Source organism: Nelumbo nucifera, chromosome 2 (genome assembly GCF_055504915.1).
Source record: "Nelumbo nucifera cultivar China Antique chromosome 2, China Antique-T2T, whole genome shotgun sequence".
Lineage (NCBI taxonomy): Eukaryota > Viridiplantae > Streptophyta > Magnoliopsida > Proteales > Nelumbonaceae > Nelumbo > Nelumbo nucifera.
This window is the reverse complement of record NC_142650.1, coordinates 60,174,882-60,235,829: the sequence shown is the minus strand read 5'-3', so window position 1 is coordinate 60,235,829 and position 60,948 is coordinate 60,174,882. Positions and strand designations below refer to the sequence as shown.

General features: G+C 37.3%; 1 protein-coding gene across 1 annotated transcript; it reads left to right on the top strand.

The window, feature by feature from the left end:
• The first annotated feature begins 242 nt into the window (after positions 1 to 242).
• LOC104612490 (nucleobase-ascorbate transporter 12-like) lies at positions 243 to 33,139 on the top strand. The gene is made up of 10 exons (XM_010279919.2): positions 243 to 1,197; positions 1,305 to 1,402; positions 1,505 to 1,675; positions 11,223 to 11,323; positions 17,439 to 17,574; positions 17,718 to 17,768; positions 17,882 to 18,169; positions 28,160 to 28,394; positions 30,261 to 30,547; positions 32,577 to 33,139. Exons 1-10 carry the CDS (start codon positions 705 to 707, stop codon positions 32,796 to 32,798), a joined length of 2,082 nt encoding a protein of 693 aa, XP_010278221.1. The 5' UTR covers positions 243 to 704; the 3' UTR covers positions 32,799 to 33,139.
• Positions 33,140 to 60,948: the final 27,809 nt, after the last annotated feature.

Below are 60,948 nucleotides of genomic sequence, written 5' to 3'. Positions count from 1 at the left end.
CAGAAAACCACCGTACACGTGGCAGACATGCTGCTAATCATACCAGATGATATATTATTAATTGAGGGTTGTAATTTATAAATTCTAATCAGGGATTAGTGAATAAGAAATGAAGATTAGAAGAAGGTGTAGCTGTCGGCCTGGGCCAGTGGGCCTGGCCCATGACTGAGGACTCCCAAGTCCCATCTCTTTTTTCCCGTTACGGCATCCGATTAGTAAGGCAATACAGGTTTAGAACAAACGAATAACAAACAAATCGAAACACAAAAATAGAAAAAACGAAAACGGGTTTCGGCTCGGCCACCGCTCCTCCCTCTCACATCACTATTGGTTCACTCTCTCTCACTCCCCCCTCTCTCTCTCTCACTCTCTCTCTCTGTCTCTCTCTCTCTCTACACCATCACCATCACCACCACCACCACCACCACCACCTGCACCACCATCTTTTCATTTTGGCGTTTCTAAACCTCCAAAGTCCAGGCATCTCTCTCTATGAACTGTTGCAGTGGAAGCTAGAAGCTCATCAAGCAACATTTTTTCTTTCTCTCTTTCTCTCTCTACACATTAAAAGGTTCTGAGGGAACCCTAACAGTGATTTCAACTATCAAGTCGCGAGGGACTTGTTTGCGAACCCTAGATAGACCAGATCTACGGGCATTTGTGTGTTCATCGTGCAGCGATGCAGATTTAGCTTGCCGGGCGAAATGGCGAGCTCCGACCCAACGAAACGTCCACGGCCAGGGCCGTGGCCGCCGGCGGGAGAGCAGTCGGCAATGCCGTCTTCGTGGGCGAAGAGGACGGGATTCAGAGCGAGGTTCTCTGGGGAGACGAATGCCAGTGATTCTGGTCAGATTGTTGCAGCACCGAAGCCGAAGGAGGGCGAGGCTCCAGTGGATCTCGAATCCGGTCGAGGTAGGGCGCCCCCTGCTGCGAATGGTGAACCGGGGAGTGATAAAATGCCGTCGTCGTCTGATAAGGATCAGTCCATCAGGAAGAGAAGGGATTCGGAAGGAGCAGTTAGGAGTGCTGGACCGGGTCCCAATGGGCAGGTTCGGTCGGACCCTGCGCCGCAACCTCCTCCCAAGCCTAGCCGGGAAGAAGAGGTTATCGATGTTCTGCCTCAAGTCGTCGACGATGAGGTCTTTGTTGCTCGCCATTCACATATGAAGTATGAACTCAGAGATACCCCTGGCCTTGGTGAGCTTTCTCATATTTTTTTCTTTGTCGCTGATGAGTAAAAAATAATTATTTTCTTTTTGTATTGATTATGTTGATTTTAATCTGCAACGGGTTCTTGTTTCCAGTTCCAATTGGTCTATATGGGTTGCAGCATTACATTTCCATTTTAGGTTCGTTGATTCTCATTCCACTTGTTATAGTCCCAGCAATGGGTGGCAGTCAAGTGAGTATTCATTTTATACTAAATTGGTTTTGTGAAGATGTATTTGGTTGACATGAATTTGATTGTAGATCACTTGGTCTAATGGGAATTAGTGAGTGCCAGGAGGATACTTCCATGGTAGTGTCAACCGTGATGTTTGTATCGGGAGTGACGACTCTGTTGCACACATCCTTTGGATCGAGGTTGCCATTGATACAAGGTCCATCATTTGTCTATCTTGCCCCAGCTCTTTCAATAATTAACTCTCCTGAGTTTCAAGGACTGAATGGGAATGTAAGTTTCTCCTTCCCTTGATGATGCATCTTTGCCCATTTATGTTTTTTGTGATACCGTCTCCATAGGCAATTTTTTCTTATAAACTACTTTTCAACAGCGGTTCTACTTCTCTGCATGCTAAGCGTGCAGTTTCAGTTGTGACAAATTTACACAGTGGCACAATAAGGACCGTAATTGGGTACAATGAAGGCCTCTAAGAGTTAACAAGAAGAAATAGAACGTATCCAGATTCCAGATGTTCTCTCTGTAATGCAACCTGCTATCCTATAGGCTATAGGATTATACCTTAAATGTTTCTCTAACTCATAGATCATAAGCGGTTTATTTGGTGTCAAGGTTCAAAGTACGCCCCTACAGGGGTTGTATCGGGTCAGACCACGATTCAGAGGGTAGCCAGGGCTTAAACCGACCTGTCTGAGCAGGTTTTGAAAAAAAAAAAAATAAAACATAAAAAAAGTACCAATACCGGCGTATCGGCCTGTGTCGATACTTTGAATCTTGTTTGGTGTATTCCTTCTTGTTGGGATGTAATTGGGAGACAACTACAAATCTGACAATCTTAATAATTCAAAGCACATTTTTTTTTCTTTTTTTGGTGGTTTTAAGTTAAAGGTTTAGAACCATATTTTTTTAAGATAAATAAAAAAGAAAATATATTAAAACTAAATAAGTAGCATACAAAACCTGGTGATAAGAAATCACCCCAGAAACAGACAAACAAATAAAAAACCTATACAATCCTGTCCCACCCACAACATCTGTAAAACAATAATCCCAGATCACAACCTGAACACAGCATCCAAGCACAAGCCAATCCAGGATCCGAAAATCCTTTTGAAATCTGTCCAGATTCCAGCACCAGACTAGAAGAAACCTAAATTCACCCAGTTCAACCAGTAAAGCTATATAGAAGTATAGAACAGTATCTATGGGTTTCTGTTGATATTTTGTTTGGATTTTGGAATATAAACACGGACCTCCTAGGATGTGTCTCACTGATGGTTCAGTACCATCTATACATGTTTTTGAGGGTTCCTTGCCTTCTTTATATCAATCAAATACATTGCTGCTTATCCAAAAAAGGACAAAATGAACATTGGTAGTAAATGAAGAAAGATTTAAGGAGTTTTCGCTTCTATTAAAGATGTCTATGCAAGTGCTTGCATAGGGGATTAGGCCATTCTTCAAAGCTATATATGTTAGACTAAAAGCAATTAAGTGGTTCTCCTCGGGCTATATCCTATGGGTGGTTTCTAATCAAGTGTTCATTGGGTGCAAGGGCATATGTCTTTTGAAAACATATTAACTAAAGGGTTTTCCTTGTCATCCCTGTTCTTATGTTTATTTGGCCTAGTTGATCAATTATAGGCATGAGCTTATAAATTCTTTTAATGTGGAGTCATTATTTATCTTTTCTCTATGATTTATCTAATTTCTTCATGCTGCCACCAAACAGGATAGGATGAGTTTATTTGTGAGAATGGTGCTTCTTTTATCTTCTTAATTTGTTATATTCTTAAAAGTAATATTGTTATCTTTGCATTTGTTGTTTTATGTATTTCTGTTTGTCAATTGAGTTTCTTTTTGTGAGCCATTATTGATAAAAGTGCTATATGATGTTCAAAAGAAAATCACTATATTTTTTCTCTTTTCACTCCATTGTACTATTCTTTGACAGTTTACTTCAATACACCATTTCACATGACCAGATCTTCAATTCTGGTCATTTTGTTCAAGAAAATTTCGAAAGTTAAGTCTGTATCCAGTCCCCTCCCAAGACCCCTAATATCTGAACATTGGGTAATGGTCCAGATTCCCAATTCTGAAATTAGGAAATAGCAATTCCACATTCATATACTCCAAAATTTTCTTGGGAGGGGACTGGATACAGACTTAACTTTCGAAATTTTCTTGAACAGGTTTTTGCAAGTTGGCAGCAATACCCTGGCCAAGTAACTATGTGATCATTGAACTCCAATGCTTGGTTCAAGTGAGTGTTATGACAGGACTTGTTTGCATGCAGTGAATAAATTAATGTAGAAACATTTTTATTTAATGGACTTACTAGTTACTAGATTATTGAGATCCATGTTAAAGTTCTAAATACTCTTAGAAAGTCAAAAGAATTTGTTAAGTAGAACTATACAAGATAAACTTTTTTTTCCTTGTGGGGTTTATGGAGGGCATGTTGTATGACATCTTGTTGTACATGGGCTATACTTGTATATGTTTTATTTCTGCTTTCACATTCCTGGTAAACTGCAATTTCTAATCTTTTCCAAAAGAAAGGAGATTGAAAGGGGAAAATGCTTAAAAAGAAAATGTTTACTAATGATGTATGAGGTTGAAATGAAAGCATAATGACAGAAGTTCTACCAATAACAAGTTTCTCTTGTGTTGCTTGTCCCAAGCCTAGGTAAAGGAGGAGGGTTGTTTTAAGTTGTCAGGTGGTATAATACCTTTTCGAAACCCTTATGAACAAGGATCCTGAATTGTCATTTTGCACTCGTGGAACTGAATATAATGGGATGGTGAAATGAGGTTCATAGCTGATCCCATCTTGCTGGGGCAAGGTTTTGTTGAGTTGAGTTGAATGACACTGTATGCATGGTTGTCAAGGTGCTGAGGTGAATCTATGTGACAAGGAGGCACCTCGTTGCCTACTTGATTAGGTGTTGCCTAAGCAATGAATTTTGAAGAAAGGAAGGCGATATTTTTGGTGCTTTCCTATTTAAAGTAGCATGTAATAAAAATGAATTTTACATATCAAGACAAGTAACAACACAAAACTTCACATATCAACGGTAGAATTCAACAATAACAAGAGGGGAAACCATTAACTAATAATTAATCAAGAACAAATTAAATAAAAATATAGTAGGTGAAAAATTAACGAAAAGATCAGAAAATAAAGATAGGAGGAAAAAAAATCCTAAGAAACAGAGGGAGAACTTACCACAGATTTGGACTAAAGTAAATAAATATTTGATAAAAAAGTAAATAGATATGAGCTAATCTATTGTAATGCAAACAATGGTTGAAGCCCTTTGTTATGCTCAATGTTATAAAGATGTATAGGAGAAAAAGGAGCCTCTGCTTAGAAGAGAGAGTAATATTGAGAAAATTTGGAGAGGAAGGGTGAAGTCCCTGATATGATATGTTAGTTTTGAGTGCAGACACCAAAAAAGTCAAGGTGTAAGAGCTCTCAACAGAGAAAAAAGTAAGAGGAGGGTCAAGAAAAAATCAAAGGGTTTTTGCTAACCCTAGACTATTTCTCAGGGTTGTAGATCTCTGGTTTTGTTGAGTCATATTCCATGCAAATAAGGTAATCGAGGGCTTGGTAAATGTGAGTATCGCCTGCATCCTTAGAGGCTGTCAGCTTGTAGCAACTTCTGCTCTACATAGAAGACAAGTGATTGAAACCTCAGAGCCTCAAAATGTTTGGAAATTAGGACCCTGATGGGTATGCTGTTGGCAGTCTGCGTTCCTTAGGGATGTGTGGTGTTTTTCTAAGAATCAAGCCTGATTGGGGAAAGGAATTCATTGAAGGCTGGTGGAATGAGCAAGAAAAGCAAGGGGTTCCATAGAGTGAGAGGCTTCTAACTGGAGGAGAGCATTTGTACAAGGGTATTTTTTGCATATGTTTATTCTCAGTTGTAAATGAATTAGGAAACCTCAAGCAACCTAATTCAGTAATCTTCATATACTAGCTTGTTCTCTATGGTTGTTGTACACTGTTGAAGTAAGAGCAGTGAATTGTGCAGGGGTCTTTTATGGACATAGTTACAAAATGCAAACCACAAAAATCTTGCTTGTTTTTTAGCTGTTTGCATTTTTTTTTTCATTTCTTTTGAATTCCTACCACAATAAGGGCTGAGCTCCTTACTCTGTTATAGGGTATTTAATTTGCTTACTGATCTGGCCGGAATGAGTTGATTGTGGAAAGGGACTACTAACAGGTGATAGGGTGGATGTATTCTGGTATAGAAGGGCCCTGGACCCTTAGACATTACACTGGAGAATAAAGGACTTGGCCTCTTGTTTAAAGAGCTTGTTCAGATGGATTTCTAGATTATCCCACTGATCTTCCTGATTCCTTAGCAAGTAAGGGGGTGGGTGGGAAGAGCTACTCTAGTATGGGGTTGCAAGTCTACTCTAGTTGGACTCAGCTACAGTGTGAATGAAGTGAATTTGCTAAAATGCCTGCTTCTTGACTCTCCAAAGTCCAAAATTACAAATTCTGATTGAATGCCTCTCTATGTAACAGTGGTCCAATCTTTTAAACTGTCCAATAGGAAACTCTGGTTTTCATATTTTCCAATTTAAACAATAACTTATGAGGCATTGTTTGTTGGATCTTCTCCAATTAACATTTGTAATTAGGAAAACAATGAAAACAACTGGCATTGCTATGTGGCGAATAGGCAAAAGCTGTTGTGTAACTTGTCACTTCCAACTATTTAAGTGGTTATATAGTTCTATGAATCTTATGTATAATATTAAAATTCACAATGTTCAATATATGATAAATATTGTTTATTTGAGCAACTCTAGGAGTCCTTTTTGGGTTCACCGAGTCGGACTCCCAGACATGTGTCAGATTCTAATTCTTGTGCCTATGTCCATGCAACATTGAAGTCCAAATATGGATAATATTAGACGACTTAAAAGCTTACTGATGACAGAAGGTCTTGCAGTGTTTCTAGCTTTACTCATGGTTAAATATCATGGTCTTGCTTATCAAGAAATTGAACAGAAGGAAGTTTCTGGTTTTCTTTTAATGGTGGTGAGACTAGTTTTAACTTTTAAACTTTTATGACTTATCCTTAGTTTTCTTTTTTATGGTGGAGATACTACTAAACATTGCTGACTTCTCCTTAGGCAACTATGGGCCTTTAGGGTGTGTTTGGTCCGAAAGAAAAAGGTATGAAAATTTATACAACATTGGTATAGGTTTTCGTACCTTTCCCTACCTTTTCTTTCAAACCAGTCACAGCCTTAGGGTTACTAGGTTAGATGGTATTTAGATCCATCAATTGTGTGATAATTGTAGCTTAATTATAATAACTTGCCTCCAGAGTGAACCCCTAATTGAATTAGAGGCAAGTTATTAGATCTAGAGTGAACCCCTAATAAGTAATTACATTCTGTTTCTAGGTTGGTCAACCCTTTAGGTGATTGTTTTGCTAGAATATTTTGAGGAATGCAGTTACGAATTTACCTAGCTGAAGAAGGCAGTTTTACTAAAGTTTTGTGTAGGGGTCCAACTTTGGTCATTGGTTATCCCTGTGTTCTATTTTTGTAATGAGTTTTGGGGCTTTTTTTTTTTTATATCTCGTTCAGGACAATTTCCTTATGTGGAGATTGTCATTTAAGGATTAGAACTTGAATAGTTCAGTTGTTTAATCCTTAAATTTCCTTTCTCTTGCACATGGTTTTCCTTGTTGTGCTACACATCGTTTAAGCTCTCAAGCCTTCCTGGTTAGTCGCCAACTGAGTGGTGGTTTGGTTAGTGCTTGATCTGGATAGTCCCAGAAGCGGTGTGGTTTTGAGCCCCGCTATTGGTTCCCATCACCATACCTTTGAGAAGAGCTGTCAGATTGTTGCTGAAAAAAAGAAATGTACTATGCCAAGTAAAAATGAAATACAACCCCTATGGGGGCAAAAGGCGATGATTCAATACCAAAAAAAAGTCTTCCTGGTTAGTCTGAAAATTGTGTATTTCTGAGGGATCCAACTGTCATTGAGCTTGAAAATGTTAAGAGTTGCAGAGCTTCCAAATTACCATGTATTGGTGGGCAAAAGGCGATGATTCAATACCAAAAAAAAGTCTTCCTGGTTAGTCTGAAAATTGTGTATTTCTGAGGGATCCAACTGTCATTGAGCTTGAAAATGTTAAGAGTTGCAGAGCTTCCAAATTACCATGTATTGGTTTTTTTTATCTCTAGTCATATATCACTTGTATTAGCTTCCTGTTATGCATAAAAGGATCGTGCAAAGTTGATGTTGCTAAGAGGTCTCCTGCCTTACTCATCTCCATTTCTCCTTTTCAAAAAAAAAAAAAACACATCATGCTCTTTTTTGGTATGTGTGCAAAATATCCCAGATGTCTAAGAAAGCAAATTAAAGGTGGAGTAGAGGTAGAAGTCTAGATGCAAATGGTTCCTAGAAGGGGATGGCAATACAAGATTTTTTCACTCCATAGCCAGTGGAAGAAGAAGGAAAAACTAGATTGATAGGTTGGTGGTGGATGTCATAGAGGCTACCAGGGAAGAAGTGATAGTAAAGACCTTTGTTGACCATTTTAAGAGTATTTACCTGAACCAGAGGGAGAGAAGCCCATTGCCTCCAGTTCTTCAGTGGGATAAGGTGTCTGAAGCTGAGGCAAAAGCTTTGGAGAGTGTTTTTACTTTAGAGGAAATAAAAGAGGCAATCTTCTCAATGGATAGGTCAAAGGCCCCTGGGCCAGATGGTTTCTCCATGGCCTTTTTTCAAGAGTGTTGGGATTTGATAAAAAGCGACCTTGAAGTTTTCAATGAATTCTTTTTGGAAGGGGAAATCTCCCAAGGAATAAACTCAACTTTCATTGCTTTAATCCCTTAGAAGAAGGAAGCAAAAGTTCCCAAGGATTTCAGACCTATAAGCCTTGTGGGTAGTCTCTACAAAATCATAGCAAGAGTGCTAGCAGGGAGAGTAAAGAAGGTGTTGCCATTGGTGATCTCACAATAGCAAGGGGCCTTTGTTGAAGGGAGACAAATTGTAGACCAGATCTTGGTGGCCAATGGATGTGTTGCAGAAAAGAGGAGGAAAGGGAAGGGTTTGGTGTATAAGCTGGACATAGAGAAGGCCTATGACTTTGTGGATTGGTCTTTGCTATTGGAAGTCATGGAGAAAGTTGGGTTAGGGGAGAGGTGGAGGAAGTGGATGAAAGGTTGTCTAAGGTCTGTACAGTATTTGATTCTGATTAATGGTGTGGCAAGAGACTACTTTCCAGCTAAAAGGGGATTGAGGCAAGGGACCCCCTTTCTCCTTTTCTTTTTCACATTAACTGCAGATGTCCTAAGCAGGATGATTTTGAAGGCAGATCAGAATAATCTGTTTAAAGGCTGGAGCGTAGGAAGCTTGGAGGTTGCTATAACTCATTTGCAGTTCGCTGATGATACCATTTTATTTTGTGAGGAAGGCAACCATGAATCTGCTTCAAATCTGCGAGAAGTCATTAGTTCCTTTGAATCGGTCTCCACTCTGAAGATAAATTGGGAAAATAGTTGTGTAGCAGGGATAAATTTGGATGGTGAAAGCCTAAGGGTGATAGCAGAGATGTTAGGGTGTGAGATCAAACAATGGCCTTTAGAGTACCTAGGTTTACTCTTGGGTGGAAACCCTAGATTAGAGGTTTTCTGGAAACTAGTGGTGGAGAGATTTACGAAGAAATTGGCTATGTGGAAGAGAAATTACTTATCCATTGGTGGAAGGATAACCTTAATTAGAGCAACATTAGCAAACCTCTCAGTTTATTTCTTGTCCACTTTTAGAGTCCTGGTGAGGGTAGCAAGGGAGTTAGAGAAACTTATGAGGGACTTTCTCTGGGAGCCCGGGGATGAAAAGAGAGAGACCATCTAGTAAAGTGGGAACAAGTTTGCAAGACAAAAGAAGAAGGAGGTTTAAGGTTGGGGAATTTAATTCACAGGAATTCTTCGTTGCTAGGAAAATGGCTTTGGAGGTTTCCATTGGAAAGAAACAGGCTATGGCACAAGGTTATTGAAAGCATTCATGGGCTAAGGAATAATGGCTGGGATGCAAAGGTTGCTCCGACATCTACCTTAAACTCTCCTTGGAAAGCAATTCAAGAGGTATGTCCAACTTTTCTTAATTTCATTAGATATGATGTGGGTTGTGGTTCCAGGGTTCTGTTCTGGGAAGACCTTTGTGGGGTGACTCTCCTTTTTGTTCTGTTTTCCCTGATCTTTACTTGATTTCTGACTATAAGAAGAGACCTATCTCAAGTTTCATCACCTTTTCTCAATCTGGTGTGAGTTGAGACTTGGGGTTTCTAAGGGATTGTGAGTGTGAAAGCTTATTAAGCCTTTTTGATAACCTCAATTCAGCTTTTCTAGTCCAATCTTTGGAGGACACTAGAGTTTGGCCCACTTCTTCCGATGGCTCTTTTTCCTGTGCTGCATTCTTTAACTCCCTTGTGCATTCTTCTTGGGGGGCGGAGAGGATTTCCTGGTGAAAGAGATTGGATTAAGTCCATTCCACCCAAAGTTCAAACTCTTTGCTGGGAGATGTTCCTTGGAAAGGTGAACACCTGTGATATGCTTCAAAAGAGGAGGCCTCATATGTGCCTCTCCCCTCATGTGTGCTTTCTTTGTTTTGCGAATGGTGAATCCCTCTCTCACTTACTGATCTACTGTCCTTATGTGCTTTTTGTTTGGAAGTCTATTTGCTCTCTGTTTAGTTGCAGGTGGAGCTCCCCACAGGATGTAGTGAGCCTCTTCAACCCAAACTTCCTAAGGCAGCCGACAAAGAGGGGAGGAACAATGTGGAAATCAGTGAGGGCAGCTGTGGCATGGATGATTTGGGAGGAAAGGAATGCAATAATATCCAATGGAAAATGCAGACCAAAAGAAGAGTTGGTGGAAGCTGTAAAGATAGTTGCTCATTGGATAAAAACACTCGAGCTGTTCCAAAGCTTCTCTGTGGCTGATATCCTGCGGGCTTGGAAAGAACTGGCATGTTCAACTAAGAAGAAAGAAAAGATGGTGATGGAATGGAAACCCCCTGCTGCAAGCAAGTTAAAGTTGAACTTTGATGGCAGTTCCATAGGGAATCCAGGATTGGCAGGTATAGGGGGTGTGTTCAGAGACTCAACAAACAAAGTTCTGGCTATGTATTCAGGGCCTATAGGGGCAGGTGACCCCATAAAGGCTGAGCTTCATGCTCTTATGCAGGGATTAAAACTAGCCAAACAAGCAGGTTTTAAAAATTTGGAGGTTGAAGGAGATTCAAAACTGGTGATTTCTTGGTCCAGTTTCAGAGGTAATGCTCCCTGGATTTATAGACATTCCTTGTGAGAGATTGAAAGGTTAGCAAGGGAGCTCAATGCCACTTTCACTTGGATTAGAAGGACTGCAAATGGGATGGCTGACTCGCTAGCAAAACAAGGAGTGTACGGACAAAATCTATTATGGGCAGTTTTGTAGTTCTTTTCGATTGTTGTGTTTGTGTTCTCCTGCTGGCTGTAATCTTTTGTTTATTTTTTCAATTTAATAAAATTTATCCTTCTTTACTGATAAAAAAAGGTGGAGTGGTGTGCTAAATGAAAAAAATTGGGTGGAGATTGTCCTGTTTACAATAGTTGCTTAAGTGCCATACTCATTTTTAATTAGCTGTGGCATCTCTTGATTCATTTTTATATTTATTTCTTGTTACTTTTTACAGTTCCTTGTATGTGCTATTATTACTGTAATTTGTATTATGCTGCTACTTTTTTGCTATTGAATTTTAAACTGATCTTATTAGAAGTGGTTCAATGTTGCAGAATTTCAGGCATATTATGAAGCAGCTGCAGGGGGCTATAATTATATCTTCTGCATTTCAAGCACTTTTAGGGTATACTGGATTGATGTCAGTCTTCCTAAGGTGTGTGATTCTTGACATCTTTGTGGTTGTCTATTATTTGTTCCCTTATGGTTGACATATAAGTCTACAACAAGACACTTATCTTTTGGGTTGTAAGTTTCTACTAGTGTCTTATTTGTTTTAAGACTTTTTTTTTTTCTAGGGACATGAGAATTGTTCTTTTAAGTAACTATGGTCTTAAGAACTTTTAAAAATAGCCGTGCCAAATATCCTAATCTTTGAAATTGTTTTTGGGAGTTTTATGGAATTGCTTATGGTCCTTGGTCACTCTGTCATTTCACAAGGGAAGCTACATTTGGTTTCTAGAGTGAACATCAGGTGGTCTCTGAGATCAGTTAACCATTGGGCTTAGATAGGGTTGATGGGACTATTTTTATTGGGGAACCACCTACCTTCTTTATAGGGGGGATGGGGGGTGGGTTGGTTCTGAAGCTGGATTTTTTTTTTTTGCTTCTGGCTTTTTTTGTCTTGTGTCAGGCTATTTTTGTGCCATTATTGATTTATACCTATTTTCCTTTTTAACTTAGAAACCAAGTGGTCAAATACATGATCTCTTTTTTTTTTTTATTTATTTATTGGAGCTGTAGAGGTAGTGCTTTAAAAGCACAAGGGCCAATTTGCGCCCGAGGCGCAAGGCACAAGGCACAAGGCACAAGGCACAAGGCCAAAGAATTAAAAGCATTGCAAAAAAAGTAAAAACTATTAAACATAATATTAATAAAAAATATAAGCTTAAATTTTAAAATAAATGTTTTATAAAACCTATTATCTAAAATTAAAATACATAAACATAACATGTAAAGAGTATTCGTTATTTAAGTAGTTTAGGAGTTATTAAGCTTTCTTCAAGTCAAAGTAGGATAATTCTGTAATTTCTGTTTTTTAGTTTTAGAAGGATTGGTCACCTCCATTAGCATCTATGCATATGTTTTAAGCACACATAAAGGTGTCAATGGACCGGTTTTGGATTGGACCCCGTCCAGTCCAAAATCAATTTGGACGGATTGGAGGGACCAACAAGATATATTGGATTGGACCAATCCAGTCCAAAATATTTATTAGATTGGATTGGACCAGGTCTGTCCGCAATAAATTTATATTGGATTGGGTCGGATTAAGCCAATATCTGGTCCATTGATATAAGATAAGAATATATGTGTCAATGGACCGGGTTTGGATTGAAACCAATCTAAATAAAAAATGAATTTGAACAGATTGGATGGTCCAGACATTGAATTGGACCGGTCCAAATTGGTCAAAAACATTCATTGGACTGGATTGGACCTGGTCCATTTATAATGGACTCACATTGGACTGGATCAGATTGGACCAAATCTAGTCTAATTGACACCCCTAAGTACACAAGTGTGTAGGAAAACAACTGAATTTATTGTAGTTCTTATAACTGTGCTAAGAGTGGTGAGTTTTTTTTTTGATAAGTGAAGAGTGGTGAGTGATTCCTGCATCCTAGAGTGGTTCAAAGCAATTTGCTGAGCAATTCTAGTTTGTTTTCCCTTCATTCTCTCTCTTCCTTGCAAGCAACCATTGCAGTCCACTCTATGGTGGTAAATGGGTTGTGCGGGTTAGTGTGGGTCAATGATTAAAATTTCGTCACGTATCGAGGCATATTGACTAATACGTATTGTACCGTGGCCCCTTTGATACGCCTCTATACATAGTATTTCGGGGTCCCACCTATTTCACAGGGTAGATAGGCCTTAACCCCCCTCCCCCTTCCCCCCCCCCCCCCCCCCCCGAACCAGTTTGAGAGAAAAAAAGCTAGAAAAAGGAAGGCAAGCTTTGATACAAGCCGATACACCCCATCCGACATATTGACCTGTCTCGATATTTTGAATCGTGGTGTGGGTCAAGGTCAAAGTGGGTTGTGGGTCACTAGGCTTGGTACCCACACCCAACCCACCCATTTGGCACCCATAATCTCAGCATATGCATTTCTGGCACACTCATTTTCTGGACATGTTGTTTATTGACTACTCAACACTCTACTCCACAAAGGAAATTGATTCAACAGAAGAGTTGGGTCCTATATCAGAGGAGCATAGATTAAAAAGATCTCAGGCAAAGCTGAAGTATGATAAATTGGCAGTGTCAGAAGAAGTTAAATGGAGACAGAGCTAAAGTGGCTTGGCTTAAAGAGGGTGACAGGAATACACTTCTTTCACAAAATGGCAAATGCAAGAGCTAGAGCCTCCGTAATTACCAAGTTGGAGGGAGAGGGCAAGGTGGGTGTCTCTGAGGCAGATATGAAGCTAGTGGCAACCAACTTTTATAAAAAGTTGTATAAGTAGTCTTGGTTCTTTAGACCTTTTCCTAGGTCCCTTCCTTTTAAATAGTTAAGTGATGTGCGGTCTTCTCTTATTGAAAGATCCTTCACGGAGGAGGAAATAAAAGCAACAATCAAGTTGTTGGCTGATGAGAAATCTCCAGGGCCTGATGGTCTTACAAACCTTTTCTATATTAAATGTTGGGATGTTGTGAGACAGGATATTCTGAATGTCTTCCAGGACTTCTATGAGAGGTTCCTTGCAGAGGAGCTTAAACACTACCTTTATAACCCTCATTCCGAAGATTGAAGGTGCAGTGAACATTAAGGATTTCAGGCCGATTAGTCTTCTGCATAGCTTCTACAAAATCTTAGCTAAAGTTCTTGCTGAGAGAACGAAAGGGGTTCTAGGTAGTGTCATCTCCAATAACCAAAGTGCTTTTGTTCTGGGTAGACAGATGCTGGACTCTGTACTTATTGCTAATGAGCTTATACATTCCAGGAAAAAAGAAGGTTCCCAGGGGCTGATTTGCAAGCTTGATATTGAAAAGGCTTATGATCATGTTAATTAGAGATGGGTTGATCTTGTGTTACAACAGATGAATTTTGGGCAGAAATGGAGAAACTGGGTAAAAGTTTGTATCACCTCTCCAAAATTCAGTTTTGGTTAATGGACAATTCGCAGGCTTCTTTGATAGTTCCAGGGGTCTTAGACAGGGTGATCCCCTGTCTCCCCTACTCTTTATATGTGTAATGGAGATCCTCACTTTGTTTTGTAAAAAGGCTGTTGTTTCCGGTGAGTGGGAAGGCTTTGCAATTTCTTCGGGGGGAGAGAAGGTGAACATTCTCCAATTTGCAGATGATACGTTATGCTTTGTGGATGCCTCCCCCTCTTAGGTGGAATTAATTCTTGGGACCTTATCTTGGTTTGAGGTGATTTCTGGTAGTGTTTTAAAACGCGGAGGCGTGACGCAAGGCGTTCCACTACCTAGAGGCGTGAGGCGTAATTCAGAATGCAAGAGGCGTAAGCCTCCCGAACACAAGGAGGCGTAAGCCTCCTTAAGAGGAGGGGGGTTATGAGGAGGATGAAAAGGAAGGGGGGATCTCATTTTTTCTTTATTTTTAATAAAAATATTTTATATTAAGAAGAATAAAGATGCATAACAGTAGTTCAAAGGGGGGGTCTTGTTGAAGCGAACCGAAGGGACAGGGGGCAAACCATTTTCTTTCCCCTTATCTTTTCTTCCCTTCCCTTACTTTTCTTTTCTTTCCTTTTCTCTTTTTTTCTTCTCTTTCCTTTCCTTTCCTTTCCTTTCCCTTTATTTTCTTTTCCTTTCCTTTCCTTTCCTTTTTTTCTTTTTTTTTTTTCTGTATTTTCATATCAGATGTGCATGAGGCGCAAGAGGCGTACGCCTCTAGATACGCCTCTTGCACCTGAGGCGTACGCCTCAGAGGTGTCAGCACCTCTAGCATACGCCTCAGGGCGTTTTGGGAGTGCCTCGCCTGGAGTGCCTCTAGGCGTACACCTCCCATGCCTTTTAAAACATTGATTTTTGGCCTTAAAGTCAATTGGAATAAGCGTCAAATAATTCTAGTGGGCCAGGTTTCCAATTTAGCAGATTGTGCAGGAATTTTGGCTTGTCAGATTGAGTCCCTCCCAGTCAAATATTTGGGTCTCCCTCTGGGGGTGAGTTGTGGCTCATCTTCAATTTGGGACCCGGTAATTGAGAGAATGGAGAGAAAACTGGCTTCTTGGAAGGCAAAATACCTTTCTTTTGGGGGTAGGGTGACTTTGATTAACAATACACTTTCCAATTTACCACCTATTCCCTGCCTCTTTTCTCTATTCTAAACAAAGTTGAATGTTGCAAGTCGGCTTGAAAAACTTTAAAGGAGTTTTCTTTGGAGGGGATGGGAAGAGGAGAAAAAAATGCATTTGGTAAGTTGGGAGCAAGTCTGCCTCCCCAAAGATGAAGGGGGGTTAGGTATAAGGAAGTTGAAATCTTTTAATTCTGCTCTCCTCTGCAAGTGGATTTGGAGATTTGCGGCAGAAAATGATGCCTGGTGGAGATCTCTCATTGCTAGTAAATATGGTGTGGAATGGGGTAATTGGAGAATGAGGGACCCTCCTCCCAATTGGGGAAACTCTTTGTGGAAAGGGATAATGAAGAATTTCTCAGCTCTTGCTGGTGGGGTCTCAATTAAAGTTGGCAATGGTATTAAGACCAAGTTTTGGAAGGACTCTTGGTGCTCGGATAACCCCCTTGCTGATTCCTTTCCTCTCCTCTTCTAGTGTGCTTCAAATCAAGAGGCTTCAGTTGCAGAGTGCTGTAGTGTTTCTGGTGGTTCAGTTCTTTGGTGTCCTTCATTTAGAAGGAACCTTTTCGACTGGGAGGTGGATGAGGTTTTGAATATGTTGTCCTGTCTTCAGAATCAAGAGTTGGATTTCAGCTCAGAGGATAAGTGGCAGTGGAAGTGGAACTCAGATGGTGTGTTCTCTGTCAAGTCTCTGGCTTCTAACATCTGTAGAAGGGATGTTTCTGATTTCCCTTGTCATCAGGTGTGGAATCCCCACCTGCCCAACTAAATCTAACTTCCTAGTTTGGGCTATGGCTCTAAATAAATGTCTTACTAGAGCTAACCTTGTGAGAAGGGGCATTCAGCTTTCGGACCTGTCATGCAGCCTGTGTGGGAGTAGTGCTGAATCCACTGATCATTTGTGCATTCACTGCCCGTTTTCTTCTCAGCTGTGGAATCATTTCTTCAGCTCTATGAACTTAAGTTGGGTCATGCCAAGCTCGGTTAAGGAGCTGTTGTGTTGCTGGATGCTCATGGGGTTGAGCAAGCAAAAGAAGGTTGTTTGGAAGACTATTCCTAATGCTGTGTTATGGTCCATCTGGTCTGAGAGGAATAGAAGGATATTCTGTAACAAGGCTTTAAGTCCGGAAGAGCTAATTCAGAAAGCAGTGGGCAAACTGATGTCTTGGGTGTCTGTGTCTGAGGATTTCAGAAATTGTAATGTGTCTGCTGTTTTTCTTTCTATTTCTTGGTGGAGTGTGTAATTGCTGATTAGACCAGTTGGCCTTTCAGGGACTGATCTCAGCCTCCCTTGTGTATCTCTTATCTCAATAATTACCTTTTCCAAAAAAAAAAACACTCTGCTCCATACAACATGGCTGGCCTTACAATAGTTTTATAGCATTTTCCATTTAGGGTCTGTTCGATTTTTTGGATTTTGAGATCAGGGAAAGTTGGTCAATGGGATTTTGGTTCCCATTGACCAAGATACCCATGTTCTTTTTTCAGATTTATGTGGGGTCCATGGAAAATTCATTTTCCCTGGGTATCACTTACTTGATACCCATCTCCAAGGTGGGTAAGTAACTTTCCCACCTGAGGGGAAAGTTGCCAACACTTGGATGCAACAAAATTACCCCTTTTAATAATGGATTTTTATGGCTAAAACGGTCATTGTCTTATTTACCTGGGAAATAAAAGAACATGGGTAAATGCACTTACCCGGATAAGTGTTTTCTGGGAAACACTTACCCAAGTAAATGCATTTACCGAGGTAAGTAACTTACCGAAAAGCGAACAGGGCCTTAATGTAAGTGGTATTATCCTATGGCCTATCACATAAAACTCCAGATGCACCCTTCCATTTTGTCCATCCTGCTCTAATTCTATGGCAATGTGTAGCAATATTCATGGAATCACCTTATCTTGGGCCTCTAAATTAAATCTTTTTCTTTAGCTTGCTTCTCTGAGTTTTAAATGCTGTTCTTAGCACCTCGAAACACTTGACCTAATACAATTGTTTCTTTTTTCCAGGTTCATCAATCCAGTGGTTGTATCCCCAACTGTAGCTGCAGTTGGGCTGTCCTTCTACAGTTACGGTTTCCCACAAGTTGGTATGTGCCTTGAGATTGGTGCAGTGCAGATATTGCTGGTTGTTATTTTTTCACTTGTAAGTAAGGAGTAGCTTGCGTTGGTTCTTCTTCTTCCTCTTCAAGTTAAATATTTTTTGAACCTATAACATCATCAGGATGATGTAATATTGGGATTTCTGCTAGATAGTGTAATGCTATTTCCTCCACATTTTTCTTGCAGTATCTCCGCAAAATATCAGTCTTTGGTCATCGTATATTTCTAATTTATGCAGTAAGTTGTATACTGACTAAATCTTTACAGTGATTTCAGTATCTCCAATGCATTTCTTTTTTTTATTGGTATTACAGTTACTGTGAATGTAATTGCCTTGATATAATGTGCAGGTTCCGTTGGGTTTGGCAATCACATGGGCTGCTGCTTTCCTTCTTACAGAAGCAGGAGCCTATAACCACAAAGGCTGCGATATGAATGTACCTCCCTCAAATATTATATCCGAAGCCTGCAGAAGGCATGTTTCCAGGATGAAACACTGTAGGGTTGATACTTCACATGCATTAAAATCTTCCCCATGGTTTAGATTTCCATATCCATTACAATGGGGTACACCTGTGTTCGACTGGAAAATGGCTTTAGTAATGTGTGCGGTTTCTATAATTGCATCAGTTGATTCAGTGAGTTTCCCATCTCTTCCTAAGAGATTAAAGATTTTCTTCAGGGAATTCTTATTTTATTTTTGATTCTCATATAGTCCTTAAGTTTCAATATTCTATGCCTTTTATTTGAGTTTTGCATTGCTTTTCTATTTCTGTGTCATTCCCCATTGCAATTTTTGTGCATTCAGTTTCTTTTTATCTCAGTAATTTTGTAGGATCAAGAGAAATAGGTTTTCTTGACTAGCCTAGAACTCCTTATTATACCCCCAAGACAAAAAAGAAAGAAGAAAAAGGAAGTAGAAAGAAAAAATGATGAGGTGAGTGATGGCATTGTCAATTTAACAGTCCATGAAATAGTCAACCATGTGGATTGGGCACATGTTCAATGCTCCAATCATGCCAGCTTTTTGATTGGATCCTCTCTTCATAATGTCAATTGAAGTTTCAAGTTCTATCTGTATAGTGTGAATCAAGTCTAATGGAAATGGGAATGGATGCTTTTTTTGATAAATAAATGGGAATCAATGCTTTCATCCAGTGGATAGATTACTATGCTATGGTTAAATGAAGCTGCAGCTCATGAAGCTTTGAGCATGGAAGAAATTTCAAACGTAGGATTTTAGGAATCTGTGTGGAAAATGAAAATGCATGGGAGGTTGACCAATCTTGGGTGACCAAGCTGTTTAACAAGACCATGAGGGCAAAGAAAATGCCAGATGAGGAAAGCATCATTTTTTTGATCAGCAACAAAGATTTCATTACTTAATTAAATTAGAATATTTGATAGTACAAACCCATGCTTAAAAGCATTCCAGCTCCCATCATCTTATATTTGATAGAGGCATGGCATTTTTTTGGTACTACATATTACACATTTGCTGTTCTTTTTATCCATTTGAATGTTGCTTCCACATCTTTTGCTTGGTTACCAGTTTTCCTCAGAGTTTGCCTGTACATCCAAGCTCCATGAATATTCATCCATGAAATGGCTAATTTTGAGTCCCCTTCCACCTCCACCTGCTTCAGCCTAATCTGTTTTGCTAACCTCATTCCTTGTAACTTGTAAGAGACATTTAATATTTTACCAACTGTCATGAGATCACTATTATGAACCAAGTAAAATTCTAGAAGATGGATAGAGAAGATCAAAGAGAAGTTGGGAGGTAGGGAAGTTAAAATAGTGATTGGAATGGTTAGATATCTGCCATGTTTGATCTTTTGTGAATTCTAATCCTGATGTGTAGGTGGTGGTGGAGTGGGCTGTTGTTGGATATAAATTTATGGGCTTAAGTTGTATTCATGGGTCTTCATTGTCATTTCTTTCTGCTTTCCTGCACTTGGACTGAGTGGGCCTGGACCTACATTTGTTTTATGGTCTTTCTTATTGTTGCCAACTAATCAGGGCCAGAGTTGTAATTTCATGTTTCGTTAGTCTCTAATATTAAAGATAACGTGTTGAGCTGGCAAGAATAGAGTTGCTGCCCCATTCTCCATCTTCTTCTTCTCTCCTCTTTGGTTTTCTCTTCTCATATTTGAAGTTGTTTGGGGGCCTGTTTCTCTTCATTTATTTTAGTAAGAAGAGGCAGAAAGTTTCTTATGTTGGGAGGTTAAGCATTGGAACAAACTAGAGCTTGGAATTGGTTGTTGGGTGCTATAGGTTGGGTTGTCAAATAATGTGTCTTTAATAAAGCTTTTGCATATTAATGTGGCTGGAATTTCACTTCATGCATGGTGGCAAGGTACCAACCAGCTGGTTGGTAAGGTCTCCTGCTGGTTGTAGCGGAGACTTGGGATCGAATCCCGCCTGCACCTGGGTTGGGGGATGGGCTACCCCCCATTGTGTAGTCCTTCAGAAGATACCAAAAAAAAAAATCCACTTCATGCATGGTGTTTTCAATCCTTTCATGAGATTGGGGATGCATGTCAGCATGTTTCGCTTTAAGAAGATTGATAGAACCGCTTTGCAGGAGCAGTTGCAAGTGTCTGATATTCTCATTGAATTGGATGATCTATCTATGGTTCTATCATTTATTGAGATTGTATTTGCAGTGAAGGTTAGGAATTAGCAGTTGGGGAAGAGAGTGTTGGAGTGGACTCTGAAGGGTTGACGGGTGAAAAGTAATTACTGTTTAGGGGAGATGGGTTGGAGATTGGTTCTTTGGTGTTCCAGATTGAAGATAGGTCAGTCTGAGAGGCAGAAGAAGATGAGGTGACAGATGGTGGGGTTGACATTTCATGGGTGGGGGTATATGAGGATAGGAGGAGTTGGATTGATTTTAAATTTCAAAATAAAAGTATAGATATTTGGGTATTTAAAGAAAAGAAGGATAATAATAGGCTTTGGAAATGATGAAGACTTGAGAAAAGTCTGGAATCAAAGAATCTTGAAGAGGTGAGAGCACATAGAGCCAGATATGGATACTCATTTGGGTAGTTGAAAGGAGAGCTTAAATGATGAAATCATAAGGTCAATGGGGAATAGGATGGGGCTTTGTCGCAAAAATCTTCAAAGGGAGAATAAGATGTCATGTGACCCTTTCTATGGTTCTAATTGAACGGTTAAGAAAAGGAAATATAGGGGTTCAAGATATGGAGTTGAGTGAAGATGACCGGATATGGGTTATTACTCGTTATCCACCTCTTGTAAAAGGATGAAGTCATGGGAGATAAAGAATATGGAGAGTAATGGGGAGGTTAACCGAGTGCAGTGGGTGTTCATTGTGGCTTTTCCTTAAGAATCAAAACCTTTGTGCAAATGATGGTAAGAACATGTGTATTGGTAGTGTCTCTTTTGCTTCATTGAAGGTCAATTCTTGTTGATGTTAGGCCAAAATCTTTGTGCAAGGTGGGTTGTCTGCTTTGGTGCATGGTGAATGTGCAAGTATAGCTCCTCTTTTGGTTGAACAGGTGAACAAGGTGGCTTTGGCTTCATAAAAACAATTGACATGTGTTGGAGTCGGCTAAGGAAGGGTATTTCTGTCTTTTCATTATTAGTTAAGATGTGTTTTGTCTGTTTAGTACTGTGTTAAGTCACATGTCCCATACTTAAGTAGGGGCATATTTGACATTGTACTTTGCTTTGACATATATATATATATATACATGGTTGGCTGGGAGGGTCCCTTTGACTTCTCAGTTTGAAACTTCTCTCTTTCTCTCTTCTCTATTTCTGAACCTGGTTCGACTGAACTATCAACACATGGTATCAGAGCCAGGTTAAACAGGAGAGCAGAAGCCTACAACTTCAAGTTCTCAGTGCTTCGATCAGTTCTTCTTCCCCCCTTCTTTCCTTTTATTTTTTTCTGAACTGCGCAACCTGGAGTGAGGGTGAGAGAAGGCTGCGGTAACCTATTCAGGTGTTCCTAGGGTTATGGTGGTCTAGTGACAGGTGAAAGTGAGTGCGACAGCCCTAGTAGGAGGTTTCTAGACTGCTGTCACCATGTGCGACAGCCTTAGTGGTCGTGTGGTTGTGTTTATGGTGGTTTGAACCCTCTATTGAGCAGTTTCAAGAGGGATGTTTTTCTTTTTCAGATGGTGGCTGTGGTGTTATTAGAAGTCAGTTTTTTATGCTAACACAGAAGTGGTCAAGCGTGTACTTGGGTAGTATCGTGGTGATTGTGTTGGTGTAGTACTCAAAGAACAACAGTAGGTGTGTTTGGACCGATAATTATTATTCTTATTATTTTTTCTGAAAGGGCAGATCCAGTTTCTTGAATTGAAACCTTGATGGCGTCAATGGGAGATGACAGTGGTGACCAGAAATTGAGTGTGATGATTTCCTTTGATTTCTTAAGTGTGCAGACGACATCCATCAAACTCAACGGTGAAAACTATGTGCCGTGGGCTAAGTCAGTGGAAGTGTTTCTTAAGGCTAAGAAGAAAGTAAAACATGTGTGGGAGGAGAAACCTACATCTGAATCTTCGGGTTTTAGTGATTGGGAGCAGGAGGATGCTCAAATCATGACGTGGTTGCGGAACGGTATGGAACCTAAAACCAGTATTAACTTCATGTTCTTAGACACAACAAAGGAGATATAGGAACACACTAAGAAACTCTATTCCGACTAAGACAATACTACGAGAGTTTATCATCTTTATCGTGAGTACTTCAGTTTGTAGTAGGGCAATCAGATCCTTGAAGAGTATTATGCCAGTATGAGAAATCTTTGGGACGAACTTAATGTCTATCATCCCTTAAATCTATATGTTAAAATTCAGCAACAACAAAGGGAGCAACTCGATGTTACCCGATTCCTAGTAGGACTGAAACCAGAGTATGAACCTGTTAGAACAATTAGGGGTTCAACACTTGGTAGTTGAAGGAGACTGTCAAATTGTGGTGGGATGGTTGAAAGACTCAGCTTCAGCCATGTGGCAACACAAAGATTTATTAAGGAGAGTAAATTGGCTTACAAGAAATATGACTATTACCTCTCTATGGGTGGGAAGATCAGCAAACACCTTAGTGGATGGGTTAGCTAAGAAGGGGGCTACAAGGGAGCAGCTATTTTGGGTTGCTTTGTAATTTTATTTATGGTTAATTCTGTTTTATTTTGGTGTAATACTTTTCTGAAGAGGTAACAACTCGTGCCTCTTCAGTGGTGTTTTTTCTGAATTAATAAATTTCTTCATTCATAAAAAAAAAATATTGGGTGGATCTGCCCTTCCCACTCTAGAGGAAGTGTTTGCCCATCTCCGTAGGATCTCTCTTGGACCCACAAAGAGTACCATACCTTCTGGTAGATCACCATTTGTTGGAACACGAGGAGGAGCTTATGTAAACAGAGGAGGTGGTCGTGCAGTTCGAGGGGGCCTTGGTAACCCCATGTTTGATCGTAGTCATGGTATTGGTGGAGATCGTGATTCAGAGGGAGGCCGTGGTAGAGGAAGAGGAAGCACTACTAGGAGATGTACATGCTGTGGAAATGACATATATAATTAATTTTTGTTATGATCTACATGGGACACCCTCCACATGGGCTAATCATGCCGTCGTTGGTGGCAGTGAAGTTAGTGATAATCGACTGGCTAATTCAACACTTTCTACATCCACAACTACTTTTGGGAAGGAGATGATGAGTATCCCAAGAGATGAGTATGAGAGATTCCTTCAGGCTATTTCACAATAGAATACTGCCACCCTTGCTTATTCAGGTATGGCTTGCCTGGCATCAAAACCTTCCCCCTGGATAATTGACTCTGGAGCCTCTGATCATATGACCGGGACTCCAGGTGTGTTTTCCTCCCTTGCTCAGACCTCCTCATCACATAGTGTTACCTTAGCCAATGGTTCTACTTCCCTCATTTGTGGTGTTGGTAATGTTGACACTACATCTCTTTCTTTGTCTTCTGTTTTATATGTAACCAAGTTACCATTTAATCTTATGTCTATTAGTAAACTAACTAAGTCTCTCAATTGTTCTATCACTTTTTACCCTTCCTCTTGTGTTTTTCAGGATCTCAAGACGGAGAAGATGATTGGTGGAGGTCATGAAGCTAGTGGATTGTATTACCTTGATGGTGGTGGTTCTACAGTTGCACTTTAGACTTCTTTGACTCCTCTCCATTGGAATTATAGATTTGGTCGCCCATCTCTTAAAGCTCTCAAGCTACTTGTTCCATCATTGAGTCGTTTGTTTTCTTTGCAGTGTGAGTCGTGTCAGTATGGGAAACACCATCAGGCTTCCTTCAGTCCTAGAGTTGATAGTTGTATGCTGAGCCCTTTTGCTTTAGTCCATTCAGATGTTTGGGGTCCAATTAGAAATAAGTCCTATAATGGCTACACATATTTTGTTATTTTTGTTGATGACTGTTCAAGAATGACATGGATTTATTTAATGAAAGAAAGGAGTGAATTATTCTCCACTTTCCAAAAATTTCATGCTGAGATACGTACACAATTTGGTGTTCCAATTAAAATTCTCCGTTCATACAATGGCAGAGAGTATTTCCTTACTTCATTTCAGCAGTATTTGGAGCAACATGGCATTATTCATTAGATATCTTATGCATCCACCCCTCAACAAAATGGGGTGGTTGAGAGGAGGAACCGACATCTACTTGAAACAACTCGGTCCCTTCTTCCTCATATGAATGTTCCCAAATGCTTTTGGAGTGATGCAATGCTTACTACTTGTTTTCTCTTTAATCGCAAGCCTTTATTCATTCTTGACGGTCGTTCTTCGTTTTCTATTTTGTTTCCCACTTTGTGTCCATATCCCTTGACTCCCGGGATCTTTGGGTGTGTGTGCTTTGTTCATAATCTAGGTCCTGGTTTAGATAAGTTGGATGCACACTCAATTAAGTTTATCTTTCTTGGCTACTCTAGGACTCGAAAAGGGTATAAATGCTACAACCCCATTACACAGAAGTCATTTATTTGCCCTGATGTTACATTTTTTGAGTTTGTGTCGTTCTTCTCAGATCCTGATATGTCTCTCTTTCCCACAGAGGTTCCTCTTCCTCTTCCCCTTCTGGTTGACAATTTCATTCTTGTTGTTCCCGCTGTGTCTGAGTCTCTACCTCCTTTAGTGTAGGATCATACTGAAAGACCACCAATCCGCCAAGTGTATACTCACCAACAAAGACTAGCACCTCCTCCAGCTTCTACTTCGTCTGTAGATCTAATTTCTTCTACACCCGAGTTGCCTTCTGATCTTGATCTTCCTATTGCATTACGGAATGGTAAACATAGTTGCACTTTGCATTCTATATCCAATTATGTTTCTGTCTCTCACTTTTCCGCTTCACATTGTTAGTTTGTTTCTCTGTTATTTTCTGTATCTACAACTAAGGATGTATGGGAGGCTCTTACCTCACCAGGGTGGTGTAAAGAAAGCTATGGAAGATGAACTCTTTGCCCTTAAACACAATCACACATGAGAACTCACCAATCTTCCCCCAGGTAAGCATGTTGTTGGTTGTAAATGGGTGTATATTGTTAAATATCTACCAGGTGGGAGAGTGGAACGGTTGAAAGCTCGTCTAGTTGCCAAAGGATATTCTCAACTATATGGTATAGATTATGTGGAAACCTTTTCTCCTGTTGCTAAGATTGGCTAGTCCGTGTGTTGATTTCTTTAGTAGTCATGTATGATTGATCCCTATTTAGCTTGACATTAAAAATGCCTTCCTCCATGGAGATCTTATAGAGGAAGTGTACATGGAGCAACCACCAGGATTTGTTGCTCAGGGGGAGGATGGTAAGGTGTGTAAGCTCAAGAAGGCAATTTATGGGCTTAAACAGTATCCCCGTGCTTGGTTTGGCAAATTTGTGAGGTAGTGAAAGAGTTCGGAATGAGACAATGTCAAGTTGACCACTCGGTGTTTAGCTATGATTCTGAAGCCGGAAGATCTTGCTAGTGGTTTACGTGGATGACATAGTCATAACTAGCAGTGATAGACTGAAGGTCTTTCTACAATATCACTTTCAGACAAAGGATCTTGGGAAGTTGAAGTACTTCTTGGGTATAGGAGTTGCTAGATTGAAGCAAAGCATAAACTTGTGTTAGAGGAAATATGTTCTTGACCTATTGGAAGAAACGGGACTATTAGGTGCTAAGCTAGCTGAAACTCCCATGAAACTGAATGTGAAATTGGGCAGTGATACAGGTGAATTATTTGATGATCTCAGAAGGTATAAAAGGCTAGTGGGAAAACTGAATTACTTAACTATTACTAGACCAAATATCTCCTTTGCTGTTAGTGTGGTAAGCCAATTCATGCAAAGCCCTCGAGTTCCTCACTGAGATATAGTCCTTAGAATTGTGCGGTATTTGAAGGGGGCTCTAGGTCGTGGGTTATTGTACAAGCTAGGAGGAAGTCTCGAAATAGTTGACTTACAAATGCAGATTGGGCAGGAGATCCACTACAGGTTACTGCACCTTTCTTGGAGGAAATCTGGTGACATGGAAGAGCAAGAAGCAAATTGTTGTAGCAAGGAGTAGTGCTGAAGGAGAACACAGGGCCATGGCACATACATGTGAATACAGGTTACTGCACCTTTCTTGGAGGAAATCTGGTGACATGGAAGAGCAAGAAGCAAATTGTTGTAGCAAGGAGTAGTGCTGAAGGAGAACACAGGGCCATGGCACATACATGTGAACTAGTGTGGTTGAAAAATCTTTTGCAGGAAATCTGGTTCTCAATAAACAAACCAATGAAACTATACTGTGACAACCAAGCTGCAATTCACATTTCATCCAATCCAGTTTTTCATGAGCGTACTAAACACATAGAGGTAGATTGCCATTTTGTGAGAGAAAAAGTGCTTATTGGTGTCACAAGTATAGAGCATGTGAGAATAGGTGATCAGTGGGCAGACTTGTTTACAAAAGGGTTGAGTTCTGGAAGAGTGAATTATATATGTAACAAGCTGGGACTATATGACATATACTCTCCAGCTTGAGGGAGAGTGCTAGAGTCGGCTAAGGAAGGGTATTTTTGTCTTTTCATCATAAGTTAAGATGTGTTCTGTCTGTTCGACACTTCTTCTTTTCTTCTTTCTCTCTTCTTCTCTCTTTCTCTCTTCTCTATTTCTGAACCTGGTTCGACTGAACTATCAACAGAACATGATATCATCTTCATTTGTTGTTTGTCTTTCAAAATGTTCCACTTGGTAATGGCCTGTCTTAATCACCTTACCTTAACTTTCATTCCGACTTTGCCTTGTTTGACTATTGGATTTTGCATTTTGTCTAGTTTATTATGTATTGACTTCTGATAATGAGGTGAATGCCAATACGTTTGGTGATCGTTAGTGATGTACTGAAAGTTCACCTGAAAACAACTTGCACTTTTGAAGGTAAAAGTGTGTATATAATATTGGCTAAATATCTTTCCAATTTGCATTGCATATAGCAGAATGCATGCACATAGTTAGCAATTTCAATATTGATGAACATTTCCCCATGTAGAGTTGGAGAAATTTCGCTAATTTTACTAAGATATTTGAAAAATCTAAAAAATCAGAGAAGTTTTCTAGAAACATAGAATTAGTTAATAAACCTTCAAAGAGATCATTAGAAGAAATATAATTGCACATTTAAGGCTCAAAACCATAGCAAAGAACTATATAAATCAAATAAAAATTAAGAGACTGTAATAGGTATGTTTCTCTGTCTCACTTTTAGTCTTTAGTCATCTTCTCTTTATATATGTCAGTTATTTGCCATCTTAACTTTTGTCTTTATTGTTATTATATGTTTTGATTAGATTAGATTGAGAATATTCTTTTATAGTTACATTCATTTTCATTTTTCTTTTGGATTATAGTGATTTAATAAGTGAATCATATCAAAGTGGTAAGCCAATTATCTAATCACCAATTCCCTGCTGGTTCTTTTAGGAAAATATTTTTAAAAAAATTATGATGGTTTTAACTTTTAATGAAATATTAACTAGTTTTTAATAATATTCTAAAATTTAAAATTTAAATATATAGTCCATCAATGAAATCTGAAATATCGGCAAAATATCAGGGATATTTGAAAAAAAGATTCCTGGAAGATTTCGTATGGCTACCTAGCAAATGAGGATATTTGGGATACATTGCCAAGTATCGTCGATATTGGGAATCATGTGCATTCATATAGCCATGAAAATGGTGATGGTACAAGTCACCATGAGCAAAGAGGACAAGGGTTTCTCGTGCATCCATGTTCTTGTCTCTTTCTAATACCTTATATTTTTTTAAATTTTTACTAGTATAAGAAGGCAGCTATTGTGATATGTCAAGTTTGGAAAATACGTCATGATGAAGTGCCAACGTAATCTCTCCCCATTCCCATTCCCCCCCACTCCCCCATTCAAACTATCTGAAGTCAAATTTTTGATTTCTCAGGTTTAGTAATAAGCATATCAAGGGAAGTTGGAATTATGGCAAATTTTAGTTGTGGAATTTGTGGCATTATGGTGTACGAAAAGTTATTTGCATTACTTGAATTTATTGCATCTTTAGTTCTATTAGAATTTCTGATTGTTCTAAGTGGGTTTAATTCTTATTCTTAGGTTGGGTCATACCACGCATCATCATTACTTGTGGCATCCAGACCTCCAACCCCAGGTGTTCTCAGCCGAGGAATTGGTCTTGAAGGTCTTTCTAGCGTATTGGCTGGTCTCTGGGGTACAGGAACTGGGTCTACGACCCTTACAGAAAATGTGCATACAATTGCTGTGACTAAAATGGGAAGCCGCAGAGCAGTTGAGTTAGGTGCATGCATTTTGATACTCTTGTCCCTTGTGGGTAAGTATTAAACTTCTCTGTTTTGGATTTGAACTGTATGTTGTAGGGTAGCATAAATGGAAACTTTTATCACTATGCAGATTTGCCCCAATCCTTAACATGTATTTTACTTTTCCCATATGGTTAGTGAATGACAACTGGTGATAGGTGAATTTTGAAAATCTTTAGCTGCATAATCACTGTAATCATCTTTATCGTCATTATGTAGTCAGACCTATTGGGCCAAAACTTATCAGATGGAGGGATGGTGAGTTTTGGCTCTTCATATTTATCATCATTTTGAAAATTTACGACCAACCTTTTTTCAACTTGACTGGATTATGGGCTGGAATGATCATGGATAAGGGTCTTCATGCAAGCCCAGGCCTGGGGCCTGCCCACACCCTGGTGGACAGAAAACCAGTGTTTTAAAAGGCGTGGGAGGTGTACGCTTGGAGGCGCCCCCAAAATGCCCTGAGGCATATGCCAGAGGTGCTGACACCTCTGAGGCGTATGCCTCATACTTTTTTTTCATGAGGCGTGCTAGAGGCATACGCCTCATGCACACCTAATGTAAAAAGACAGAAAAAAAAGAAAAAGAAAAAAAGTAAAGGAAAGGAAAGGGAAGGGAAGGGGAAGAAACAGAAAGAGAAGAAAAAGAGAAAAGGAAAGGGAAGGGAAGACCCCACCCCCCCTTTCAACTAGTGCTATGCATCTTCATTTTTCTTAAGATAAAAGATTTTTATTAATATAAAGAAAAATGGGATTTTTCTTCCTCTTCTTCCTCCTTCCTCCTCATCCCCGCTTTCTCTTAAGGAGGCTTAAGCCTCCTTGTGTTTGAGAGGCTTATGCCTCTTACGTTCTGAACCATGCCTCACACCTCTAGGTAGTGGAACGCCTTGCATCATGCCTCAGCGTTCTAAAACATTGCAGAAAACTTAGGCCCAGGTGTGGCAATTTGTGGTTGCTTGGGGTTAGGCTGGGCTAGGAATGATCAACCTAGGCAAAAGAACATGATGGACAGGGCCGAAAATGCAATAGGTTTACGTTTTTCCTTTCGGTATGTTTACATGGGATTGCATATAGGAATAATATAGTTTATATTATACCAGAAATTATATTGCCATTATATTTATGGTCTCTATAGGGACAGGAGACTCCATCACAGCAGAAGCATGGGAAGCTCTTCAAGGGCTTAGAAGAGCTAAAATGCTGAGAGTCAGAAATGTAATTGTTGGAGGTGACTCGTGTTGTAACTGGGTGGCTTGGGGGCAATCGGGATAGACCATGGAAATACTGACATATTATAAGAGAACAAAATGTTGAGAAATGCCAATATTGGAAACGATTGCCATTGTCATAACCATGTTCATGTGAGACAGGTTGAATGCATCTTACATGGCAATTTTAAAAATTAAGTTTTTTTGTGGGAATGCTATGAATTTTGTATTTCATGCTTAACCATGATCCTGACATCCCCACCAGAGACAAACAAGCAAACAAACAAAATGCTAAAGCATATGCAACTATGCATGTGACTAACCTTTTTTCTTTCTAGCCAACTTAAACCAAGATTCCTATATTTTGAACATCCTGCGTGGAGGCAAAACCATACAGTGATATGATTATTGGAGCTGTGGCCCATTGATGGATGTGACTGGTAGGAAAATCATACGTGTGCAATATTATGTTGTGGAATAGTTTTGCTGTTGGAAAGTTCCAGCTGTGTTTGGAAGTTTGGAACTGATTTGACCATTAAATCAACTGAACTTTCACGATTAAACTGTTAGGTTATTCCTCAAAAAACTTGCATTTCCTATCCCTTTATGCTTTTTACTAATATTGTTTTATTATGCTATTTTACTCAACCTACTGGCATGCTTACAGGTAAAATTGGGGGCTTTATTGCTTCAATTCCTGATGTCATGGTTGCTGCTCTACTTTGCTTCATGTGGGCAGTGCTAGCAGCATTGGGCTTGTCAAACTTGCGTTACAGTGAGGCAGGAAGTTCCAGAAATATTATCATAGTTGGGCTCTCTCTTTTTTTCTCCCTATCAATACCTGCTTACTTCCAGCAATATGGTGTCAGTCTTAATGCAAACTCATATGTACCTAGTTATTTCCAACCATACATTGTGGCATCTCATGGACCTTTCCAAGGAAAATATGGCGGGGTATGTATCTCTCCTTTGATAATGCACGTTCTGAAATTAGTTGCTTCTTAGTCCTTGCCATGTGGGTCTGTCTATTAGTTGAGTAAAATAAGAAAAATCAATATGGCAACATTTAGGAGACACTGCAGTATCATCTTCTCAAGTGTTTAGGGAATTACTTGTGCTTTAAATCTAGGAAAATTACCAAAAGGTATGATTACAATTTCCTTTGACAGTTAAGATAGTGCATAAATCTCTTTGCACTGATTTTCCATATTTGTAAAGTTATGCCCACTAAGTCCTAAATCTAGTACAAATCCCATTTTCGTGTTCAATATATTATTAATTGTGAATGAAATAAAAAGAATACTTATTTATATTCTTTCTCCCTGTTATTAGGAGGGGAGCTTAGCTTTTCAGAATTATATGTTGTCTGAAGCTTAATTAGGTATTGATAAAAAAGCCTAATTAGGTAATGATTAATTAAACAAAATAAATAATAAAAATAAAAAGAAACTATATTTCTAGCTTCATAAGAAAAGGTAGAAATACGAAGGAAAAAGAATATAAAGAGGACCTAGTGCCATTTTAGGAGTAATTGGGTAGAAGTTAAATATAAAGAGGACCTAGTGCATACAAGTTTCAGTTGGAGAATTTTTTTCCAAAGATTCTGTTTCACATTCCTTTTTTTTTATGAGAAAATTTAGAAGTACCTGTATCAGTAATTTTCATTTAGTGTGTAGCACCTGTTAAAATAAATGTAGGGACAATGTTTCCATGCCAATATGTCTTTCTTTTGGATGATCATAAAAATTATGGACTTGAAGCACATACCTTGTAAATAAAAGATATAGAGCTGTCAATGGGTTGGGTCTGGTTTGGGACAGGGTGCACAATCCTGTTCCAATTATTAATTGGGACAATAAGGACCCAGAACCGAACTAATTATTAATTGGGACAATCAGGTGGCCTGATTAGACCTGATTATACTTGGCACTATAATTACCAATAATAATAACAATTTAGAACTTCATTTTGATAATGTAACCTTAACAAAACTGAAACTGCAATTCTAAACTGGTTATATGTTGATAAAATATGTGTTTTGATGTTTGAACCATAATTACCTTATATACTATTTATGAAATTTAATCTTTTATATATAGATATAACAAAGATTACGAAAAAACCAAGAGATCTTTATATATGATTAATTATGTGATTGGTTTGGAACAGCAAGAATATGGTTGCAACACGATTGTTAGTCGGGGCAAAACCACAGAGCCAGGACTGAAATAATTGGTTTGGTTCTGTGAGGTAAACCTGACCCATTGACAGCCCTAAAAAGATGGTTATGGTCAATGTTGTAAGAATTGGACCATTCACATAACCAGAAAGACTGCTGGGTCACAGGTCAGATGGTCCAAGTGCTGTGTCAACCACTGACCCTTGATGTCATATTTATAAAATATAAAAATATTAGGCATGTTAAGACATATGTGTAAAGTGGTGGACCTTGTGGTCAGATGGTATTTGTCTTGGTTTTAAATACAAGTGACCAGGGTGCAAGTCTTTTAGCTTTTGTTTTATTTAAATTTCAAAGATACACACAAACACACATACATATACATATTTGATCAATATAGATATTAAAGAGACAAAAAAGTGCAAATACCATGATGGATGAATCGTAGTGTGTTAACCCATGCAAAGGAGAGGTCATAGGTTCAAATCTCATTATTTCCATTTTATGATTTTATAATAAATCAGTGACAACCCACCCAGTTTTCAACGGTTCTCACAGATTTCTGGTGGGTCAGCAGTCAGCTGGTTTTTCAGAAATTTGAAAACTGGTGTTATAAAAAACCTCAATGATAACCAGTTTCCGGTTTTCACAGTCCAATCTGGTCCAATCTGAATCTTGCCTTCTTGGAACACATTTTTTGGTATAGGAATTTTCCCAAGTGGTAATCCTCAAATAATGGGTCTTACTCCACGTGTATCATTGTGCATTTAGAGGAAATGACTTCATTCATTATTTTCTTTGCAGGTAAACTATGTTATGAACACATTGCTGTCATTTCATATGGTCGTTGCTTTCCTTATAGCTGTGATTCTGGACAACACTGTACCTGGCAGCAGGCAAGAGCGTGGGGTCTATGTCTGGTCTGAACCAGAGACTGCAAGGAGAGAACCTGCAGTTGCCAAAGACTATGGGCTGCCTTTTAGGGTTGGGCGTATCTTCAGATGGGTAAAATGGGTTGGACTTTGAGAGTTGAGGTTTGTTTAGGTATTTTAAAGCCATTGTCATTCTCGTATATTCATGGGCGGCCACTCCTGAAAGAGATTCTTCAGGCGTTTGTGATTCAGAAGAAAAAGAATGGAGAAAATGTATGTTGGCTTGAGTTGAGTTATAGATAGGGAAATGGTTGCCCAGAAATTGGATTTTCTGCGAGCGATGGGTCTTAATGTGGGAGCAGGGATCCTATAGAAAATCTTGTGTAAAATGCGGGTTGGGGAGTGATACTCCAGTGTTGTAATTCTAATTATAAACAGTGTATGTAGTTTGAAATTTGAATCACTCAAAAATGCCAGGGAGGTGGTTTTTTCGTCTGCGTCTAGCCTCTTGCGACTTGTGAGTTTGTGCTATCTGGCTGTCGTCTGAAATGCAATAATACATTGTGTACAATTAGAGGTAATGTGCTATGCTACTATTGTCATGAGTTATGAACAGGCAAGGGGAGTGGGGGGAAGAAACTGCAAGAAAAAGCTTGTGATCCCATTCACTTTTCGGTAAGTTACTTATCCAGGTAAATGCAGTTATTTGGGTAAGTTTTTCCTGGGAAACACTTACTCGGATAAGTGCATTTACTTATGTTCTTTTATTTCTCATGTAAATAAGGCAATGGCCATTTTAGTCATAAAATTCCATTATTAAAAATGGCAGTTTTGTTCCATTCAAGTGTTGGTAATTTTCCTTCCAGGTGGGAAAGTTATTTTCCTAGGAGATGGATACTCGGGAAAATAAGCTTTCTCTGATCTCCACACACATAAATCCGAAAAAAGAGCATAGGATTCTTGGTCAATGGGAATCAAAATACCAGTGGCCAACTTTCTCTCCTCCCAAAATTCGAAAAAAGAACACCCCCTTCAAGTAATTAACCAGTCTGGACTCCGGAGATTGATGGTGTGATGGCCATGGTACCATACTACATCTGTGTTCTTGTTCCCACCTGGAGCATATTCTGCAGTGTTCGACAATATGGTTGGTTTTGTATTGAAAAAAATAAAATTGACCGTAAATTATATTGTTTTTGCTGATGTTTCCGTTTTCAAAATTCTCAGCATCCCTTTGGTGTCTTATAGCTGCATCTGCCATTTTAATGACATTTATACGTGCCATTGGAAAGATGAATCCAGAGCACTCCTTGCACCACCTCACAGCACATCCAACTGTGCATTGGGAACATCTCCCCATGAGGACAGCATTCAAGTGTGAGAGATGTTCCGAATGCATGGCTTAAAGTGCTGTGAGGTTGGTGTTTGAAACTCTCTGCCAAGACTCGAGCAAATCCCCATTTGTCAGAGAATATGAAAGCTTTTAAACTCATGAAATTTTATGTTCTTAGATAATATTGTTGCCACTTCAAACCATATTTTCTTTGGTTGTCCTCTTGTTCTTTGAGTCTTCTACCTGCACCAAGTCACTTTTCGTGAGCGAGATCATTTGTCGTTTAATGATCAAATTTTCTATTTTATTTCTCATTGTTCTACTTTAAGTCGTTTCTAATTTGATCATTTTTAATTTTTCTCTTTAGAGTTTTATAATTAATTTTCATTTCATCTGTATTCTTTTAAAGAAATATGTTGTTTCTTCATTGTCTAACTCTTACTCTGAGTTTGGTTTGAAAAGAAGAGGTAGGGAAAGGAAGGGAAACCTATACAAACCTTGCATAGGTTCCCTACCTTTCCCCCTTTTTTTATCAATAGCGATGAATTTTATTAATAATTAAGAAAATCAGAGTTACAAGGTAAGGAGCTAAAGAATCTTAGCTCCCTATTACCCTATACACCCCTAAACATGAAACAATTACAAAACAGCCCAAAAAATAGAGTTTCTATTCACCCCTTGCCCAGCTAGACCATCTGCCAAAGCATTTGTGCTTCTCTTTATCCATTTACACCGGATTTCAATGTCCTTGGTGAGCTACTTGAGCTTTCCTCTTTTCATTGATGTATTTCTAGAGTATAGAATTGTCCTCTTTTAGTCAAATTCACTACAATTTCAGAATCACCTTCTAGGATCAACTTTATAATATTCACTTCCTTGGCCCTTTGTATCCTTTCAAGAGCTCCTAGAATCTCAGCCCTTAACGAATCTCCCACCCCAATTGGACCAGAATACATAGCTAACGAATTTCTTTTTTTTTTTATCTCTTATCACTCCCCCCACTCCGGAGGGCTCTGGATTGCCAATGCTGCTGTCATCAAAATTCAATTTGGTAAACCATGATGTGAAGGTGTTCAGTAGGAATTTGAAGTCTTCTTGATTGAGATTGACTCTGCAATCTCCTTCCACTTTCTGAGCATCTCATCAACTGGGAACACTACAAACAATTCCAAGGTTTTCAACCATTGTATCACCCTAATGTGGATAGTTTCCAGAATTACTTGCAAATTTCTCTCCTTATTTGAAAATAGCCTTGAATTTCTCTCCTCCCAAACAGTCCAACACACTGTAGTCCTATCACATCTCCACATGATCTTGGCCCTTTTGATTGGCCAGTTAGGCATGGAAGTAATTAAGCTTTGCACATTCGATGGGGGAGTCCACCTGCACCCAAACAAAAAAGTAAACCATTCCCAAATGACTTTGACAAACCGACAAGAAATTAGTAAGTGGTATCCAGACACACCATCATATTTACAGAGGACACACTTGTGAGGATACAAACAATTATTGGGTCTTTTTCTTTGAAGTAGATCCCCTATATTAACCAGGGTTGTTCACGGGTCAAGTTGGGTCGGTTTACTACTGTTTTTCCAATCGACACGATCTAGTCAGGTTGATGGAAAATGAAACCAAAACTGACCATATGTTGGGCAAAACCGACCTGATCGATTTGGGTCGGTTTGAGTGCTTGAGTTGAGGGGCTAAGGGAGTAAGGGCGGACCAAGTTAGAAGTTACCAAGAAAAGAGAAAGTCAAATTGTGTTAGAAAAAGAAGACTGAAATTTGGAATTTTTAAGAAGGTTTCTAATCTAAGTAAAAAAGACACCTAATTGTAATTACCTATTTGATGTAAAGGACCTTGGAGAATAGGATCCTTTCTTTAAACATTCCAAAAAAATGCAAGAAGCTATTAATGGCATTCCTTGTCTTGCAATGCTTGCCATTAATGGCATTCCTAAAGAGAAGACTAGAAAGTAGAAACTATAAGTAACTAGAAAGTAGAAACTAAGTTAGGTACTAACTACTAAGTACTAAATAGGAACTAAGTCGGTTTGGGTCGGTTTGATTTTGGTTTTTTATGTGTGGAAACTAAAATCGAACCGACCCATCGGTTTATGTTTTTTAGTAACCCGAAACTGACTGATGCTAAAGAAAGCTTGGTTGACTTGGGTTGGGTCGGACCGGGTTGGTCAGTTTGGGTCTTCTTATGAACAGCCCTAATATTAACTATTTTTAGAAAGGCTTCCCAACAGAAGCTCCCAACCTTTGGAAGTATAGGTCGGCACCACACTTCTTTAACAGGAAAAGGCAAATCAACAGGAGAAGGGGGTAAAAGGGCTTCAAAGAAAGAGGAACAAGTGTAGGAACCTAAGGGAGCGAGTGTCCATATTCTATTGTCTGATTTCAATGGCTCAATGAAAACCCCTTCAAGAATGGATAATAAGGCTAAAATACAAGCTAACTCTGTGTCCCTAATATCTCTTCTCAAGTTCAGGTTCCATCCAAACCCAGAAGGTGAATCTTTACCTTTCTCTTGCCTTTTCTCATAATTTATAACCTTTAATTTTGTCATCGTATAGTAAATTCAATGGGTCTTTTGCTATAACACTATCGTAGCACTGTATTGAAACAACAACATCAAAGCCTTTGATTTATTGATATGGCCATGCCTTGAACTAGACGAAATAATATATTGGTGGGGCCACAACAATAAATCTAAGGCCTTCATTTTCGGTTTTAGCCCTGTGCTACGATAGTATGTGAAATTGGTTGACGTTAGACCCAATAAGAGAACACCCCAAACCCTATAGATTAGGGTCTGTAAGTAATAGACTCACAACTAATCCTATTATTAATCAGTCTTATTGGGCCGATTATAATTGATAAGCCTGATAATTCAATTAAAAAAATAGAACAACTTCCATATCCTCATCAATCACCACTAAACCATGAGAAACATATTCGAAGTATTAGGAATACCCAGTCCAGATCCTATTATAATTAGGACCCAAAACACAGGTCCAATCTATAGGTTGACAACCCTAATATTTCTATTTCTAATAAAATGAAGTGATAATGCCTTAAATGGTTTTGAATATTATGACCACCTTGCCTAACCCACATTCTGATTCTGAACAGGACTCTCTCTCTCTCGTATCAATTTACAACTATTCTTAATTCTTATCAAAAATAAAGTGGTCCAAATCCCCAATAAAGAGGTGTATGTACTTTCTCTGTATTCCTTACTTGGTTAATTTTAATGGTGTCACAGGTGCATAATATATTTTCTCCGTCTTTCCAATGTCTTTTGTTGGGCCTAAAACCTATGTGGTCCAATCCTAATTGTTGTATGGGCCTGAAAACTACGCCCATGCAGCCCAGGCAGAAAGGGAGTCACTTGGTTCTCTATTTGGTGAGGCCCATCCAAAGGTGGGCATAGGTCCATGTAACAAGTAAACTGTGAATCAACAATTTAAATATCAAGGTTGGTTGCATGTTTGAGGATAGGGCTGATGTGGACAAATAATCAGAGAGGCACATGGTCCATATGTTCAGTTTAGACAATTCCTCAATAGATTTGGGCATCTGGAGCTACGACAACAGTTGCATTTAATTGGATTGGACCACCTCTTAACTTGGGCCTATTAGAAATTCAACAAGTACTGACTTGGCCTAGCCTCAGCTCAATTTTAAACTTTCAATACGTGTCATAGGGCTGTTCATCACAACAAACAAACTATGGCGGCTTCCACACAGACAAAGATGGCATCTTAGCATCTTCTTTCAGAAAAAGGGATAGCCACGAAGGAGGGCTTGTCCAAATACCATGCTAGCCTTGCCTACCTTTCCGGGCTAACTCATGAGCCACAAAATTCTTGGATCTATTTATGTGCCTTGAAACACAGATGGAAATCTTCTAAAGCATATAAGTCTTGAAGCAGGGGCCATACCAGAGGAGCACAATCAAAAGATTTTTGATTCAGATAATTTACTAAAGTGGCCGAATCACAACCCATACATAATCTGTTGATACCCATATTTTTAGCAGCCATACAACACTCCATAACCCCCTGCACCATTTCTGCAAAAGCCACCATCTATTCTTGTTGTACAACACTCTGGACCTTGCTTTTCTGCCATAGATTCTAATGACACCTCTTCGCTTCAGGTAGTGAAGAAGCGGTTAATCCTTGATGGGAAGCTCTCCACACTTCCTTCATCATCCTATTTACATGAATTAAGGTTACAAATGGATTTGGTTGTGAATTTTCAAAAACAAACTTGTTTCTTGCAATCCAAATATTCCAGATTATGATAGAAGATACATCAATAACAGAGTTTTGGTATTCTGCAGTATGATTTCCATGATTCAGCCACCAAATCCACCATTTTGCAAAGCTTTGAAAAGAGTTCAAATTTAAACATGCAAAACCTAGGTTGCTTCCAAACCATGTTGCTCTTGCATGCTCACAAGTAAAAAGAGAATGCAAAATACTTTCTTCATTCCCACAAATAAGGCATTTTGGATCCCTTTTTATTTTTTCTTTTTACTAAAGTCTGATTCACAACCACACTGTTGTGACAACACTTCCAGATGAAGTGCTTGATCTTAGGAGGGACTTTTAGAGCCAAGGTTTTCCTCCATAGCTTTGGGGTCTGCCCTCCATAACTTAAACAATTGCCTCAGTTATGATCAAGGGTCGTGGTCAGATGGTATGTTGACTTTACAAAGAATTTTCCTTTGATGTCCAGAGTCCAAACCTACTTGTTCTCCCCACCATTTCTAGGCAATGTCATACTACATATGAGATTTACAGTGGATTGGTTAAACAAACTTTGAAGTTTATTTACATTCCAGCCATTGTTCTGGTGGTCTATTAAGTCACCAACACATTCAAAACTTCCATTTCTAGGTCTTGGACCAATGGGTTTGAAGTTTGGGATTCCCATTATCCATGGGTCATCCCAAATTTGCACATTATCCCCATTTTCTATAGACCAACAAGCTCCCTCTCTCAGAATATCCCTTCCGGTCAACAAGCTTCTAAAACCCCATGAGCAATTATTTGGGACTGGTGCAGTCCAAAAGTTTTTGTTTCTCAAGTATCTACCTTGCACTATTTGAACCCACAAGCTGTTCTTAGATACACAAAACCTCCAAGCTAATTTGGCTAAGAGCTAAATTGAAAACATGTGAATCTTTGAACCCCAACCCTCCTAAGAATTTATCTTTGAATTTTTGCTAGTTGAGAGTATAAGGTTTTGGGTAATAGAAAACAGGACATGGCATAGGAGGGGGATAGCAGTCAAGACTGCCTTATTCAAAACTTCTCATATCTATATGAGGAAAGAAAGAAAAGAAGATTGAACTCATTATATATTGAGGCATAATGTTTGTTGTTGAATTGATGAGGGTTAATCTATCCGTAGTTGATAGGGAATGTTTTTTTTTCCAATTTGCCAATTTATTCATTATTTTCTCTTTAATCTGAGTAAATGTGTTCTTTGTAACTCTTCTAGTGATAATGGGGGTCCTAAATAAAAATTAGATTTACCCTCCAGAGGGATTCTGAGCATTTTAGAGAGCATCTTCTAGAACTATGATGAGTATTTTTTGAGAAACAAATCACAGATTTGTTAAAATTTGGACATTGGCCTGAGGCCTTTGCATAATTTGTAATGGTTTCCTTAATTTTCATGCACACAAGAATGGTAATATTTGCAAAGATGAAGCAATCATCTGCAAATTGCGGGAAATGAATCTTTGGACCCCCTCTCGAGACTCTACAACCAATATGCTTTTCATTATCCCTTGCTTCCTTTTCTAGTTTATTTGAAAGTGCTTTGACACATTGAACAAAAATGTAAGGAGATAGAGGCTCCCCTTGCCTAATACCTCTACTGGGTTTAAATTCATCTGTTGGACTCCCATTGATTAAAATCTTATAGGAGACTGTTTTTATACACTCCATAACCCATGCAATCCATTTCTCATGAAAACCAAATTACATTAGAAATTTCTCAATAAATTCCCATTTCAATTTATCATAGGCCTTCTCCATATCAATCTTACAGGCCATAATCCCTGAGCTTCCTTTCTTCTTTTTTCATAGTATGAATCATCTCATGTGCAATTAGGATATTATCATTTATTTGTCTGTTCGACACAAAGGCACTCTCATAAGGGGATATAATTTGTCTATGAGATGTTTAATCCTATAGACATGATTTTAGTAATGATTTTATAAATAACATTATAGAGACTGATAGGCCTGTAATCATTCACAGTTTCAGGGTTCTTTTTTGGGATGAGAGTGATAAAAGTCTGATTTAAAATCCTAGATAGTTTTCCATTATAGAAGAAATCTTTAACTACATCACACACTGGATCTCCTATAACATTCTAGAATTTTTTGAAAAATAATACATTTAAACCATTTGGACCTGGAGCCTTGAGATTCTTCATAGAATCAAGACCCTCACGAATATCAGCATTAGTAACATTTCTAGAGATTTGAGCATTCTGCTCCTCAGTAACACATTGATCAGTTTAGGGGGCCATTTTGAACCAACCTAAACTGAACCTCTACGTATAAATCAATTTTCACTCATGATCGATTAGTTTCGATTGACCAATTTCTTAAGCCAATTTGGTTAGTTTGATTGATCAAACAGCTTGCAACTGAACCAACCTGACCCGTATTGTGTCACCCATAGGCCATACACCATAGTTGTCACTTATAACCATCAGAAACCAACCAAGACGTTGAAGTGGGAAATGGGAATCATTCATCATGGTTCAGTGTTTTAATCGGTGTTTGATCAATTGTAATGACAAAACCATAAAAATCGGGACGCAAAAGCTATCTGGTTCATCGGTTTGTCCATCCAAGTGAATACGATTTTAAAAAGGGAAAAATCCCTATCAGTACCTTGTACTTTGGCTCAAGTGACAATTTGGTCCCCAAACTTTAAAATGCGACAATCCAATACCTAAACTTTTAAAACGTGACAATCTAATACCCGAATTTTCAAAATGTGACAATCCAGTACCTGCCATTAACAAGTTCACTAATCAACCATTTAGTTTTGAAAAGTCAAAAATGCTCTTCGAATGCCATCTAATTTTCTTTATTAACCATCCAAAGGTTGAAAAAAACTGAACAGTCCCAAATCCTAGCCTCTTCTATTCAAAAAATTGGTGACTATTTAGAAGAATCTAGAATTTGAGAATGTTCATTTTATTGCCAATGCTTGGGTGGTTGATAAAGAGAATTAGATAGCACTCTTAGGGCATTTTTGACCTTTCAAATGTCACTTAATGGCTGATTAAAGGATTTGTTAACGACAGGTATTGGATTGTCACATTTTGAAAATTCGGGTACTGCATTGTCACATTTTGAAAGTTCGAATATTGGATTGTCGTATTTTAAAGTTCAAAGACCAAATTGTCACTTGAGCAAAAGTACAGGGTACTGATCGGGAATTTTCCCTTTTAAAAACAATGATGAGTAAAATGGTTCATTTGTTATGTGAATGAGTGGTAGGAGAGAGAGAAAAGCAAATGAAAACAAAAAGATAAAACAACAAACAAAGTAATAGAGGAATGAGAAGGAAGTGATGCACAAGATAAAACAAAGGAATTGATTATTCAAAAATCGCTTTCTTTAATTCTTTTCGATTTCACTATTCTATAGGGAATCACCGACTCTTTGAAAAAACGTGTTTGGGTGGTGATATGACATCTTTTTAACTTCAAGTAGTTGTATTCCTTCAACTTTAAGAATTTCTCCTAATCATGAAAATCAAGAGTAACTGATTCTTCTGCTGGTTTTTAGGAATTGGTCTGTCAAATGCGATTTCTTAAAATGGTTTATAAAATCAGCTAATGTGGCAAAATAAGAAAGCGGATTTGGTAAAGTTATCAAACACCTTAAAAAATGTTTAGCCAACTAACCAAGGGCGTGTTTGGTTCGTAATTGTATTCACATTTCATCTGGTACAAGAACTATTGCAAAAGAAATTGTTTTGGCTATGGAATCAAGGTTTTTTTTTTTTTGGGGGGGGGAGGGTATTTGGTGATAGTGTGGTACACATCACTAATATCTCCTTCCCCAAAGTCGGTGGTTGCGGGAATGGAGTTGGCATCTATGTTGGAGCGAACCAACTAACATACAACCACTCAATTGGCAGAAGTCTATGGTTTTAGAACTATATATATATATATATATATATATATATATATATATATATATATATATATGCATACATATATAGACCGGGCTAGAAATGATCATCTCTAGTTGTGGCCCCAATTCCTCCTACTGAGGAAGCTTCTACAATTGGGTTCCAAGTTCCAACAAGGTTAGTCATTTGGGGAGTACATGAAAAAATCTCCATCACTAATGACAAAGTGGTAACTGTACTTGTGGCCAATTTGGTCTCTTTTTCTCTCTATAAATGATGATGATGATGATGATATGAATATATAATTTTGCATGTGATGTATATACCACCATTGAATCATTGGACTTATCCAAAGAATCCAAATGCATTGATGAAGAAGGGGCCTCAAATTTTTAATGGAAGAGGTTGGCTTCTTTTGAAGGCTAGTTGAATTCAATAATGTGAAGGTCTCATCATCTATTACTGAAATCTTGATAAGTTAAGTTTCTCTTTTCTTTAATATAATTAAGATAAGGCGTCCGAATTGACTCTCCACGGAATGTGTTCCACACATGCCCCACAACACATATCAGCATGCATTAGGAACATCTCCTCTCTTGACATTGGGACATGTTCCCAATGCAGATGCAAACGGATCGGATCAGATTCGAATTAGGATGTTTATGTCGGATCCGATCCGATTTGATCTAAAGATTCGATCGGATTTGATAGGATACGATTTGATTTGATCCAACTGTTTTTGTTAAAAATTAATAATTATTAAAAGAAAATTAAAATATACTAATTTAAATAAAGTGAAAACAAAAAAAATACAAGTATTTTTAATTGTTTTCATCACATATATACACTTTTATAAAAAATAAATAATATAACAAATTTGTAAAAATATAATATAAAAAATATATTTATAAATAAATAAATAACATATATATGTATTATATATATTTGTATTTATATTTATAAATATATAATACATATCAGATCGGATCAGATCTTCTCGGATCGGATAGGGGGTGATCCGAATCTGATCTGATTTTTTTTATTGGATCCTATTATCGGATCCAAAGATTTGAATAGGAGTGATCCAAATTCGACCAAATAGAATCAAATCCGATCATGATCTGATCCATCTACACCCCTAATAGTTGGGATGTGCTGTGGGAGGAATGTAGGGTGTGTTGTGTGGGGTATGGTTTTAAAAAACGACCAAGAAACGGAACCATTATGGCCACTGGTTTCTAGGTCGACGGTTCGACCGTCTGATTCGAATGGGCGACCCATCCTGACAAAAAAAAAATAAAAAAAGTAAAAAATAAAAAATAAAAAACAAAAAACGACCAAAAACCGTTGAATGGGTTGATGGGTCAACTGTTTGGGTCAATGAGTTGTTGACTGATTCAATAATTTTTGGCCAAAGACCAGATTTAGGATAAACAGAACTGATTGCCTGGGGAGTTCCCGGGCCGAACGAAAGTTCGAAAACCATGGTGTGGAGAGTCAATGTGATGGTTTTGAAGCTAAGGGCCCAATTGTGAGGGTTGAAGGACAACGACTTCTAGCTTTCGAAAGTGAGCCCTATATGGAAGGCCTATCAGTTATGTTTGATGAAAAATCTGGAGAGCCCAAATTATCTATCATCCATTTTTTGGGTTGTTCACTTCAGCCTCTTATTTGGAATACCTTAAACAGTTGAACTAACTGAACTGATATATGTTAGTATTCATGCAATTCCCATTTTGTATTTAGCCACAAAGGAAAAAGGAAGAAGTGCTTCGTGGGGTTCAACTTTAAGCAAACTATGAATCATCAGTTGGGCCTGAATTTCAATTGGATTGGATCGCATGAGTTGGACTTGGCCCTACCAATGGGTTACTTGTTATTTACATCTCAGGCTCATAGGACATGTCGTCATGATGATGCTTCATGTGGTAAAAATGAATATATTAGGTAATACATAATAAATGGAGAGGGGTGGTTAGTATTACATATTAAATGAATTTTGTGAATGCCAAATCTGCTTTTCTTGTTTTATTTGTGCTTATTATTATTATCAATGTATATTTGGTAGATGCAAAATTATACATCTCTGTATAATAAATCGGGGATTGCATCATATTGGTTGTGTTTGTACCATCTCAGTGATGTTATCAACATAGACGTATTATTTGGTAAATTGTTATTGGTTCTGGAATCTAACAGTCTATAGTTTTAAAACCAGCAGAATTAATATTTTTTGGCCACAAGATTTTACAACCTTCTCAAAATGATGTAAACATGATATGGTGGTTATATGGTAGTTATTATGAGCTTGAATTCTTCAAACCAAACAGTTGGAATAAAAATAAAAATTGGAAACGGTAGGAATGAGATTTCATTCCTAAAAAAAGGGTAAAGAATGGCTATTCCCTCAAATGGGAGAATGTCATTCCAATAAGAATGGAAATGAGATTCTGATTCCACCCAACCAAACAGTTGGAATCAGAATTAACCCATTCCGATTCCAGACCCCTATTTTTGTCCACGACCCTTGTGTCTTTACATGATAACACCCCACTAGGGGACGGGGACGGGGATGGGTTGGGCCGTGTAGGCAATTTCGTACACCCTAACTCTATGACCTGGAATACCAAACACTTAACACAAGTTGTTCCACCTGCTATTCTGCACAAAGTACAAACTGTGGCTCTTCCGGCCCCATTCATCACTCTAGGTTAAAGACAGACTTGTTTAGATAGATCTTGAAATTGATAGATCTTGAATAATGCCCAATCACCTCCACATCGCAGCTTGGCGACATGAAATGGAAACATCTTTGTAAACTCAAGTGTTTTCCCCCTTCAATTCAGCTGTTTTATCTGGAAATGTATCCAAAATGCTCTCCCTACGAAAGACAAACTCCCCACTCCCACTGAAACTGGACGAGCTTCTAAGATTTGTTGGTAGGAAATCTTGTGTAGAGACACTTCCTTCACCGACAACAATCTCGTCTTACACCTTGATTTGATTTTTTTTTATATAGATAAATGAATGATTCTTAGCATTTTCAAATTTCAACTTTGACTTGAAAAAAAAATAAAGAATTTCTGAAGAGAAAGAGAGTCTAAGCTAAAATAAATCTCTTATAGCTAATAACGACTCTGGATTTTTTGTCCAGGAGAACTCCACTCATGCCTATCCACACTATACTTTTCCCGTAAATTGAGAACATTTTCCCCTAAATAATATTATGCAGAGGATGAAATGTTCTTTATGTATAGCTGCGATTAACGTGGGCAGGAGATTCGGACTCTCATCTTCAACTGCTTATTAGGTTGGATCTTAGAAGAGAGAAGGTAAGAAGAGAGAGAATTGAAGGAGATGAACAAGAGAAAGTGAAAATTGAAACAAAAAAAAAAAAAAATAAATCTTAATTTGTTAATGGTTACCAACCCTCCGAAATTAATCATTAACTTTTCTTTTATTGGGTTACCCGACCTGCCAATGACCCAAGATTAAATGGATACAACCCAATCCCTTAATTAATGGTTGGATTGGATGGGCCAGCGGGTTGGATTGAAAAATTAATAATTGGGTTAGATTGAAAAATTGCCACCTCATTGCCAATCAACCTTTGTTTGGATTGTTGTGTGCAGGCGGGTGATCAATGGTGAGGCCGGTGTGATAACAAATGACACAGACATGCCCATGCATATCCAGGGCAGGCTAGAAAATGACCACCGCTAATTGTGGCCCCGGCTCCCAACAAGGAAGATGGTACCATTAGGGTGGGGTCCTTGTAGAATACATGAAAATATCTTCATCTATTTCTAAAACAAATGACAAAGTGGTAGCTATGCTTGTGGGCAACATCCAGCTCCTAGGAAGCTGGTACAAAAGTAGGTTTCAATGATGACGATGACGACGACGGTGTGGTGTGTAAAACGGTCGCACTACTTTAGGTGCATAGGACCATTTAATTTAATCAATGGCCTTATCGAAAGAATCCATCATGTGCCCTGATAAAGGGGCAAGATGCCTTAAATTTTTAATGGAAGACGTTGGCTTCTTTTGAAGATTAGTTGAAATCAATAATGCGAAGGTCTTTTTCAGTTTACTTTCTCTTTTCTTGAACAGAGTTTAAATAATGTTTTGCAGCTAAGGGCTCATTTGGGAGGACTGAAGGACAGCAGCTTTTAGCTTTTTAAAGTGGGCCTTATGCGGACAGCCTTTACTGAAAAATTAGGAGAGCTAAAATCAGCTAATCATTTTTTTTTGGTTACCCACTTCGCTCAGCGCTTCAGCCTCTTCAAATAGCTTATGTGATAAAAATGAATAATAGGTAATTTATATTAACTAGAGAGGGTTAATATTACATATTAAATGAATTTTGTGGATGCAAAATCTGCATTCTTGTTGTATTTGTACTATATGTATAGTGGAAATATACACAAAATAATACAAAATATATGGTTTTGTACTCTATATATTAGCATTTGTATTCCTTCAAAAGGGTATAAATGCAAATATGTAAAGTATAAATATATATAAAATAATACAAAATATAAGGTTTTGCACTCTACATATTTGCATTTGCACTCCTTCCAAACTGAGCTTAAAGCCCATTTGTTTTTTAGATTTTGAGAGGAAGAAAAGTTGGTCAATGAAATTTTGGTTTCCATTGACCAAGATATCCATGTTCTTTTTTACAAATTTATGTAGGGTCTATGAAAAATTTATTTTCCTTGAGTATCACCTAGGTGGATAAATAATTTTTTCACTTGAGGAAAAAATCGCTAACACTTGGATGGGATAAAATTGCTCTTTTTAATAATAGCTTTTTATGACTAAAATGGTCATTATATTATTTATATGAGAAATAAAAGAACATGAATAACTAACCTCGTGAAAAGCAAACAAGGTCTTAATATCAATACATATTTTGCATATGCAAAATATACACCACCTTCTTCCTACTTATTTTGCTAATTTGTGAACTGCCTTATTACAGGATCTGGGATCAAATATAACTGAAGAATTTGGAAGGTGGTTTATCAGATTCTTGCAAGAAGAAATGAGCATCAGAATGCTCCAGGGATAAAGGTTCAGTAGTTAACGCAAAATGAGCAGTTTGGAATGGCTCGAGCAACCACTAAGGCTCCATTGTCATCACAAACGATCAAACCAATACCAGACTTAGAATTCGATGTGGCACCATCAAAATTAAGATTTAGGCTTCCAGTACGAGGCCTTATCCGATGAATTTGATGTGAGTGGGAGGGATTCCAGGCCTATTTCTGAGCTTTCTCTACTAGACAAAATTCGGCTATGAAAGAGGGAGCCCACTTTGTTGATGATCATTTTGGGGCTCCATCTATTTTGGTTGAACACTAATAAATCATTTCGAGCTATCCAAAGGGTGGGTCCAAATAATTGAGATGCATCCCAAACCATGTTGTTTATTGTATCATGAGTATCATTTTGGAGTTGGAGGTATACCCTTCAATTTCCAGAAATGCCGTCAAATGAAATTATTAGATATAAGATGTGCCCGGGAGCTATTGGGCTGAGAGGAGGCTAAGAGACAATAGTCAGATGCAGTAGAATACCGACTGCGGGGGTTGGTTATATCTAGCGGTGGCAATTGGGCGGGTTGGATTGGATTTGGTTTGGGTTGAGTTTTAATGCAATTTATTTAATCCGTTAATCCATTAATGACCCAGTTATATAAAATTAAATGGATTGGGTTCAATCCAAACCCTCTTTAACTTAATCCAATCTGTCCAAACCCATTAATCTTATATTTATATACTTAAAACAAAAAACCAACTTCCTCTTGACAAATAAGTTGGTCATAGCTTGGTGCTAATAGTAGTTGTTGTTCATACAAGTAGTGAAGGTTCAAATTATATTACATGCATGTTATTTTTACACAAGTGGTGAAGCCATTTGACTATGTAATTGGATTGTCTTCAAGCTAATTATATCAAGAGTGGTTGAACCATTTAGATCTGGATTAGTTCGGTCGGATCAATCCGGATTGGTCCAAAGCAAGTTAAGAGAAGTAAATTGGACTAGTCCGGATTCGGGTTGGGTTGTACAGACACGAGACGGACTGGACAATCCAAATAAGGCAAAGCAAGCATGGCGGATTTTGGTTCGGTCTAGTTTCAAATTTGGGCCGACCCGGATCAGCGTACCCTAGGTCATGCCAGGTTTGGACTGGGCTGGCCGACCCAAACGAACCGAACTGAGGTTATCGGGTTGGTTCATATTTATACCAAATTGAGCTGGTTCGGACTCGGGTCAAATTGATTTGGATTTATGTCGATTTGGGTGAAGTGTGTTGATTCGAGTCAAAACTAATTTTAGTTAATAATTAATAGAAAATGAATGCATTAATTACAAGTCTTTCATTCAAATGAAGAAAATTATAAAAAAATGGCTAAAAAATTAATACTTATATCTTTACTGATTAACCCAATAGTTATTCACAACCCAACCCAATCCAACCTATTTAAATTGACCAATAGATGATGAACCCATTTTCAACCTGCCAAATAAATGAACGGATTGAGTAAATTAGATACCGGGTAGGTTGAGTGAAAAATTGCCACCCGTAGGTATATCTCTAGATGAGTTTATCCTACATAGCTGATCCTGAACTTGAAAGTTGAATTGCGCTTATTTCCTGTGCGGTATGGGCATCAAACAAAGTTGATTATCTCCCTTCTCCATGTCATGTTATCATGATTAATAAAGCACAGTGACTCTTAGAGTGTTAGATGGGCCGGGAGTAGAATTGTGAGTTTGAGGAGTAAAAGGGTAACCATGTATCATTTACGGCATCTACAGCTCAACCATCTCCAATAAGCCAATGAAAACCCATAATGAGTAATTAGTGGACTTTTGCTTGGCATTAAGGTTCAAAATATCAATACGTCCGATATATCGGTATAGGCATATCGGGCGAATCGATATTTTTTTTTTAATTTTTTTTTCTGAAACTAGTTCAGGGGGGTGGTTTAGGTCTCCTCCATCCCCTGAACCGGTTAGAGCCCTAATACACCCACTATAGAGATGTATTGATAGGGTCCCGGGACGATACATATCAACTGATATAAACTGATATGTGTCAATATTTTGAACCTTGCTTAACACACCAAAAATTTGAACTTCTCAATTACTTAGCACGGAGGACTTGAACCCATTGAGTACCAAATGAAGTAAGAAATCTCCATCTAAGTTTAAGAATTAGTGCCTTCATTTTTTAGCATAGCATCCCTGAGTTTTCAGAATCAGTCCACCAAAATTTCCTGCAAACATCGTGCAAGGCAGTAGAAGTGGATTTGGGAAGAAGGTAATTCTGCATTATATATATTGTGGTTGTGGCATGGATTGAGGGGTGGATTTAACAAGTCCGGCATGAAATAAGGTTTGCTTCTTTCAATCGGAAAGTCATCTTGAGTCTGTCCACCAGATATTTCCATTATTGTACCTTCGAATGGCCTAAGAAGAGAGGACCTACCAGATATCTCTCATAGAATTGAACCCATAAAATTAACGCCAAAGCCATGTGCAATTCTAGTTCGGATTCGGCGATGAGTATTTGGGCTGCGGCAAATCAGAGTTACCAAACTTGAATCCATGAATCAACTCTTGGTGCAACTTCCTTTCCAAAAAACGAGACAGAATTTCAATAATTGCTAAGAACTGTAGATAAACAATAGTAAATCAAGTTGCAAAATTCATCAGAGAAGCCACACTGGTGAAGAACGTTCATGAAAAAGACCATTCAATTTCTCTCTCATATAATAAATTGAAAACCACATCATTTTCGTTGTGTTTGGTACCATTATTGTTTCCATCCCAAACGCACTGTCTTATCAATATAAATCAGTGAAAAATGTGTTGTCACATCACATACAAAAATGCATTGTGGGGCTGGTCATTTTTGTTTGGGAAGGGTGCAAATACAAAAACATTTGGCACAAATGCAAATATGTTTGGTTCGCAAAGTTGGTTTAGTTTCTTAATGATAATTTTGTACTCCTGCCAAACAATTTTTAGTTCTATTAGGTATAAATATGAATCCCAGTATTAGAATCCACCTTTAACATTGCCCCATTTTTTTTAGATACAAATTTTGCTCTCATTTTGAATGCAAACATGTCTTAGAATTTGTGTTTGTTATATATTGTAAAAGGCATTTGCACTCTTCCCAAATGGATCCTTATAATTAAAATGCCAAATTTAATGTTCTAGATTGAGAAAATACATTTCTAACCAATTTGTATTGATCCACTCAAAATGTTATAGGTAAAAACAACAAATGCCCATATGCATTATTAGAGGATGTGGACCAAACACTTTTTATTTTTTTCATACTAGCATAAAGAGCACATTTATGCACATGTGCAAGTAAAGGATAAAGATATACATTAATAATATAAAATCAAAATTAACTTTTATGACCTACGTCAAAACCAAGACGAGTATCAAAATTAAGTGGCGGTTTTGCTTCCCTTGCATTAACATTTATTTGTATGTCTGATTTGATTTGTGGGAACATACTACCCCCGTCTTCCTTTCGGTTTCTATTAAAAATAATAAGTTAAGGGATGAAATAATTTTTCTTCAAATTTTGAATCAAAGAAAACCACACATTGTACTTATACTCCTATCCATTTGCACCTGAACAAATGGAACCTAAAAAGAGTGAAACAGGAAGCTTGTTAACGGATGGGGATTGGCCGATTGGGAAGACATGGGCTACATTTGGTTTTGAAGACTACTTAAAGTGTGGCAGATCATTTAGTGGACCTATCAAGTATATTTGTCTCTGATCCCATGCATATAGGTGTAAAACAGGCCAGGCCGCACCGATACGATGGCATGGGCTACAGCCTACAGCTTTCACCCTTGGGCTGGGCTAGGGCGAGCTGGCCCATGTACCGACACGGTTCACGTGCTTGGCACAACACGACGTGGCACGTTGAAAAGGGCCTCTCCCCCTTTCTAATGGTTATTTTTAGCCTTGGGGTGTTAAATGACTTAAATGCCTCTTAATAGTTATAGTAAACAATTAGTTTTGGGGCATTTTTGTAGTTAGCCATTGGGGGAGGGAGGGTAAGTGATAAATAAACTTTTATAAGAATTACAAAAAAAATCAAAATATTTCTCTCAACAACTATAAATAATGATATTTTGGTTCATTAAATATATTATAATTCTTATAATACCCTTACCCTTTCTCATTTTATCACAACAATCTCTCTCATGTTGTCTCATTTTTCATCCCTACGATAAATAAAACTCTAGAAATGTATATATGTTTCAAAGGTGTCTAGATGCAGGTGATAGACTATAAGTTATAGGAGGACATGACATTTATCCCGTGCAACATTGAAAGATCCAAACGGTGGTCAAGAAAGAGATGAAAACTTAAAGACCCAATAGTCAGAAAAAATTATTAATATTATTGTAATGATTTTTAATTTTATTATACTACATTCCAATTCCATTGTATGTTTTATTATTTTATTTATGAACAATTATATACATTAAAATTAATATGGAATAATACTTTTTTTTTTTTTAATTTATTGTCTATCTTGTTAAGTGATTATTTTTCAACATTTCATTAATTTTCTTTCAATTTTGTGTCGGTCCCCCTCTCCGTTTTGGCGTGTCGTACTAACACAGCACGCGCAAGCCATACAGGCAGCACGACAAAACAATACACTTGTGGTTTTCCACTAGCCAGACCCATACCACAAGGATCAGGGCTCACTATTGCATATGGTTCCCATATAACATGTTGGTCACATAAGAAAATGGCTAATTGAATGACATTTTGAAATAGACCACTTTGGAGGGTAATTTTTGGGTCCTAATATCAATAAAAATAATCTTTTTAATATAATTTTTAGTATAGATTAACTTTTTTGAAAAAATATATAATAAGGGTAATCACTTCTTAAATTACGGAACAAATCTCCCCCACCTCCAGTCTCTCTCTCCTTTCTTTTTCTTCTTCTTCTCTGCATCTGATTTATTCCAGATTCAGAGCATATTCTCACCATTCACAGTAGAACAGAGCAAAGAGGGAGAGGTAAGGTGATTTCTCGCTCTACTGTGAATGGTGTTTAGGAGTTACACGGCGAAGTGTCATTAAGAGGCGATGAGTTCTGTTAATTTTGAAAGCTGAAGACATTAAATGATGTGATGGTCCTTATTGTTAGTGGAGGGTCCATGTATGCAAGTTTGAGAGAACCAGCGTGGGAGTGTAGAACTCAACAAAGCACATATCTCGTTCCCAATCGCGAGAAAACCTTAACTCCTCCTCTCTCATGCTCAATGCATTTGGAACCCCGCAGAGGTCTTGCAGCTGAGTAAGCACTCCATGCGCAAATTGGTTCTGACTTCTGATCGTCATTCCAACATTGGCTCAGTTTAGCACTGTAAGTTCCTGCCAACACAAAGTTCAATTCAATCTCTTATTGTTTTAAACGATTCAATTTTATCTTTGATTTTTCTTTTTCTACTTTTTACACCTCGATAGTGAAAAGGTGTAAGTTTTATCTGTAATCCATCTTGGCTTTTCATGTAAAGGTAGGTATTCAAGATTCAAGTTTCGATGCTAATACAAGTCAAAATTGTTTGTCATGATTCAATATTTATCTTTGCATCTATTTACTTTTTAGTTCTTGACAGATTAAAATCTAAATTCCATGTTTTGCATCTATTGAAGATTCGGCAGGTCTGATGCATGTAGTGTCAAAGGTCCACAAATCGTTGTTGCAGTTCATTACCATCCCTTCTTTTTTTGTAGGAGGAAGGAGGTGAACTACCCTTATTTGATATTTTTTCAAAAATGTTAACTTATTCTGAAAATTATATTAAAAATGTTATTTTTATTGATATTAGGGTTCAAAAGTTACTCTTATGGACTAGAACCCTTAAATTCAATTGTAGGTACAATCAATTTTTCATGGTGGATGTTCAAGTCACTTCACCGAACATTCAAAACATTTTACAAAAACAAGACATGGAGTTTAGATTACACCTCACATGCACATCTTAGCGTGTATCGAAAACATTTCTCGTACTTGTCACGAGGAGATCTTCTCAATACACAGCTGAGATGGGCTGCGGGGTGTGTGCAGGATGTGTTCTGTGGTAGGGGTGAGCAAAAAAACCAAAAAGCCAAACCAAATCAATGAGGCCGAACCGAAAATTCTGGTTAACCGAATCGACGAGTATAAATACATACATATATATTATAATACATATTTATGTATATTTTATATATTTATAATATATTATATATTATTTATAATATAATAATTTTTATTTATTATATATAATATTATGAAAATTGAAAAACTAAAACGACTGATGAACTGAACCGGTGATTAACCGAATCAATCAACAACTAGTTAACCAATCAATTTTGATTTGATTTTCTAAAAACCAGTATGATCGATTTGGTTTGAAAAAAACGCACACGGTTCAGTTAACTGAACTGTGAACACTCCCACTTTGTGGGGCGTCCATGCAAATTTTGAAGCATGACTTTATTATTTATAGTTTAAAAGGTCTATAAGTTTTTATTTATTTTTAATTAATCTATCAATAATCAAGAATTAAAATATCGATATACTCGATATTCAAAATTGAATGATATTAGTGAATACTGATATGAGTCATGAGGCTTTTTTTAATAAGTATTAGAGGGATGGAATCCACCATCCTAAAGTTTTAAATGTTTGAGTTTTCAAATACTTGTGTATCAGTATATGTAATTGGGTGCACCGATATATGAATCGATATTTTGATCCTTGCCAGTAATGAAGGAGGGTCCACTGTTAATCTTTACATTATACATTATTGAGAGAGAAAGAGAGGGGGAAGAGTAGAAGATACCCATGTGAATTTCTTGTATTGTAGCCCCCACTCCCAACTTTCAACTTTGTACGTTGAAGTCAGAAAAATGTGATATAAATTTTGAATTAATGAGTGCAAATAAAACAAATGTACAAATGTACGTTGTAGTGCAAATCATATCATAATTACAAATAAACCCGCACAAATTTAAACTGAGCACAAATTTGACATTATTGATTTGAGTTTACCTGCAAACAAAGAAACCATAAGATTATTCAAAAGAAACCATGAGTTTAACTGGGGCCACTCATATTTATGTAGTTTGTTTATCATTACAGTCTGCTTACCTCGACTGCTACATTCTTGTGAATCAATATAAAAAGTAAAGAAAAGTGGCCCATATTTTAATTATAAGACAAAATAATATAATACAAATTAAATATCCCACATTTTTACCCCTTTACAAAAGCCTTGTTATTATATATATAATTTGAAATCAAGGGTTTCTTATTAAGGGATGTTTGGAACTGTGGTCGTTTTTCAAAAAAATAGTGCCATGTCGGATTCATATAGGCGTTTCAATAAATACTCATGTATCTTATTGTTTGGTTCAGACGATTATTAAAAAAACCGGGCATGCCTCAAAAATTAGAATCCCACCAATACATGAAACGCCAAATTAAACAATTTCCCCCAACAGTTGACTGATGTATATCCTATGTGGTGCTTATTTGTCAGCACATACATGAAAAACGGTGATGAAAATCACCTTACCAAACAATATAGTGTTTATTCATTGCCTATGTGACAAGCTTTTTTTTTTGTGAAAAACGGGTCTTAAAAGCATAGATATTTTTTCTTGAAAATCAGTCCCAAAAAATGCCTATACTTTCAAACACCATGTAAATTGCACAAATTTATAACAAATAAAAAAAGCAAAGTGGCCCCATGACAGATGAACTTGTAAATAAAAGTTGGCTCTCGGAGGTATTCCTTAGTATCTATGATTTTGTTTCTCAAAATAAAAACAACTGTGTTTTTGCTGGAGTGGCAGTTGTTTCTATTTTGAAAAGCGTAATCAAAAGTGACAAACATGAAACATATCTCATCCAGTTTCTGTGGAGAGTGAAGATACAGGTGTCTCGTTGTGTGTAGTGTATGAAATTGAAGCTATCAACAATGCAAATAGTGGTTTGTTTATAAGTAAGCCAATTGAACAAAATTGAATGCACTCAAGGGTGTTGCCACTTGCCAGTAGACCTGTTCATGGGCCGGGTGGCCCGATGGGCTGGCCCGGCCCGGCCCGACCCCCGGACGGGCTTGAACAGGTATATAGGCCCGTGGGCTTAACCTCGGGCCAAAAAGCCCGGCCCGTAATAAATTTGAATCGGGTTCGGGATTTGTCAAAATAGCCCAACCCGAGCCGGCCCGACATATAACTAAACCTAAAAACCCTAGTTGAATACCCCTCTTTTTTTCACCTCTTTCCCTTCTTTTTCCAACCGAATTCTTCTTCTTCACATCCTCTTTTCCTTCTTTATATTCTTTTTTTAATATAAATAAAATTTGAATTTATATATATTTTTAATGTAAATAAATTCTGATTTATATTGATTATTGAATAGGGAAAATTTCTAATTTTTTTTATTAGGTCGGGCTTCGGGCTCAGGCTCGAGCCTAACATATTTCTGTTAATGAAGAGTAAAAGCCCGGCCCGGCCCGGCCCATGAACAGGTCTACTTGCCAACATTGCAAAAGCGTTTCTGGTCCCTGTTTTCTGAAAACAAGTTTGATGTGATATTTTACCGGTTGAGGAATTAAATTAATCTTTTTGGAAAGAGTACAAATGCCGTTTCAGTGCATATTTGCCGGTTTTGGTAAAAATGCATTTATTTATTGAAAGTAACAGTTTTCACTAATTTTAATGCTGCCTTTTAAAATAATGTAAAGGGAGTGTAAATCTTGGTTCAGGATGTTCATTTTGTTTGTGTTGGGTAACATTATATTTATGCGTTGATAAATGATATAAAACATATTTTTTAATACATATTTACATTGATAATAAGATGTAAAATTATATTAATATAAAAGAAGTAAATTTATATTTAAGTAGGCTTTTGATAAAAAAAAGACATTTTATTGAAATTTGTGTTTGCATCCATTACAGTTAAAAATCTGTTTGGTAAGAAGGTAAATTTGTGAGTGCAAAAGTAATCCACTTTGTAATTTATATGGACCATTTTACACTCTATACATTTGCATCGATTCCAAACGCAGCTGAAGGCACTGCAATCAAAAAAAAAATGGATGTCAATTCTGCACACAAAGTTTATCAATGTTAATATATATATATATATATATATATATATATTTCAATCTTGGTAAGAAAGTAAATTTATTAATACAAAATTAAACAAACTTTGCATTTACATGGATCAGAATACACTATATATTTGTATTTATACTCTATTTGCACTCTTCCCAAATGAAAAGCTCAATTTAGAAAGAATATAAATACAAATAGTACAAATACATGCAAAATAATACAAAATATAAGATTTTACATTCTACATATTTATATTTATACTTCTTCCAAACTGAGCCTAAACAAGTTAATGCTAAGATTTGGAAACAAATCCTTTCCCACCAAACAAAATGGGTCATCTTGTGTCTGGTCTTAATTTTATTGGTAGGACAAAGATATGTGCTTGACAAAACCCTCTAACTATTTTCTATATTTATTGTTGAGTATTTCTTTGAGTAGCATGGAGGTCAAAAGGACTGCCATTAATCCTCTCCAAACTCCTGTATTGGAATAAATTTTGGCCCAACAGACATTACCAACTTCCATATATACGTACAAATAAGTCATCCACCGAGTTGTATTAAAAGATTAAAACTTTGAATTGATAGTATTATTTTAACTCTTTGACGCTTGAAGGCAGTTATTATATTATTTTAAATAAGAAAAAAATATAAATATGAGATGGGGTATAGGGCTGATGTAGACCGAAAGATTAAACATGGGGCTTATCGACACTTCAACAGGGTCACCTATTTGGTGGATGGTTTAAATTAGACCCGGCCAAAATTCGATCTAACCTGCGAATCTGACGTGATTCGACCTGAAAAAAGTGGTTTAGGGTCCATTATCTAGCAATCCTGACTGGAAGGTGGCATGATCAATTTGACCCGAAAAGCATTTCGGATCACCACCGGGTCACCTCTTTTTAAATTAACACTTCCCAAATGATATTAAACCTGGATGGTTGAATTTTCAAAGCATTCAAATTGGATTGTTAAACGGTTAAACTTATATTTTTGGTAAAAAACCATTGACTTTGTCAAAAACAAATTGACATAAGTGATTGAACCCAGGGGAGCCATCCCCCCTCCTATGGCCCATAAAACCCCACTATTCCATGTATATTCCCCCCCTCTTCCCACTCTCACCCCCACAATCCACTTAGGTTTTGGCCCTTTTCATAAAAATTTCTAGTTTTGCCTCTGACTGAAACCCATGGGTCAATTCTAACTTGAATATTAGGGTCTAATTTTTACTGAACCAACCTAAAATGGCCTAATACTGTCTTAACCCAACCCAGCTCAACCTGATTGTCAGGTCTAATTTGAATTGACCAAGTCATCCACCTACGTGGCAAAAATGGGATAGTGCAGGAAAAGCTCCCCAGGTGCTTAAACTGGCTAGGAAAGTAGGAAACCCAGCAATTCCTTTCTTTTGGAGGAAAGTTCTCATTTCCCAATTCCCACATGCTCGTTTATAACATTTTTTTTTTCTTTTGAAAGCCCTCATTTTGCAGCATCTTGTAAAGCCACCAACCTTTCCAAGTCAAATTCATCCAATAAAGACCCATTCAACATTCAACAGGGGAGGAGGAGAGACCGATTGAGTCAGATTTTTGTGTAATCTAAAATTGATTTTCTCTCTCTCTCTCTCTAACCGGGCAATGTCATCTAGTGTTTTGCAAATAAAACTAACAAGAAAAAAAGGGAACTAATATGTTATATTGTTGTAGCCATTTCAAAGTTGGTAACGCGCAAAGCATGTCCCTATTGACCCCCCACAAAAGAAATCTGTTTTTTTTTTTTTTGTACTTTCTATACCCAAAGCTTATAGGACTCAAAAAATAATATTTATATTTATTAGCCCCATTTTGAATTTGAATTTTTAAGCAGATTAGGGTTAAGTGTTACTTACCCACCTAAAAGAATCTGATTCCCTTTTGTGTTAGGTAAGCTCAAAGGCCTAAGGGTAGCAGTACAATCCTCCCACCCACCCAACTCACCAACAAAAAATTAAAGAAATAAATAAAAGAAAATTCCTATATAGTAGAATCTAGAATCTGCTTTAATTTCCAACACTGTGGGACAAACTGTGGCAGTCCCACGCAATTGGAGAATGCCACATATGCTTCTTTGTTTTCAAACTCTCTCCAATTTCAAGGAGCAAAGGACCAAATTGGGTTCCAATTTCACGAGGCATCTCTCTTGTTTGTATTCTCACTTCTTTTTAGGGGATACATGTGTCTGATTAGGTGTTCTTTGTATTATGATTTGTGGGCTCCAATAAAAAATAATATGTAAGACAAAACGTAACAATACAAATGTAACAATATGTGGTTAATTAGTTGTGAATTAGTCATTAAGTGACATTTGAAAAAATACAAATACTCTTTGAGTATCATCTAATTTTCTTTATTAATCATTCAAAAATTGACAAAAATTAAATAGCCCTAAATTCCTTACCTCTTCTATTCAAATGTGATCCCATTTTTCTTGAATGGAAGAGGCAAGGATTTGGGACCATTAATTCTTTGTTGACGTTTAGATGATTGATAAAGAAAATTAAATGACACTTGAAGGATATTTGTGTCTTTTTCAAATGTCACTTAATCGCAGATTAACATTTGATTAACGGCAGGTATTGGATTATCACGTTTAAAAATTTTGGATATTGAATTATCGCATTTTAAAATTCAGAGACCAAAGTGACACTAGGCCCAAAGTACGGAGTACTAATCGAAAATTTTCCCTCAGACAAATAAATTAGAGGTAACTGTTAAGTATTGATATGTTAATCACCCAACTAAAATAACAACAACAGTTATAATAATAACGATGATTATTGAGGGATAAAATAAAAGATCAATTGATTGAAGTTGTTAATTTGTAAAGTGTAGTTTGGTCCCATTTGGAAGGGCTTAGTTTTGGACCTTCTGGTTAGAAGCCACCAGGGAGCTGGGTATGCTGCTAGTTCCAGCAATGACAACACTTGGGTTCGCAGGGGCAAAATATGGAACCATAAAGATTTGCTTGGCAGGGGGCGAAATAGAATAAAGTAGTAAAATCTCTAAATTATTTACTTAAAATCTTTTTAAAAAAGATTTACTTAAAATAAACAACAAAATTTTAAATATATTATTGATACATATATTCATACATCCACATATATATATATATATATATTATTTAATTTTTAAAATATAATCGGGGTCAAGGCAACAAGGCGATGACTTAACTCCCCATCCCATCTCCTTCCTTAATTAGGTATCCCTATTAATATCCATGTCCTTGTTCTCTAAAATAATCTCCATTCTTTGACTTGATTGGGTTGAGGAGGCCGGGTAGGGGAAATTATCACTCCTACCCTACCCTCTTTTTCTTATTCTACCGGTCCCACACTGCTCCTTTCTCTCTCTTATAATATGACACATAATATAAAATATTTTATATAGAAAAACAAATGCCTCGAATGAGGTTTGTCCTAGTCCAATCTTAAATTTGTGAGAAATTATATATAATATTTTATATTTATAAATATAATTATGAAAATATTTTCTATTTAAATCCAAAATTATTTTCTACTTAAATCTGAATACAACTTGTGATTCGAAAATATTGGCATCGAATCAAACTCGAATGATATCGAAACTAAGTTGGATGACATGTAACATTAAACTCACAGAGAGAGAATAATTTATATTTATAAGCTTTTTTGTATAAATTTAAAAATACTTTTTTTTTCAGTTTAAACCAGAGTTCAAGATGAAGTCGAGTGACCTGAAACATTGGACTCAAAGAGAGAGTAGAGAGAGAGTGAGAGAGAGAGATAAATAGAGAAAGAGAGAATTGAGAGACAGATTAGGATTATAAACAGATCGGATTCATCTAAACCCGAAACCGGTTCAATTATCAGAAACCTGGATTCAGATTTAATTTGCCTTTGCTTTAATTTTTTAAAATACAAAAAGATTAAATAGTTAATTATTTTTTAACTTTTTATATATAATAAATTAATATAAATATAGCATGCTAAAATCTATTATATATATTTATATATAATATGATATACAAAATTAATTTTTTATAATTTTAAATCCAATTATATATTTAAATTCGAATCCAATCCGATCAGATTATGTAACACAACATTTAGATCCGCTGGATCTAATGTTAGATCAGGTTATGAAGTTTAAGTTATTAATAGGTCTAAGCAAGGATATAAATAGGCTGGGGCGACTCAAACCTGGGTCTCCCAACATGGTACGCGTCTTTTTATCTTAAGACAACCCGTAAACCATTAAATAATATATTTATTTATTTCAATTAAATAATATATTTATGCTCAATAATTTTAATTAAAAATTATAAAGAATAATATTCAAAATTGATATTTTATAAACCAATCGAATAAATAATCTATCAAGTATACATTAAAATCAAAAGATGATTTTAATCTTAAGAAGTTTTGCAAATAAAATATTAATAATAAAATAATTACTTTAATACTTAAAATTAATATATATTTAAATTATTAATTAATTAATAATTTAATTTACATTACATTAAATAACAACATATTAAATATTTAGAAAAATTAAAAATGTTTAGGAAAT

Excerpts from the sequence above, each read along its gene's own strand:
- LOC104612490 (XM_010279919.2), top strand. The coding sequence starts at position 705 with ATGGCGAGCTCCGACCCAACGAAACGTCCACGGCCAGGGCCGTGGCCG. Across the intron at positions 17,769-17,881 it reads GTATATTTCTAATTTATGCA|GTTCCGTTGGGTTTGGCAAT; the intron begins GTAAGTTGTATA and ends TATAATGTGCAG. Across the intron at positions 30,548-32,576 it reads TCCAAGGAAAATATGGCGGG|GTAAACTATGTTATGAACAC; the intron begins GTATGTATCTCT and ends TTTTCTTTGCAG.